This window comes from Clinocottus analis, unplaced genomic scaffold (genome assembly GCF_023055335.1).
Source record: "Clinocottus analis isolate CAN_PGR_092001 unplaced genomic scaffold, fCliAna1.0.p SCAF_35, whole genome shotgun sequence".
Taxonomy (NCBI): domain Eukaryota; kingdom Metazoa; phylum Chordata; class Actinopteri; order Perciformes; family Cottidae; genus Clinocottus; species Clinocottus analis.
The window spans coordinates 336,310-402,831 of record NW_027176098.1 but is presented as its reverse complement, the minus strand read 5'-3'; the positions used below and the strand labels follow the sequence as shown (position 1 = coordinate 402,831).

Sequence of the window (66,522 nt, the reverse complement as noted above, 5' to 3'; positions counted from 1 at the left end):
GTGTGTGTGTGTGTGTGTGTGTGTGTGTGTGTGTGTGTGAGAGAGAGAGAGAGAGAGAGAGAGAGAGAGAGTGTGTGTGTTAGTGTGTGTGTGTGTGTGTGTGTGTGTGTGTGTGTGTGTGTGTGTGTGTGAGAGAGAGAGAGAGAGAGAGTGTGTGTGTGTGTGTGTGTGTGAGAGAGAGAGGGAGAGTGTGTGTGTGAGTGTGTGTGTGTGTGTGTGTGTGTGTGAGTGTTTGTGAATGTGTGTGTGAGTATGTGTGTGCGTGTGAGTGTGTGTGTGTGTTTGTGTGAGTGTGTGAGTGAGAGAGAGAGAGAGTGTGTGTGTGAGTGTGTGTGTGAGAGAGAGAGAGAGAGTGTGTGAGTGTGTGTGTGAGGGTGTGTGTGAGTGTTTGTGAATGTGTGTGTGAGTATGTGTGTGCGTGTGAGTGAGTGTATGTGTTTGTGTGAGTGTGTGCGTGTGTGTGTGTGAGAGAGTTTGTGAATGTGTGTGTTAGTATGTGTGTGAGTGTGAGTGTGTGTGTGAGGGTGTGTTAGTGTGTGAGAGTGTGAGTGTCTGAGAATGTGTAAGAGTGTGTGTATGAGAATGTGTGTGTCTGTGAGTGCGTGTGAGAGTGTGTGAATGTGTGTGTGAGCATGTGTTTACTTGTGTGAGTGTGTGTGTGTGTGAGTGTGTGTGTGAGAGTTTGTGAATGTGAGTGTGTGAGAGTGTGTGTGTGTGTGTCTGTCACACTTTATCTGCAGGCGGGACGCGGCCAGCCTCACGGCATAGCTAGGGGTCCTAAAAGACCCTTGTGTGTGTGTGTGTGTGTGTGTGTGTGTGTGTGTGTGTGTGTGTGTGGTGGGGGGGGGGGGGGGGGCGCAGCGCCGCTAATCTCCCAGGATGCCTAACTCGGGTTGTGTAGCAACCGACTCGGCCTGACAGCGCTCGTGTTTTGGCCGGCGTGTGACGGAGCGCTGGCCGAGGGGGCGAAACTATCCAAACAACACGATGGGCACTTTTGTTGGCCACTAAAGAGGCGGAGCCACCGCGAGCGCCCCGCTGTGTGTCCTTTCAGGCCCTCGAGTCATGAGGAGAACAACTCGTACTCCCACAAGCACAACGTCCAGTGTCACGGGAAGGTTGCTCGTATTTTCTCAATACTTAAAATGTTTATTTGTTATTAAATTTAACTAAAAAGCTTCTCTGACCATTTACAAATAGTATTACTGATTAAAAAAGCGAGCTGCTTAGCCTAAATAGCTAGCTAACCATATTTGCTTATGTTTATATTGCTTTTAATCGGGATGAAGAAAACATCTGTTGAGTATTTCAAGATAAAATTGTTCAATTGTGTTAAATTTTAAAAAATACAGCGGGTCCAACAGACCCGCAACACTTGCTGAGTAACAAAAAAATTAACACCACACAAGGGTTCATTTAGCAGTGATGATCTGTTGGGTCGACAAAAAGAGGTCAGGAAAAAAGTGAACAAGGAAGCAGGAAGACCCGACAAGGCGGGTTGGGACGCGTTCAACAGACATCGGTGAATTGATCCCAGGAGGACAATATTTTACCGTGAAACAACATTTTTTTTAACCTTGAACGACCTTCTTTTCCCAGACATAACTGTTTCATTTCGTGAGATATCATACGACCTGTCGAATGAGGACGCTTTGACCTTAATGTTGATGATTGTAAACGTCACCACGAAGCTCCCCTTACCTCAACAAATGAGTCATTTCAACCCAAACTGACCTAAACTGAACTAAATGTTAGTTTTTACCTCAACCTGAACACACCATTGTGCAACAAATACACTTTTCACCAGGGATTAGCCGGGTATCACAAAAAAAGGCTTCAGAGAGAACAAATCATGTGTTTTATGGTTTTTAATTTAGAGGATTTGTTTGAATATTTAATGAAATAGCTAATCTTTTTGATTATTATTGTTATTTTAAACCCCTCCACTTTTCCCTTCCACCAAAAAAAAAGACTAATTCACAACAAATCGACAACCCAAAATGCAGTTCTGCACTTTAACAAACAACACAAACACTTGTGTAACCCGTGACAAACTGCTGTGTGCTTATTGATCTTGGTAAAAACTGATTTCAAATACAGATTTAGATCCGTCATCAATCATTTGAAAACACTGCTGTGGATACAGTCGCACAAAGCCGCAGTCTGCTGCCGTCTTTCATCTCCGCCGGTAATCTTCTGTTTGCAAAGCTCTCCGTCTTGTCAGCTGAGTTTGTTTAGGTCTTAACGCCCGACATGTGCAGCGGTGCTCCTCCGTCTCGACGGAAAGCATCTGAAAAGATCATCAGCGATAGACGCGCAGGCAGAACATTTCCTCGGCCGCAATCCCGGGGCTTTGTCTGGAGGATGATGAAGGGCTCCTTCACCCCAAACGGCAGCAAAGAAAACATCTTTGTGCCGCTGAGAGCCCGCCTCACTTTCCCTTTCTTTTCCACACAAAGCAAAGCGAGAGGAAGCTCGTCTGAAAGCTGAGTGCAAACATCGCAAAGAGGATTTTCTTTTCTTTTTTCAGTTCTCAAAATTCACATGCACTTTATGGGGCAATATGCTAATTTTCTTTAAAGGTGAATGAATACGCAGCAGCCGCTTTGCCCCAATATTGCAGCCAATATATGTGAATTGCAGTACTGTTGTACTATGACCATCCAGGCTGGTCTCATCCAAATAATAATCGTAGATATCCACGTAATCATGAACGAGGAAGTATGAAGATGGCAAAAGTACAGGTGGATGGATCCATAAAAAACAGCCATCTTGCAGCCTGTTCGATGCCCATGAGTTATCTTTTCCTTAACTTTACTAAGTAGTCTTGTTGTCTCAACATAACTAAGTAGTCTTGTTGTCTCAACCTAAGTAGCCTTGTTGTCTCAACCCAACATTACTAAGTAGTCTTGTTGTCTCAACCTAACTAAGTAGTCTTGTTGTCTCAACCTAAGTAGCCTTGTTGTCTCAACCCAACATAAATAAGTAGTCTTGTTGTCTCAACCTAACTAAGTAGTCTTGTTGTCTCAACCCAACCTAACTAAGTAGCCTTGTTGTCTCAACATAACTAAGTAGTCTTGTTGTCTCAACATAACTAAGTAGTCTTGTTGTCTCAACCCAACATAACTAAGTAGTCTTGTTGTCTCAACATAACTAAGTAGTCTTGTTGTCTCAACCTAACTTAGTAAGCAAAAGTTGAAATACAATGAATGTTTTTCCAGTTATGTGCCGGTCACCTCACTCTCAGGAACGTCATAAAATCAATTTCTCTGACTGTCTCTTTCTATGCCGTTGTGTTGACATATATATATATATATATATATATATATATATATATATATATATATATATATATATATATTTATATATATATATATATATATATATATTTATATATATATATATATATATTTATATATATATATATATATATATATATATATATATATATATATATATATATATATACACGTTCTGGTTTTAATGGTGAAAGAAGAGAATGGCACACACATGAAAACACATGTGAGTGCTCTGAACGGGCACCAGGAGGTCGGCGCTCAGGTGCTCGCCGACCGGCAGAATGAGCCCGTTGTTTCCAGCTCTCGACCTCGGCAGCCTATGACTCACGCTGGAAGGTGTTGCCAACAGACAGCGTCTGACAGTTTTACATTTATGCCGTCAATTCCAAAAACCAACCTTGGTAATTAGGGGAGGTGATTCTGGACAGATGTTGGAGGGGGGGGCGGGACAAAGGACCCTTTTGTTTGGCCCTCGTGAAGGCAGCCATCGAAGTCGACGGTTTCCCGACGGGTCCGCTGTAACCTGGATGAGGTCACATGTCTTCCGTGGCATGATGTCACTTGAACGGCGCGTCGTCCCGTTAGCGGTTAGCGGCGTGTAATCCGTATTAGAGGATTGCGGATTACTCAACACTGAACAGAGTTATTTAAGCGCAGAGACTCAATGTTTTGCCGAGCGGGGAAACGTAAACAGGGGCAGGTGGGCGGCGGCGGCGGCGGCGGCCACAGAGACGGGTCTGTGAGCGCAGACTTACAGGTGCGACGCTGTCGACAGCAATATACCTGAGTGCAGACAGGACACTGGGCGACTGTGACTGCCGTGCTTCCAGTAAATCAGGTTTTCGGGTACTTTTATGAGTTAAAAACAACATACACATTACATGTGGAGGGACATGTTTTTTTTCATGCACTGTTCAAGATTTTGTGCTATTTTGCCTCCAAACATAGTGGAAAGAAAACATAAGATTTATGTTTTTATTTTACTACTTTGTTTATTTAAATTCGCCAAAAGTCAGCTTCAGAGAAAGTCTCATGTGTATATTTGTACATATGATTTCAGAAAACTCACAAAACAAAACCACAATTATCTTAATCTCATTAAAAACGGAAAAAAAGAAAGAAAAATTAGTTTTTTTCTCAAAACTCTGAGCCAGAAATCTCCACTTCAGCAGCTCTTATATGCACCAAACTTTCCATGTTCATAGAGGGTTTTGTTTATTCGTCTTTCATAGGCTGATTTATACAACATTTAATTCTTAAAGACATGGAGGAAATTGAAATTCAAGTGCAAATTGCATTAAACTTAAGCCAATAAGTAAACAAGAACCACTTGGTCACTGAGTGCTGAGATTTAACGAATAAAGCAGCTAATTAACTGTGTGAAACACACCATGCACAGGATAATAATGATAACTATTGTTGTTATATGAGAGGCATCTAATGGGAAAGTGATGAAACATGACACTTTAAACGTAAGTCTTGTCAACCTTGTATAAATATGTTAAATAATAACTAAACCCACACATGCGGCCCAGCGGCGGCCCACGCTAACCGCTCTGTCAGCTGTGGTCATCGGTCAGAACGCTCCGACCGCCGGCTGCAGCTCTGCTTTCCCTCCCGACAGATCGCTCACCGCGAGCTGCCGGTGACACGTCAGGTAATTCATGTGTCCAACACCTGGTCTGCCACGAGACGACGAAGACAAATACCACTGCGGGGTTCTGGTAAAAAAAAAATACTGATATGATTTTATTCCATCTGCCTGTCCCTAAAAAAAAACATTAAAAATATGTTATTGAGGAACATCTGCACACGTTGAGCTATTGTGCTAGCTGAAGGCCAATATTTAAATTTGAAGTTTATCATTAAAAGTTTAAAAAAATATATATTTATTGTGAAACAAAGAACCCACTGATGTGTGTTCAACACCGGAGATCAGTATTCATGAAATCCGCCCAAACTGCGAATCCGACCATAAAAAAAAAGACTAATTATTCAAGAAAAGCACTTTTTTTCTTCTTATTTTTCACAGCAGCTGGTCGCTTGTCAAATTCGTCAACTTCATTGCCGACATGAACCAACTGCGTAAAAAAAAAAAAAGCACAGACGGGTCTTATCCTCCTGCAACGTCACAAACACCCACATCATTTATTGACTTTCCCCCCACGCCGGCCCACCTGGGCGGCGAGCGAGAGTGAAGTGCAGGTAGCCGCCATAAACACCCGGTGTTTATCGCCGGGGGGCCGAACGCTGCCAGGAGTCATTTTTTGACTGTTTAATGAGAGATGACCTGAAGCCATTTGAAGGCAGTAAAGGACACCATGTGGCCGCTTAAGTGCATCAGAGCCAGAGGTTGAAGTGTCCGGTCAAGTGAACTGGGCTGAGGGAAGTCCAGGTGTGACTGGTTTGTCCTTTCCTTCCGTGAGACTGGTTTGTTTAATTCCACTGTGCGGTTTGGTTTTCTCAGGTTTGTTTTCCCACCGAACAAACTGAGGAAAATCCCTTCATGAGTTGAATAAGGTCTTGTTGTCTCAAGATAAATAAGTAGTCTTGTTGTCTCAACATAGATAAGTAGCCTTGTTGTCCCAACATAACTAAGTAGTCTTGTTGTCTCAACATAACTAAGTAGTTTTGTTGTCTCAACATAACTAAGTAGCCTTGTTGTCTCAACATAACTAAGGAGCCTTGTTGTCTCAACATAACTAAGTAGCCTTGTTGTCTCAACATAACTAAGTAGTCTTGTTGTCTCAACATAAATAAGTAGCCTTGTTGTCTCAACATAACTAAGTAGCCTTGTTGTCTCAACATAAATAAGTAGTCTTGTTGTCTCAACATAAATAAGTAGTCTTGTGGTCTCAACTCAACATAACTAAGTAGTATTGTTGTCTCAACATAAATAAGTAGTCTTGTGGTCTCAACTCAACATAACTAAGTAGTATTGTTGTCTCAACATAAATAAGTAGTCTTGTTGTCTCAACATAAATAAGTAGCCTTGTTGTCTCAACATAACTAAGTAGCCTTGTTGTCTCAACATAACTAAGTAGCCTTGTTGTCTCAACATAACTAAGTAGCCTTGTCGTCTCAACATAACTAAGTAGTCTTGTTGTCTCAACATAACTAAGTAGTCTTGTTGTCTCAACATAACTAAGTAGTCTTGTTGTCTCAACATAAATGGTCTTTTTCTATCAACATAACTAAATATTTGTGTCGTCTCAACCTAACTGGTCAGCGTTTCCTGTGAAGACAGAAATTTGTTTAGAAAAGTCCACCGAAGAGCGTGAAATAAGAAAAAGATCTATTCTGTTTGTGAAGATATAAAACAGAAAAAGCAGAAAAAAAATATTTCAGCAGCTGAAAACAAACAACAACAAACACTCTGAAGACATAATGCGCACACACAGCCGCGGGTGAACCTTTATTACAATAAGAAAGATATTGTGGTGGTGTGGATTTTGTGTATTATCATACCGCTGCAGTCCCGAGTCTCTGAGGGTCACGTGCACGGCCGAGCCCGAGGTAGAGTTTTGTTGTGCTACACCCGGGGATCCCGGCCTCGTTATTGAGCAATACGCACAGCTTTGTGCGACGGGGGTCCGCCCCCCTCATGCTCCGCTCGTGTTTTATCTCCCCTCTCACAAAGGAAGAGGCCCCAGCGAACAGCCACCTTCACACCTCTCTTTAGCGGCGCCGCTGAATGAGCTCAAGCACCGCTCTCCATTCAAACATGGAAATATACTGCGAGAGAGAAAAAAAGATATCTGAGTGTGCTGCCTTTTCTCCTCACTGTGAAAGAGGAAAGAAAACTAAAAAATATCCCACGACGTACCGAGATTTTCACACACTCCTGTTTGTTTACTGCCATTGAAATGTTTATATATATTTTTTTTACAAAAAGGGTTTCGACAATAAGACCACTCTCAAAAAAACCTGCAGCTTTGGAACCTTTTATGAAAGTGCCAAATATGAATCACTGCGCCGCGGATGCCAGACAGGCCTTTCCTGTGTTGCTAAGAGAGGCCGGAGAGGAGAGGAGAAAAGGGGGGATGAAGTGTTTCGGATGGCTGTGCAGCGCTGAGCGGTAGATATGACTCGCTGCTCCTCTTTTCTGCCCCGCGGCGTGGGTGGTCCTGGATTTTATACCGCCACCTATTAGCGCCGCGAGCCCGGTGATTTATGCAGCTGTCGACTTCAACTTAATCGGCTCCGTCAACCTCACCGGTGAATTGTCGGTGTGCCGGCAAAAAGCCTTTTTTTGCACCCTTCTGCAAGGCAAGGCCTACTTTGGGGGGCGAAAGTAAACCCCAAAAATTTGGATAAACAACAACCGCGCATACCATCGAGGCCTCCTCCTCCTCTTCTTCCTCCTCCGTGGAGAAGTTCCAGCCTAAACATCTGGCTGGCTTGCATGTAAAGGAAAAAAAGATGTGTGTTTTTGAGTTTAAGCAAGGTGAGAAAGGACGGATTCAACGGCTGGATCGGCCGAGCCAACCGACCGTTGGCATCAGTCGGAGTCAAGTGCCTCCTGGGAAACGCGCCGCGTAATAGAGCAACAGGAGGAAAAGCATAGCTGCATTCATGACGGGAACACGTATGTAAAGCGCCTCGCTTGACGGCGGGATACCGTGCGTGAGGACGGGGAGGATGTCGGGTCGTAATGTCAGGTCGTAAGTGATGGAAACTGTGGGTAACAGCTCTTATTCGCCGGTTAATGATGAAAAAAGGTGTTATTCCCCGTGGGCAGAAGCAGAGTAATGGGGCTTTGGCTCGGGTTGTAATGAGGCTGCTGGATTCAGCGACGGACCGGTGCTGCGGGGCCAATTTCAACAAACACGGTCATGAAAGGGAGGTGGACTGTGCACGCAGCTGACTTACAGTGTGTAGGTCTTCACCATGAGGAGCCTGTTAGCGAACCCTGAAAACGTCTGCGACCGCAATGCCGAGGGCCCCGCGCACCAGATTGAAATGTTGATTTGTGGTGGAGACGTTGGGGTTTTTCGGAGTGTCAGAGGCTAATTGCTTTTACTGCCGTCCGCAACCCAAGAATATCAAACTTTATTAAACATCTGGTGGAATCGTACTCGTCACGGTGAGTTTGTCAGAGGGGACCGAGAAAGGAAGCGACGCGGCGCTCTCGATAAGTGATTCCCAAGTAGCTGAACAACATGCGGATTATATTTAAAGATTATATATATATATATATATATATATATATATATATATATATATATATATATATATATATATATATCTGTCAGTTACAACATCTTAAAAGCCACGTGTTGCATTAGCGTGGTCAGCGAGCGAGCAGGGACGGACCGTTTGAAGTTATACGAACGCTAACTGTACGAAACGGAGCAGAGCATTGACGATTGAACTGCGTAAACATTTGCTTTTATTGTAACAACATCCACTTCCAAAATGTCCTTGAGCCCAACTCCTTAGCCTCACTCGTTAGCTCCACAGCGCTGCTAGTTCTGAGTCTCACTCGTTAGCCTCACTCGTTAGCTCCATAGCGCTGCTAGTTCTGAGTCTCACTCGTTAGCCTCACTCGTTAGCTCCACGAGTAAGACACAGTGAGGCTAAGAACTAGCAACACTGTGTCTCACTCGTTAGCTCCACAGCGCTGCTAGTTCTTAGCCTCACTCGTTAGCTCCACAACGCTGCTAGTTCTTAGCCTCACTCGTTAGCTCCACAGCGCTGCTAGTTCTTAGCCTCACTCGTTAGCTCAACAACGTTGCTAGTTCTTAGCCTCACTCGTTAGCTCCACAACGCTGCGAGTTCTTAGCCTCACTCGGTAACCTCACATGTTAGCTCCACAGCGTTGCTAGTTCTGTGTCTCACTCGTTAGCCTCCCTCTTTAGCCCCACAGCATTGCTAGTTCTGTGTCTTACTCGTTAGCCTCCCTCGTTAGCTCCACTGCGCCCCTCCTGACCGACTTCCCCGGTTTTCCCCAGTGAGCCGCCTCCGTGCAGGGTGCGACCGGCGGTGAAGGCCTCTCCTTGGTGCTAAGTGGTTGACTTAATTCATGAGGTCATTCTTTAGAGATGAGAAGAAAAAGAAGGAAGAAAAGAGGCTCACATGCTAGCGCTCCAGATGCCGGCGGCGTGATCAAACGGTTCCCAATTAGAACCATGTAATTTGGTAACATTATGATATTAAAGATGGCAGCTCGGTTTTCCCAAGCAAAACTAACTTCACAAGCGGCTGACCATAATTTGGGGGTTGTGTTGCATTTATGCAGAGCGGTAATGGTGCAGGAGGAGGGTGTGTGTGCGTGTGTGTGTGCGCATGTGTGTGTGTGTGTGTGTGGTATGGGATTGTTGGGAGTTGCTAGCAGAGATGGGCGAAAAAATCTGAAGGAGAAAACGGTTGGTAAGCATTCAAATATGCATCTTTTTATTCCAGAAGCAACACAACTGGAGGATGAAAGGCCGGAGGGTCGATGTCACGAGGGAGGCTTTCTAGCTTTTGGCCGTCAGCGGCAAAAAAAAAGAAACATACATCATGCAGCAGCGACTAGACTAGCGTCAGTCGTCATGGTGGCAGCGGGAAATAAACACCAAAACAAGGACAACAAGTTTTTATTGCTGAGGAAGAAAAAGAGAAAGGGGGAAAAAAAAAAAGGCAGACGAGGATGAGGAACCTCAGCGTGTACGTGACGCGCTTCAAAGGGGGAGTAAACAGAAACAGAAGCCGGTTAGCTTAGCTTAGCATAACTATGACACGGATGCACAATAACTTGTTGATGAAAGGTGATGGACCGGGTGGAGAAACGATGTCTGTGCAAAGAAACGGTGGAATGAGGTGGACGTCAAAATCCTTCTTTATGTCATACATTTGAATGGAAATCATACAAAGTATGCCAAGAAAAATATCATAAAAACATCTGGAAGAATAAAAAATGAAGGACAAAAAAGGTAATTGATCAGTGTGATCAAAAATAGGAATTATAGTATGTTGGAAGACGGCATCGTGTGTCAAAAAAGCTCGTAAAATATGAACGGAAATAAGTCATGAAAGGCGATTATATGTTATAATATAAAATGTATGTTTTTTTAAAAAGAAGCTCGTCAAAAATCGGTAGTACTGTGTTTTTTTAAAGTCTAGTGTGTCCAAAACAAGACACATGTATGTTTAAAGAAGTCACAACATGCTTCTTCCCATGTCTCTTATCTTTTTCATTTGTTGCCTTCTGTTTCCGCCATCTTGAAGCTCTTATTTCTGCTGCGAGGAGCTAGGAAAGGAAAGATCTCTAAGGAGCCAAGCGCGAGGACACACGAGAGCCTCCGCCCTTCAGCGGCCGAGTCGCGGTGATTCGACTCGTCCGCTGATGTTAAACACAAGAAGTGAATCTGTGATCTGTTTGTTTCCTGACGGAGCATCTGGTGAAAACATTTTGCTCGTTGTGCGTCTGGACAACAAAAGAACCACAAACGACTCCTTTAATGAATTAGAAAAAGATTTGTTTTTTCCCCCCAATCTGTTATTTCACCCAATAACTTTGATTATGAGCACAATTAAAATCAGGAGAGCGTGTTTGCTGATCCAGCTGCGACCAGAAACAGAGGAAAGGACGTTTCTTGTGACATTCCTTCTCGTTTCCTTCTCTCCTCGCGTGGTTTCCTCGCGTCTCTCTGAACATCCCCGGTGACTAAGATGCCGGGGAGGGAAGCATGGACGCAATAAAACATCCTGCTAAGAGTGTGTTGACGTTGTTTTGCTTTTACAGTGAATGAAAGATGAAAAAGCTGCAGCGCAACTCAGTTAAATTCATTTTTTTTTACAAAATGAAGTAAAGTATTTTAAGTCAATAATCAAGGATCATGTCGAAAATAGCAATAGATAAAAGTTATGACACAATATTTAGCGTAAAAGTCGGATTACAAGTCGCTGCTACCTTCGGCGGGTGTCCCTGCTAGCTCCTTGCTGTAGCTAGCTAATGTTAGTTCTCTGCTAACTCCCTGCTAGCTCTTCATTAGCTCCCTGCTAGCTCCCTGACAACTACTGAAGCTAGCGGGACCAGCCCCGCTAGCTTGCATCAGTGGGCAGCAGTAGCAGCTGCAGCAGCGGGGAGCTAGCAGCAGCGCTAGCTTGCTACAGCGGGGAGCTAGCAGCAGCGCTAGCTTGCAACAGCGGGGGACACCCACAGAAGGTCGCGGCGGCTTGTAACCCGACTTTTACGCTAAATTATTTCTGATCAACGCTGAACTTTCCCACCAGAGTGAAGACTCTATAAAACTGTTTTCTGATTCAGCATCTGGTTTAAATATTTGATAATTGGAGGTCTGAATAACAAAAGAACCACAAACAACCTTCTTTTTTTTAAACTTATTAGAAAGATTAGTCTTTTCACGATCTGTTATTTCACCCAATAAGCTTTTATTATGGAGGAGATTAAGTTCAGTTTCAAGCTTCCCACGAAACATTCAGCCGAATAAAAACATTCCAAAATAATACAGAATCATAATTTGGATTATTTAACGACGTCGCAATCAGAAATATCTATAAAAACAAACAAAGGATAATTACAACAAACGCCATGGAAAGACTGAACCGATCTATCTCTCTACTGCGTGTTCATGTCGTTCATTTAGTCTGAAATGATTGAACAAAGACAGGAATAGCCTCCCCAGAGCTTTGGACCGGCCTTCTCCTCGTGAGCTATCCCAGGAAAGAGCCTCGGCCGTGGGACCTTCCCTCCCCCTCCTTTTCTTTTTTTAAACATGTTAATCAATACCTAAAGGAAACCATGTGTCGAGAGGGAGAGGGAGGTTTGCTCGGGGCGCTGAAGCGTTGTGACCCGTCCTGCAGGCCGTCAGTGGAGTGTGCAGGACGGGTCCAGAGGAGCAGCCCCCCCCCCCCCCCCCCCCCCCCCCCCGTCTCGCTCCGTCTGTTGACGCTCACATCCTCCATCGACTTTTTCATTAACCGCCTCTCACAATGTTGTTCTCTCCCACGTTCCACTGACACCAGATCCTCCTCCCCCAGCAGATCCTGGTTCAGCTGTTCCACCTTGTGGTCACAACGGAGAACAGTTCACACTCCTCGTGACTTTAAACCAAAAAGGTCCTTGAGCAAACATTGTGTGAAATCTGTGTGTAAATTTGATTAAAAGAATAAACATTTGTATAGATGCTGATATTTTTAACCTCTTTCTTTCTAAAGCAGATTCATTATTTTGAACTCAGCGTGAATGCATACTTACGAGCGACAAAAAAAACATTGAACTGTTTTTGTACCTTTGTCCTCTTTTGTTAAAACTACAGAAACACAACGCTCTTCTCCCACTCGTCTACTCCAGATGTGCATCTCAAGAACATACACACGTGTGTGTGTGGTTTTTTATTTTTAAAAATATATACATATATGTATGTATATAGACAGTGTGTGTGTGTACACACACACACAACTCTGAGGCCCAGTGTGTCTCTGGTTGTTACTCATCTGTGATTTCTAGTGAGCGTTGAACTTCCTTTACAGTAAAAGTGTGTGTGAGTGTGTGTGAGGGTCAGGGTTCATGCACATTGTGACTAATGGATGTTCATGTCTGTTACCCACATTTCCATGACTTTTCCATAAATTTAGACCAATTTCTATGACTTTTAACCACATTTCCACGACGCAGCGAGAGCAGGAATTGTTACTCGTTTCTCGTGAGCGTTTCCTGTTGAACTTCCTTCTCAGTGAGACGCTCAGCAGCGCGACGGCGGCGTCAGCGTCCAGTAAGTATTGATGACAACCGGCCAGGCGGTTTCTCCCATGATGCACCAGTGCAGGGAGGCGGTAAGGAGACGCCTCTCTGACTCCAAACCTCCAAAAGTTGACCGTCAAGAGTCATGAGTTTTAGTTTAAAAATAATAATAATCACATTTTACTGTTGACGTTTATAAGACTCCAGAATGTAAGACTGGGAAGTTTTAAATAAGAAGCATTACACACAAATTAAGAATAGATTGGTTTAATTATCAAAGCTGTACCTGGCTTACAATTCCCTGAAGACAGAATGAAACAAACAAAGATGGAGAACCTCGAGACTCTGACCAGGAACAAGCGACGAGCACAAGAGGAACCAGAAGGACACCGGGAGAAATAAAAAAAGGTGATCGAGTGTGGATGACATGATTTCCCGGGTGGAGAGTCGAGGCCGCGATGTGAAAGAAGCTCCGCCCCCTTTACCGAAAAAGTGTCCGCATGGGCGGTTCCCAGGAGGAGGAGGAAGAGGAAGAGGAAGAGGAGCTCAGAAGTCTTCCTCGGCGTTCCGGCTCCTGCAGCTCTTGAGTTGTTTCAGCCGCTCGACGCATTCCTGCACGGAGCGCTCGCCGTGCACTTTGTTGTCCCGCGTGCGCACGTTCACGGTGTCGCTCGTCTTCTCCTTCTCGCCCACGACTGGAGGAGGAGGAGGAGGAGGAGGAGGAGGAGAAGGAGGAGGGGGAGGAGGAGAGCCAATGAGAGGAGGAGGCACAGGGGGAGAGAGAGGGTCAGGTTCATACACATTTGCACAACTTTTCTTTGACTTTTCCCAAAATCTCCAATGACACTTCCAAAAAATGTTCACGATTTTTCAAAATTTTCACGACTTTACAAAAAAAATTCAAATTTTTACGACTTTTACAAAATTTTCAAATTTCCACGACTTTTCAACATTTTCACAAGTTTTCAAAAAATTCAAAATTTCCAAAGTTTTTCCAAATTTTCACAACTTCTCAAAATGTTCAGATTTTCCAAATTTTCACAACTTTTCCAAATTTTCACAACTTTTCCAAAATTTTCGAATTTTCACGACTTCCAAATTTTCAAAATTTTCACAAATTTTTCAAATTTTCACAAATTTTTCAAATTTTCACGAGTTTTCAAAAAATTCAAAATTTTCAAAGTTTTTCTAAATTTTCTCGACTTTTTAAAATTTTCAAAACTTTTCCATATTTTCAAATTTCCACGACTTTTCAAAATTTTCACAACTTCTCAAAATGTTCAGATTTTCCAAATTTTCACAACTTTTCCAAATTTTCACAACTTTTCCAAAATTTCCGAATTTCCACGACTTCCAAATTTTCAAAATTTTCACGAGTTTTCCAAATTTTCACGAGTTTTCCAAATTTTCACAACTTTTCCATATTTTCAAATTTCCACGACTTTTCAAAAATTTCACAACTTCTCAAAATGTTCAGATTTTCCAAATTTTCACAACTTTTCCAAATTTTCACAATTTTTCCAAATTTTCACAACTTTTCCAAATTTTCACAACTTTTCCAAAATTTCCGAATTTCCACGACTTCCAAATTTTCACGAGTTTTCCAAATTTTCACGAGTTTTCCAAATTTTCACAACTTTTCCATATTTTCAAATTTCCACGACTTTTCAAAAATTTCACAACTTCTCAAAATGTTCAGATTTTCAAAATTTTCACAACTTTTCCAAATTTTCACAACTTTTCCAAAATTTTCGAATTTCCACGACTTCCAAATTTTCACAAATTTTTCAAATTTTCACGAGTTTTCAAAATTTTCACGAGTTTTCCAAATTTTCAAATTTCCACGACTTTTCAAAATTTTCACGAGTTTTTAAAATTTTCAAATATCCACGACTTTTCAAAATTTCCACAACTTTTCAAAATTTTCACAACTTTTCAAAATTTTCAAATATCCACGACTTTCCAAAATTTTCACGAGTTTTCAAAAAAATTCCAGTTTTTCAAAATTTTCTCAATTTTCGCGACTTTTTAAAATTTTCACAAGTTCTCAAAATGTTCAGGTTTTCCAAATTTTCACAACTTTTCCAAATTTTCACAACTTTTCCAAAATGTTCTAATTTCCACGACTTTTCCAAATTTTCCAAATTTTCACAAATTTTCACGACTTTTCAAAAAATTCAAAATTTTCAAAGTTTTTCAAAATTCAAAATTTTCAAAGTTTTTCAAAATTCTCGACTTTTTAAAATTTCCACAACTTTTCAAAAAATTCCAAAGTTTTTCAAAATTTTCTCGACTTTTCAAAATTTCCACAACTTTTCAAAATTCTCGACTTTTTAAAATTTTCACAACTTTTCAAAATAAATTTCGTGACTTTTCCCAAAATTTCAATGACTTTCAAATAGCGAGAGAAAGAGAGAGAGAGAGAGAGAGAGAGAGAGAGAGAAAGAGAGAGAGAGAGAGAGAGAGAGAGAGAGAGAAAGAGAAAGAGAAAGAGAGAGAGAGAGAGAGAGAGAGAGAGAGAGAGAAAGAGAAAGAGAAAGAGAAAGAGAAAGAGAGAGAGAGAGAAAGAGAAAGAGAAAGAGAGAGAGAGAGAGAGGTAAAGAGAGAGAGGGGGCGTGGCCACTGACCCAGGATGAAGTTGTACTGCGCCAGCTGTGCGTTCCTGATCTTCTTGTTCAGCGTGCAGCCGGGCACCAGGTCCACGTCGCTCATAAAGCCGGCGCTGTGGAACTCCTGCTGGACCTGAGGGAGGACATGCATCATTTATTAAATTCACTTTTAAAAGGCACTTTGCATATGAAATGCATAACAATGTGTTTCATCAAAAACGTTGACGTGTGAACTATGGGGAGACGTTACCTTCTGAGCGTATTCCTCACAGGTCGGCCCCACGGGAACGACCATCACCTGGCGAGGGGACAGCCACAGCGGCCTGAAACACAGGGGGGGAGGAGCCAGTTAGCGTTAGCTCAACACCCGTCACTGACCGCTCGACTTCATGGAGTCGGTAACGAACCATTTGCCGCCGTAGTTCTCGGTCAGGATGGCGATCATCCGCTCCACCGAGCCCAGGATGGCTCTGTGGATGATCACCGGCCGCTTCTTGTCGTCGCCGTCTTGGCTAAAAAACAACAACAACAACAACAACAGAGATCATGAGAAGGAAATAGCACACGCGGTGTTTTTTATTTTAGATTATTTTTTTATACAACAGTTAAACCACACACAGATAGAGAGAGAGAGAGAGACACACACACACACACACACACACACACACACACACACACACCTGACGAAGGACAGGTTGAAGCGGATCGGCAGCTGGAAGTCCAGCTGGATGGTCGCACACTGGTGGTAGCGGCCGATCGCATCCTTTATCTGGATGTCGATCTGCGGAGGAAGGAGGGAGGAAAGGAAGGATGAAGGAAGGAAGGAAGGCGGTCAGACGCTCCGTATCGTTAAAGTTTAAAAACAAAGCGCAGCGTTGCCGCCGGCTCACCTTGGGCCCGTAGAACGCTCCGTCTCCGGGGTTCAGGACCCATTTCTCCCCAAACTCGTTCAAGCTGTTCTCCAGTTGCTGGAAAACAAACAAAAAGGAAAACAAACCATCAGCGCTTCGTTACTGTCGTGATGGCGACCAGCGTCTGTCAGTCAGTCTAATGACAAATAGTGTGTACTTGTTGTAAAGTGCTACCAATAATTTTCCCCTCAGAGAAAAGTGCCCAAACAGGTCAAACAGCTACACAACCGGCGAGCGGCCATAACGATCCGTTTGTTTAGTGTGTGTGTGTGTCTCTGTGTGTGTGTCTCTGTGAGTGTGTGTGTGTGTGACTCTCATGAGATGGAGCGAGCACATGATGACGGCTCCACAAAATGAAAACCGATAAAATAACAGATCGATACCTTTTCCGCCTGATCCCAGACGCTCACGTCCCCGAGGAACTTGTCCGGTCTGGTGGCGAGGTTGAGCTTGAAGCTGAAGCCGAACACCTCGTACACGGTGCGCAGGAAGTCCAGGCAGCCTTTGATCTCCTCCTCGATCTGGAGGGTTAAGAAAACAAAAACAAAATGCAAGATAATTAAGTTGAATGTTTCGTGACGGAAAGAACGAGGTCGCGGGTACAAGCGACCAAAACGAGCTTCCTCTGTAGAGCGGCCAGGCTCGGCCTTAGAGATGGGGTAAGGAACCTTAGAGAGAGGGTAAGGAGCCTTAGAGAGAGGGTAAGGAGCCTTAGAGAGAGGGTAAGGAGCCTTAGAGAGAGGGTAAGGAGCCTTAGAGATAGGGTAAGGAGCCTTAGAGATAGGGTAAGGAGCCTTAGAGATGAGGTAAGGAACCTTAGAGCCGGGGTAAGGAACCTTAGAGACGTGGTAAGGAACCTTAGAGACGTGGTAAGGAACCTTGGAGACATGGTAAGGAACCTTAGAGATAGGGTAAGGAGCCTTAGAGATGAGGTAAGGAGCTTTAGAGATGAGGTAAGGAACCTTAGAAATAGGGTAAGGAGCCTTGGAGACATGGTAAGGAGTCTTAGAGACGTGATAAGGAACCTTAGAGATGGGGTAAGGAACCTTAGAGACATGGTAAGGAGCCTTAGAGACATGGTAAGGAGCCTTAGAGACATGGTAAGGAGCCTTAGAGACATGGTAAGGAGGCTTAGAGACATGGTAAGGAGCCTTAGAGACATGGTAAGGAACCTTAGAAATAGGGTAAGGAGCCTTGGAGACATGTAAGGAACCTTAGAGATGGGGTAAGGAACCTTAGAGACAGGGTAAGGAGCCTCAGAAGGGAGCTTGGATGCGGTGAGAGGGTCGGCCTGCTGCCACCGCGACCCGACCCCGGATAAGCGGCTGAAAATGGACGTATGTTCCGCCCCCTGAACCAGGAAGTCAAACGCGTGACCTCCACGTCGCTCACCTGGTCCATGGTGCAGAAGATGTGGGCGTCGTCCTGCTGGAAGCGGCGCACCCTTGTGAGGCCGGTCAGTGCTCCGGACAGCTCGTTCCGGTGCAGGACGCCGAAGTCGGCCATGCGAATGGGCAACTCTCTCCAGGAGCGCGGCCGGTGATCGAACATCAGACTGCAGCCCAAACACAGACGGGACGTTGTGAGAAAAGAAAAGAGAGCGAGAGAGAAGAAACTACCACGAAAACACAGCGACCCGCGGTTATCACAATAACTGAGCATCGCTCCCGCAGCTTGAATACTGCCTTTAAAAGTTTTATTTAACGCGCAGCACCAAAAGGAAACGTTGGCATTTGTTCCGTTTCCATTTGCGTGTGAACTCCAGAGGGACGGCACAAAGACTGTATGAAGAAATAAGATGAAAGATGTGAATACAAAGAGCTGCAGCCCGGCTCTTTACACTGCAATGCAGCATTCAGCAGGAAATTGAACTGGGTCATTCAACAACTGAAAACACAGCAGGAGCGTCGGTCCGTTACAAGAGGAGCCGAGCAACGATCTGTTGAAATATGGAGATTCATTTAATGGAGACGCCGCCCGACTCCCGATAACAAGAAGCAGCGAACAAGCTCTCTTTAGGCTGCTGGAGTGAGGTACTGCGAGCTAAGAGGCTAATGGAGTGAGGTACTGCGAGCTAAGAGGCTAATGGAGTGAGGTACTGCGAGCTAAGAGGCTACTGGAGTGAGGTACTGCGAGCTAAGAGGCTAATGGAGTGAGGTACTGCGAGCTAAGAGGCTAATGGAGTGAGGTACTGCGAGCTAAGAGGCTAATGGAGTGAGGTACTGTGAGCTAAAAGGCTACTGGAATGAGGTACTGTGAGCTAAAAGGCTACTGGAATGAGGTACTGTGAGCTAAAAGGCTACTGGAATGAGGTACTGTGAGCTAAGAGGCTAATGGAGTGAGGTACTGCGAGCTTAGAGGCTAATGGAGTGAGGTACTGCGAGCTAAGAGGCTAATGGAGTGAGGTACTGCGAGCTAAGAGGCTAATGGAGTGAGGTACTGCGAGCTAAGAGGCTAATGGAGTGAGGTACTGTGGGCTAAGAGGCTAATGGAGTGAGGTACTGTGAGCTAAAAGGCTACTGGAATGAGGTACTGTGAGCTAAAAGGCTACTGGAATGAGGTACTGTGAGCTAAAAGGCTACTGGAATGAGGTACTGTGAGCTAAAAGGCTACTGGAATGAGGTACTGTGAGCTAAGAGGCTAATGGAGTGAGGTACTGCGAGCTTAGAGGCTAATGGAGTGAGGTACTGCGAGCTAAGAGGCTAATGGAGTGAGGTACTGCGAGCTAAGAGGCTAATGGAGTGAGGTACTGCGAGCTAAGAGGCTAATGGAGTGAGGTACTGTGGGCTAAGAGGCTAATGGAGTGAGGTACTGCGGGCTAAGAGGCTAATGGAGTGAGGTACTGCGAGCTAAGAGGCTAATGGAGTGAGGTACTGCGAGCTAAGAGGCTAATGGAGTGAGGTACTGCGGGCTAAGAGGCTAATGGAGTGAGGTACTGCGGGCTAAGAGGCTAATGGAGTGAGGTACTGCGGGCTAAGAGGCTAATGGAGTGAGGTACTGCGAGCTAAGAGGCTAATGGAGTGAGGTACTGCGAGCTAAGCGGCTAATAGAGTGAGGTACTGCGAAATAATAGCTACTTATTGCGAATTTTAAGCATTTCGCAAAATGCCGAGTATTAGTAGTCTGACCCTGCTGGTTTTGTCCAAAAGGAGAGAAAACACTCCCACTGGTGGACAGAAAAGGTAATTGTTACCAAAAAAGGTTTCATGCAGTTAGTGATTCAATGTTTATGTCAGGATTATTCATATTATTGAATACTTGTAAGAGGCCAAAAAGCTAGCGATCCAAGATATTGGTGATCACCAGAGAGAGAGAGAGAGAGAGAGAGAGAGAGAGAGAGAGAGAGAGAGAGAGAGAGAGAGAGAGAGAGAGAGAGAGAGAGAGAGAGAGACAGACAGACAGACAGACACTCTTTCTTCACGGGTGACGCAGCTTCTTCCAGTTCTCTTGGTTATAAAACTGACTGGTTTAACTGGTTTAACTGGTTTAACTGCTAAACGACCTGCCATCATGTCTCCGTAGTCCTTCATACCGTCTGCAATGCTTCATTTCATACAATAAAAGTCATTTAGATACATTTTTTTTTAAAGGAACAAAAGGTCCGGCGGCATGTTGTCAACAACAACAACAACAATAATAATAATAATAATAAAGAGTAAATAAGGCCAACATGGACTCACCAGTGTCCGGGGCAGTTCATGGGCTTCAGGGCGAAGGTCTCCTTCTCCACGTCGAAGGAGAACATGTTCTCGCTGTAGTGCTGCCAGTGGCCGGAGGTCTGCCACAGCTTGCTGTTGTAGATGTTCGGCGTCACGACCTCCTGGAAGCCGCGGCTGCGGTACTCGCTCTGCGGAGGCAAAGGTGAAGGACTTTTAACCACTTTCCATGACTTTTAACCACATTTCCATGACTTTTAACCACATTTCCATGACTTTTAACCACATTTCCATGACTTTTAACCACATTTTCTTGACTTTTAACCACATTTTCTTGACTTTTAACCACATTTTCTTGACTTTTAACCACATTTTCTTGACTTTTAACCACATTTTCTTGACTTTTAACCACATTTCCATGACTTTTAACCACATTTCCATGACTTTTAACCACATTTCCATGACTTTTAACCACATTTCCATGACTTTTAACCACATTTCCATGACTTTAAACCACATTTCCATGACTTTAAACCACATTTCCATGACTTTAAACCACATTTCCATGACTTTAAACCACATTTTCATGACTTTTAACAACAATTTCATGACTTTTAACCGCAATTTCATGACTTTTAACCGCAATTTCATGACTTTTAACCGCAATTTCATGACTTAAAATCAGATTTCCATGATTTTTCATGACGTTTAACCAAATGTCCATGAGCAAACATTGTGTGAAATGTGTGTGTAAACAGTAAAAAGTGATAAAATGTAGTATTTAAACTAACAATGAGGATTCAAAGCATACAGTAAACCTTAAATGACTCAAAGGAATGAGAGACAATAGTTTGATTAAAAGAATAAACATTTATATAGATGCCTGTATGTATGCTGCTGATATTTTGAGACTCTTTCTTTTAAAAGCAGATTCATTATTTAAACTAAATGAACGTCATGAACACATGAATATAACACATTTGCACAACTTTTAGTTTAAAAAAAGGGAGATTTGGGGGTGAAAGGAAAAGCTCGGGCTTTGAGGTGGGCCGTTTGTCCGATTTAAAAACTCTCCGTCGGAGGATTTCTCTCAAGGAGAAACGGGTCAATGCCCGTTGACGGCGTTGTCGCCGAAGGAAGAGAGAGAGCGGCGAGTTTGAGGAGCGAGTGACGAGGTGCGGTCGGAGCCGCTGGTTTCTACGATGCGATTCTCAACGCACAAAGCCACATCGTCGGCATACTGTGTAACCAAACCAATGCTGCTACCGAGCAATCAAAACCGCACTTTTAAAAGCGGGTTAAAATAGCAGCGATACGCCTCGTGGGGCTTCTCTTCTCCTCCTCTCCAGGTCGTTAAAACCTTCTTTCGCTCTCACGTCTTTTTAAGTTCACAGATCGCAGCGTTTATCTCGGCTCCGTCTTACCCGGATGAACTCGATCAGCGTGTTGTAGATGAAGGCGCCTTTGGGCAGGAAGAAGCAGCTGCCTGGACTCAGGTCGTGGAAGAAGAACAGGTCCTGCTCCTGGAACAAAAACACAAAAATCATTTAAAATAAGTGTTTGTTAGCTTAAGGGGAAACAACAACAACAAAAGGGTCCGACCGGTTTTTACTTTGAGTTCATACGACAGCTCGAGGAACCCTTTGCATTTAAACAACAACACACACACACACACACACACACACACACACACACACACACACACACACACACACACACACACACACACACACACACACACACACCTCAAGAGGTGATATTCTATTGACATTCAGAACATTTTTCTATCGATGCACCAGGTGAGTGATACTTTCTGACGTTTAAAACATAAAATAAATCTCCTCTTGGAAGATGACGGTCCTTGTTACCTCCAGGAAGCTCTGCATCAAACCTCCTCCCACCTTTACTTCATAGCTACAACCCTAAGTACCCTTCCTCTGTGAGAGGAGACGGGTTCAATGTCTCCTGAAGAACATTCGTTTTTTCCTCCTAGAAGCCTCTCAGCCTCTCTGCTCGTACCCGGCCCAGCTTGCGGTGATCTCTGTTCTTGGCCTCCTCCTGAAACTTCTCCCACTCTTTGAGCATCTTGGGGTCGGGGAAGGAGATCCCGTAAATCCTCTGGAGGGTTTCCATGTCCGCCTTCCCCTCCCAGTATGTCGACGAATTCTGAGGAGACAAAGAAACTGAATGTGTGAGTTTCATTTAATCAGGTCCATCGAATCCCTGAAGAATAAAACGTAGCAGCATGATGAGGACAGCTGCTGAAATAAACACGTCGTCACACACAGACACACACACACACACACAGACACACACACACACACACACACACACACACACAAGTAAAGAAGTCTGATAAATATTTCTTTTCTCTGAGGGGAAAACATTTCATAAATTCATCACCGAGTTCTTCTAACGAATGTTTGCACACAAGGTGTGACATTATATACACACACACCGAGAGACACACACACACACACACACACACACACCGAGAGAGAGACACACAGAAACACACCGAGAGAGAGAGAAAAAAGAAAGAGAGGAAAGAGAGAGGAAAGTGTGCTCACCGTCAGACCTTCAGGGCGCAGCCTTCATCCTGCTTTAAATCAACAAAGAACCCACACACAGACACACACACACACAGACAGACACACACACAGACAGACACACACACACACACACACACGAGAGAACATCTCACCTTGTGGATCTTAAGGGCTTTGATCTTTCCTGTGTGTCTCACATGAGGCCCACGGCACAAGTCGATTAAAGGACCGCACCTGAAGCCAGAAGGTTGAGCGCCATCATTATTATTATTAATATTATCATCATTAATATTATTATCATTACACTCAGTGTGTAGGATCAGTATACGTGTGGTTCTGGCGTACCTGTACACGGTGGTGGTGGGCGTGGTGACCTTCTCGTTCAGAATGCGGCACTTGAACTTGTTGTACTGTGAAGGAGGAGATGAGCTTTTACAGGTCGGATCCTCAATGAAAGTTGCTCTTTGTGTTGCTGTTGTCGTCGATGCGTTGCCACAAATACCTTGAACATTTCCAGCAGGGTTTCCTTCTTTATCTCCAGCCTCTCGAACGGCTGCTTCTCCTTGATGATTTTCTTGCACAAGGTCTCCAGACCCGGGAAGTCGTTGCTCGACACGCCGCTGCGCACAACGCCGGAGGAGAGAAAACACATCAGAGCCCGGCGGCGGCGGCGGCGGCGGCGGCCTCGTCGAGTCCTACGTGACACTAAGCTCAGGCTGCCGATGACGTCACGGATCATGTGACTTTTGTTCTTTGACTGGCAGAAGCCAGTGACCTCGACCGAGCGCAGGCTAACGGCTAACGGCTAAAGGTCCTTAGCTTCAGGGCTTTTGCGCAAAGTCAAAACATCCTCCTCCTCCAGGAATACCATTAGCATAACGTGACTTCATTAAGGAGTCCGCAGAATTAATTAGACAGCTCCTCCTGCAGCGCCGCGGTGGAGAAACGCATCCGCTTCAGGGAAAAGGTCAAGAGGAGAAGTTGTTGACGGGAGAGGAAGCGTCTTCAAACTCTCTGGCTCTGCTTTTCTTAAAATAGATTTTTTTTAGGTTTGCAATCCCGTGGGGGGGGGGGCGAGTACGGGACGACGCATCTGGAATCCAGGAAATGGAGATGCAAAACAAATGGGACAAACGGAAATGAACTCACTCGCTGCTCTCCAGGAACATGTCGTAGTAGAAGCCGCTCTCGATGGGCGGGCCGTAGCAGAGGCAGCCGCCGTACACCCGCTCCATGGCTTCACCCAGGATGTGAGCGCTGGAGTGCCAGTACACCTGGAAAAAAAGTAGGAAATAGGACGTTTGCCTGGAGGGGAAATCAGGATTGTTGACCTTCAGGTTTTTGATGAAACCTCCGAGAACGTTTAAAGCCCAAACTGGATAAAACTTCTTCTGAATGTTCAAACAAAAGAAGGAGAGAAACTATGTGACCGGACCTGCCGACAAAGACGATGAGACGCAGAGACTCAGCTCATTGTGCAGATAATGGAACTGAAACTGGGCTTTTAATTAATTTTGGGAACAAGTGTCGTTATTCTCTTCAGAGACGAGGGCCGCTGCCGCTTTTACGACAGCGGCGGCGGTTTTTTTACGTCCTCACGTCTCCTCTCCGTGTAAATCACAGGAGCTCTGAGGTTTATTATTGACTGTAAACGTCTCCGTTCATCACTTTGACCTCGCATGACCCCCAACGGCACACAGGTAAAGGTGGAAGGGTTGCAGGAAGATCCACGGTCACTTAAACTTATATATTTATAACTTTAGGTGGCGAGTAGCAGGATTGAATAGCGGGAAGGAATAAATAATAATCTTGTGATAAACATGTGAGCATATTCAATAGAGCAATGCCTCCGAGATAGAGACGTGTGTATGTGTGTGTGCGTGTGTGTATTTGCTCTACAGCTAAATCTAGTTCAACGGTTGTGTTGCTGGTAAATAAAATGTTAATCTCAGCAAATCCAGAAGATTAGAACAGTCACCCAATACTGATTTTTACTGAGTGCGCTTGAACGCATCACAAGAAGCCGATCGCTATGAAACCGAGTCGCCGGCTCGATTTATCGGCTTCGAGCTCGTTATTGACCTTTCAGATCTCAGAGCGGTGAACGTGGTGGTGAGCAGCGGGTCAGACTTACAGCTTGAGCCTCCTCGTCCTCAAACTTGAGCAGCTGGAGGCTGCAGTCGTCCTCCAGCGGGCGGTCCAGGTCCCACACGCCGCCGTTCACCTTGGCGATCACCGTGCCGTCGGCGAGGCCTTGACTGGACAGAGGAGGGGGGGGAGATGTTCAACGTCAGAAGATCGAGCAGATGCACAAAAACAAGATCGACGGTAGTTATAGGCACCACACTGAAAAGACGCATCAATTTAAAACATCTCCTGCGACTTCCTCTACAGGCGAAATACCACAAAGTGACATTCAAACGGGGTCAGACATAAATAAATAAACAAAGGTCCCATAAAGAACATTAAGACCTTTCTGATGCTCTTTGTTTAATTATTGCTTGACTGAGTTCACGGAATCTCTCGTGCGTGACGATGTGATGAGAACGAGTCAAACCCGGAGGATCGATTAAGAGAAACCCGCGATGGTAACGGCTAACTTACTGTGAATAAGGGCTGCTGTAATCTCCCCACTGAAGGACTAATAAAGGATTATCTTATCTTATCTCTTATGTTTATCATCAAGTTAAGAGCATTTAGTCGGGTGACAAAACAGAAAATACCACAATACAACTAGCGTTAAACAATATATAAAGTAACCGATACGATCAGCGGTCTGAATGTTTTTGCCGTCATGTACATAACTATGATTAAAATGCGTAAATAAAACTATCCTGACGGCAAAGTAACGGCTCCAGCGAGCTCGTGATGGCACTGACCTGATCCCACAGGCCACCTGGTACGGCGTGCTCTTCCAGGACTCGGCGTCCACCACCTTCCCGTCGGGCAGAGTCACCTTGATGGCGCGGCTGTCCTTCGCGGCTCTCTCCGCCTGCAGCGCCTCGTGCTCCGCTTTCAGCTTCGTGTACAGAGCGAGGCGCTCGTCGATGTACTCGGGCGCTGGCGTCAGCTAGACGGACACAACAACGACGACAAGGTGTGAGCAAATAATGGAAAATGCGTCAAACTTTTATTTGCCTGTTCATCTGCATAACTCTTAAAGCTAGGGTTGGTCATCTTGAGAAACTAGGAAGAGTCAAATACATTTATTTGTATTGTCCATTTAAAAAAAACCAACTCCTTTTCCAATGCGAGTAACTAAATATCTAAATGAAGTGTTTCCTTCGTCCACCATCTGTCTACAGAGCGTCTCATCTCCCCACCTTTAATGTGTGGCACTTGGACATCTGTGCAGCACATTAAATGTTCAACAATACTAGTATAGAATATAAAAACCCAACAACCAGAGAAAACATTAGCTTCTACATACGTATAGCAACTCACCTCAGTTCTTCCAGCTTCCCCAGCAGCACCTTTGACCTTCTTCTTTCCTCCATCTTTCGCGCCTTCAGTTCCTCCCTGTACAAAGAAAATTACAAAATTTTAGTGAGCATTGTTTTTTTTACACATTAGGAAGGAAGTTGATGAAAGACACATGCAGACACAGCTTCATAGTTAAAGGTGGGAAAGATGCACAGCCTACAATATGCATGACACATACACAAACGTCATTTAACACTATCATAAAAGTGTCATTAGAAAGGGCCTTTCCATTTTGGTAGTTGCATAGCCTACAATACAGTTAGATAGATCACGTGGAAGACCTCAAACACAAAGTGCTGGCGGAAAATCCAGCATACAAGTGATCTTAAAAAATATTGGTAGTGGTTCTCGCCAGCCGGAAGCGCTATTCCAAATTGTAACACACACCCAAGTTATTATTAGAAATGTGTGTGAGTCACTCACACACCAGTTCTTAAGAGAAGAGAGCTTTGTACAAAACAAATCACATTACTCCATTTACGTGAGCTCTGATTGAAAAAAAAAATGGGAACACAAGTGATTTGTGTGTGTAAACACAGCGAAATGCAGGGAAACACTAAATTGCCAGATATTTGCATGGAGTTTGGCGTGAGGCGTTCTCCGCGTCGGTCTATAGCGTTAAGTTACATCAGCCGAAATGTGTGAGAGTCACTCACACACCAGTTTTTAAGAGAAAAAAGCTTTGCACAAAACGAATCACATTACTCCATTTAGGTGGGTCTTGATTTAAAAAAAAAAAAAAGTGTTAACACAAGTGATTCGTGTCTGTGTGTAAACACAGTGAAATGCAGGCATGCACTAAATTGCCAGATATTTGCATGGGGTTTGGCGTAAGACGTTAAGTTACATCAGCCGAAACCACAACTCGCTGACTGGGCTCGCTCATTCGCAATGTGTCATATCAAACAGCTTAAAACTAAAATGTAACTACACCCTCTTTTAGCTTCAGAGTTTACATTTTTGGGTAAAGCCAACACGTCGTTATCCAGCTAGCTAACAGGTTAGCACCGCATTGCTGACACTTGACTAGCTAGCTGTTAGCCGGCTGGCGTGACTTAAATGTAGGCAGTTACAAAACGAAAGCGTTTACCTTTTTCTTCTCGTCCACCCGCAATTCGCTCATTTTCTCCACGACAGCCTGGTCTGTCATAACGAGGGAGAAAATAAGTTTCCTCACTTTGAGAGAGCGTTAACTTCTGCGAATTATCGGCAGCGGTGAAAGCACGCAGGGTCGCCGGGTAAGGGCTGATGACGTACCCGGATATTGCGATGCTGATGCAACGTTGGAGGGGGCGGGGCTTCCACTGACAGGACGACACGCTGAGCCGGTCCAGACCTCCTGAACTTGTTTTACGAAGTCAATGAATTAAACCAGCGTTCATTGTTTTAGGCTTTAGATATAAAAACATGTGCCATGAAAACTGTAAAGAACACTATGTGTTTATTATAAGGGCAGTGGGCAAGATTTTTTGTTTATTAATTTGTTTTGGTAGTATATACTGTAACATATATATATATATATATATATATATATATATATATATATATATATATATATATATATATATATGTATATATATATATATGTATATATATGTATATATATATATATATATATGTATATATATATATATATATGTATATATATATATATATGTATATATATATATATATATATATATATATATATATATATATATATATATATATATATATGAGAACCAAGAGACCTTTTTGCAAGCACACACACTTTTTTTTCAGAAAGTGCACTTTTCCCAAATTGTCTCTGCAAACTTGTTAGATTTTCTGTGTAAAAGGAAAATCTTCTTTTTTTATCTATTGATGTCTGGATGCTCTTTCATTCCTTGGTTTCTCTCGTGCGTTTTGCTCAACATATTTTACTGGCAGCACAGTTACTCTCTGAGTTGACCACAAGAAAACATTTCTCACTTCACTGTTTAAAAAATAAAGCAGACTTTACGCTTGAGTTCTTCTGATGAATTATTTAATGCAAACTGGTTTCAAGCCAAACCAAAGACTTCCTGGTCGAGGGTTGCACTCCAACTCACAAGGTCGCTGTGTGTTTCTGAGTTCTATTCTAGTATTTGTGCTGTTTTGCCCAGCAGGGACATGACATTTGATCCCTGAGTGAAATCCTCTTCCATATGGTCTGAAGTATGTCTTCCTTCTGTTCGGCTTCAGGTGTTTTCATTGGGTGCATTGCCCGACTGCCTTTGAAGGCTCACAGCTACCGATTTGTCAGCAGGTTTCAGAGTGACAGCCCGACAGAACTTCCTTTAAATAGTCTATATGCTCGTCATTTGTGGAGTGGAAAGAGAAGAAAGGGAATATTCGCAGAATAAAATGGAGGGCTCGACGCCCACTGTGCGCCACGGGCGGTTTGTTTCAGTCGGATGTCGGGTTGCTATAGTAGCAACCACTGCTGGCACTGTTCCACACACACACACACACACACACACACACACACACACACACACACACACACATACACACCAGGTTTTTCAACCGATTTTTAAATTATGCCCGAACCGCGTGATGCCATGGGGTCCAAAAATATTTTTCCCCATAAACTTACTGTACATCAAAGTAAAATCAACTTCCCCATACAAAAACTTGAAAAGCCTGAAAGCCTAAATACGAGTTGTAAAATGAGCCCGAGAACGATTACTGGGTGACGAGGCTGGAGGAAGCGCTCGTGCTCTTTGGTGGAATATTAACTGAACAATTTTGAAGTGAGCTAATATACCATTTCCCTTTTATTCTACTTCTTAAATCAATTAATACGTTACGTTATATAATTGTAGCTTAAGCAGCAATATAGCAGAAATGAGCTCCACTTTTAACAGATGCAACAATAAAGTGACGCAGCAAACGCATAACTATATGTCATTATTAATTATGGGGCGCCTACTTTCTATTGTTGGTACTTTAAGTAGTACCAGTTACATATTGATGCTAGTACTTTTGTTCCTTCAAATTGAAATGCTGGGGGCGAAAGTAGACCCGTACGGTCCGCTACTCCGAACCACTAAAAGAGTCCATGTTGAAGTAAACTCATCGGCTAACGTTGGTTCACACAAACTACCCGACACGTGTGGTCTCAACAAGTAAAGTCATCGGCTAACGTTGGTTCACACAAACTACCCGACACGTGTGGTCTCAACAAGTAACAAGTAAACTCATCGGGTAACATTGGTTCACACAAACAACCCGACACACGTGGTCTCAACAAGTAAACTCATCGGCTAACGTTGATTCAAACAAACAACAACCCGTCACGATCGCGTCTCAACAAGTGAACGCATTGCTATTGCCAAAGTGTTTGTGTTTTGCTTGTATCTAACTCAGTTATTTCAAGCCCAACCATGTTGTTTTTCCTGGACCCAACTCAGCGTGTTGTGTTTTTGTCTGAATTCACGTTAATAAATCCTTGTGTTTTTCTGCGACCCAGAAATTAGAAAGTGGTGCCAAAACGGTCCGGCCCGAGCCTCAGTGGCATGCAACGGGTCGGGATGAGAACGTGTTGAGTTTTCAGATAAACGGCCTCTGCATTGGTTCGTCGGCTGCAGGGTTTTTAATCCGCGCTCGCTGCCTTTTATCCAAAACTGCTCAGTTCTTCTGCTGCAGCTGACTGTCTGATATCGAGTGCTGTGGGTTTCTGGCAGCCGGTCGTTTTCTTGCAAAAAATGGTTTCACGGTGTTTAATTTTTATTCCAACGACACGGAGGTAGCTCGTCCAGAGAGCCTTTTCTAACTCTGGCTGCTGCTGTTGATTCTGTTGTCTTTTTTGTTCTCATTCAAAACAAAAGCAACAAACAACAACAACCGTCACGATCGCCTTTCTTTTCAACAAGTAAACTCATCGGCTAACGTTGGTTAGCACAAACAACAACCCGTAACAGTCGCGTCTCAACAAGTAAACTCATCGGCTGACGTTGGTTAGCACAAACAACAATCACTCATGATCGCATCTCAACAAGTAAACTCATCGGCTAACGTTGGTTAGCACAAACAACAACTTGTAACAATCGCATCTCAACAAGTAACCTCATCGGCTAACGTTGGTTAGCACAAACAGATAGTGGGTTGTTAGGTCGTGGTCAGGTTGTGTTTATCTGCTTGCTCGGGCATGCGAGACAGGGTATTTGTGCTGCGTCCGTCTCGTGTCGGCATCAAGGAGAGCGCCCCCTAGAGTCGTGACTGGAGAACGGTTAGCTGGCTGCGCGAGGCTAACCGGCGTCTAACGTAGCTCCCATGTAAACCCATCCGGGTCTTCGCTAGACGCGTTGTCGTGCCGTACAGAAGAAGAAGAAGTTCTTATGCTTTTGAAAGTTTGGTCGACGTTGACAAATCTTCTGTGTCACTTACAGCAGCTGAAAATAAAACAACGTTTGCTTTTCCATGATGTCAAGCGTGTCCTATTTCTCTCTACACGAAACACAGGGTTAAAAAAAAAACACCACTCGGCAAGATTTGGATGCGTGAAGATGGGGTTTGAGAGGAGGAAAATATGAAGCGATGAAGATCGTCAATCTGGCTTATCTTCACCCCTGCACAAATAGTGCTGTAGTTATTGGTTTTGTAGATTTTGGATTAAATTGAAGTGGCTGTTGTTGGCATTGAGTTGTGCCAGTTGTGCATCTCCTCTTGACAAAATTATTTTTCTACCTGTAGTTTGGGCCGTTATGGATAAGAAGAGGTCGGGTTTTGGGATAAATAAAAGACGCTAAAGACATTTGGTGCAGTTTTGTCTGTTTTATGTTTGCCTCTTTTTCAGTTTTAAATACAACCCATCTTTTGTGTTCCTTTTTTTATTACAAATACTGTATTAATCTTAATATCTTGTAATGATTCATGTTATCTTTAAACTGCACTGATTCATTCTAATTGTTGTGTTGTTGTTGTTGTTGTTGTTGTTGCTAACGTCCAACGCATTCATTACAGAGTCCCGGGTATGTTTTCTAATCTCGCATCAGATGAACCAACTAATCTACACACATAATTCACTCTCACAGTGCACACACAGTCAAAAGGAGAAAGGGCAGATTAGCGCCGTCGCTGATTAGAAAACACAGAGAGAGAGAGAGAGATCGTGCAAGGTCACGCTGATGCCGTGTGCTTTTGCTGTGTTCCTTCCTTTTTTTGTGTGTCTGCCTGGAAGGCGCCAGACTTCAAGACAACGTGTGCATTTCAATTACAGTCGAGCGCTGGGTTTTTAAACTTCTGACACCCACTGAGGGAATTAGGGAGAAGCTGCGGCGCACTGCGCTACCCTGCTGCGCTCCGGCTTCTTGAGAGGCAAGAGTGGAGGATTCTTGAATAATTAACCTTCGAGGACTTGAAAAGCTAGGCGCCATGTTTTATTTTATCTTTTTTTTTTGTTTTGGAGGGGGTGAGAGTGTTGTTGGTGCGAGGTGACAGGACATACACCAGAACCGCAGCGGTATATTTAAAAGATGGTATTCTGGGGATTATACATTTTTAGCACACAAGGTCATAATTCATCAAATGTATTTATTTTAATTACACGTTCTAAAAGTGGCGCGGTTAACCACGCGAAGCAAATCCATTTTGACGCGTTACTGATTAAATAATGAGCGCGAGCAACTGGTAAAATACGAGCGGTAAAATCTGTCTTCTCCCCCCCCCCGTCTATAAATAAAGCAGTGCACAAAAGGTGTGAGGAAATAAAAAGCGGGGAAAAAAGAGGGCCTGCTGGTTATTTATAGCGAGGAGGTGGAAAAAAAGAAGAAATGTGGCACAGGAGAGGCCCCGTGGAGGCGGATTCACGGGGCCTTTGATGCGGCGAGGATTGAGACGTCAGCGTCACGTCTCGATGCTGGAAAACATCGCGGCGCTGCAACCTCTAGGTGTCAGTAGAGAAACCCTCTGCAACGCTGGCCTGACACCGTCACCTCCCTCTCTGAAGTTTTGATGGGATTTGTTCCAAACGCATCATGAATATTTTACCCCTCTCTGGTACATTTTTTCTTCCTGTCGATGCGGGGGCCGTGTGGAACATCCGTCTGTGCCACACCGTCCGTTTCCCCGTGAATAAACGCTCTGGATCTTTTTTTTGTTCGGGGGTCCTAATTGGATAAAACGGCCTCACCAAAACACCAAACCTGTTGTCAATTAGTTAGTGGATATGTTTGTGTGCCTCTTTTTATCTATTTTTATGTTTTTATTTTCCTGTACTAGGTGAGTGTACCAGTGGGAGGTATGTTGTATGTTTGTACATGTCAAGAAAAAGATAGAAAACAACGGAAGTGTCAGTTGAAATGCATGTTCGCTATGTGATGTGTCTGTCGATATTTCCAAATCTGAATCTGGGATGCGGCAAAAAAGATGCAAAATCTGGAGAGTGGATGAAGACGAGACGCTTCTGCAGCTCGCCGACGCCTCGCCACCGAGCCCGGTGTGATGTCACGGGGTCTGCGAGCGGGAGAGGAAGTCTTTTTGCTTCAAGGACGAGTTGCATCGTATAAAAAACTCTCTGGCCTTCAGCGACGGGACGATGGCGCCACCAGGTCACAGACGACGGCAGCGACAACCACCAGATAACCAGCTGCTGTGAAATCCTTTGTGAGGTGGTCCCATCATCCCCAGGCTCTTCCTGAGAGCCATCGCATTACGTCCTAACACACACACACATACACACACATCACTAGGACTGAGTCCATAATGAAATTACGGCTGCACATTTCATCAAATGTTTTTTTAATATATTTAATTTCCTTTGTCCTGATCAACTTTGTACTAATTGCAAAGTGCAGTTTTGTCCCACTCGGCACTTCGGAGGCAGCGTCGAGTGCGGTTCTCTACGTCGGTGCTAATTTGCTTTAAAATTCTGAAAGGAAGAAATGAGTCTTGAACTCTTTTGGTCGGACAAATCTCGTGCACCTGGAGTCAGCAGGCATGTATGAAACAGGAAATGAAAAAAAGTGGTTTTGACAAAGCGTGAGTCGCCGCGGACAGACACATAGATGCACACTCACTCACACACAATCGATCGCATGATCCTCCCGCCGGAGATAATAATAATCCTTACCAAAAGTTACCTTTTTTTAAATAATCATAGTAATACAGTCTCCATTCAAAACATCCAAACAATGGTGCTTTGTTCTCAACAAACGCATCGTCTCCCACTTTCCTCCAGAATAATTCACCTCACTCAACGCACTGTATGAATACAAATAACGCACTCGGAAACGGCTCTTCTGATCGACATCAACCCATTGTCTCCCACTTCATCTCCACAACACACACACACACACACACACACACACACACACACAAGTGCGAGCGAGGTGTTTCTGGGTCGCTTGCCTTCCTCTGCCGAGCTTCCTGCAGAGTTTCTGGTTCAGGCGGAGGTGCTCCCTTTGAGTCAAACATTCACATGAAACGGCCTCGACGGCAGTCGGATGAATTGCAATAAACACGGGAGAGAAAAAAAACCAACGCATAAAAATAAAACGTTGTTTAGCACTGAGCTGCACTTGTTTTCATTCAAGGTGAATCACTCACGTAAAAAAAAAAAATGTTTCCCCCGCCCCGCACCCGTTCTGCGAATGAGGGGGAATAAGGAGTGCCGGTCTGTGCCTGTCAACAACAAAAATACCACAACTCAACTCAAAAAATGTATAAATAAATCATTGGCGTCGCAGTAACTTTTCTGTGTGCCATGTTGGCTCAAAGTGTATCAACACGGGTCACATCCCAGGCAGATGGCGGTCGGGGGTCCAGATCACGCTGCGTAGACGCTGCCACGTCTGCAACGACACATCAAACACACACACGCACACACAGACTCAAACACACACTGTGAACGGCTGCTGTGACGTCATGTCATGGCCTTACTTGGACATTGTACCAATGCAATGTGTATAAAGATACAATGAGCAATACTTTTGTCATATTTGTGTGCAATACTGTTATATCTTTTATATTTCGTGCCTTATTTATTTTTTAACCTTGAGTTTGTTGTAATTCTGTGTTAGGAGGAGCAAAAATAAGCTTTTCATTGTACAGAATAACTGTCTGTTATCTGTGCATACGACAGTAAAAACATCTTGAATCTTGAATCTCATGTCAAACACACCAAGGGCAGGCTTTAGTGAGGCTGTGTGTATTTCTTTTTTGTGCTGCCCGAGGTGAAGGGAGAGCAGACACAGAATGAGGAAGAGAAGAAGAAAAAAAATGGGTTGGCTAGTTATTTTCCCGGTCACACACACACACACACACACACACACACACACACACACACATACACACACACACACACACACACACACACACACTCAAGCGCCTCTGCTTGCATCTTAGTAAGAAATGAGAATCTGTCGATGTATGAAATTTAAATCGCATCACAACCCAGTGGAAAAAAAATCTATCAGCTGGATCAGGATTATGGAATTGTTGAGGTCTCTGCCGTCCTGCGTGTTCACCGTGTCCACATTATGTTATGTTCACCATTCTCCGTGTCTACATTATGTTCACCATTCTCCGTGTCTACATTACATTATATTCACCATTCTCCGTGTCTACATTACATAATGTTCACCATTCTCCGTGTCTACATTATGTTCACCGTTCTCCGTGTCTACATTACATAATGTTCACCATTCTCCGTGTCTACATTATGTTCACCGTTCTCCGTGTCTACATTACATTATGTTCACCATTCTCCGTGTCTACATTACATTATGTTCACCATTCTCCGTGTCTACATTACATTATGTTCACCATTCTCCGTGTCTACATTACATTATATTCACCATTCTCCGAGTCTACATTACATTATGTTCACCATTCTACGTGTCTACATTATGTTCACCGTGTCTACATCATTTTCACCGATCTCCGTGTCTACATTACATTATGTTCACCATTCTCCGTGTCTACATTACATTATGTTCACCATTCTCTGTGTCTACATTACATTATGTTCACCATTCACCGTGTCTACATTATGTTCACCATTCTCTGTGTCTACATTACATTATGTTCACCATTCTACGTGTCTACATTATGTTCACCGTGTCTACATCATTTTCACCGATCTCCGTGTCTACATTACATTATGTTCACCATTCTCCGTGTCTACATTACAGTATGTTCACCATTCTCTGTGTCTACATTACATTATGTTCACCATTCTCCGTGTCTACATTATGTTCACCATTCTCTGTGTCTACATTATGTTCTCCGTGTCTACATTACGTTCACCATTCTCCGTGTCTACATTACATTATGTTCACCGTTCTCTGTGTCTACATTATGTTCACCGTTCTCTGTGTCTACATTATGTTCATAATTCTCTGTGTCTACATTATGTTCACCATTCTCCGTGTCTACATTACATTATGTTCACCATTCACTGTGTCTACATTACATAATGTTCACCATTCTCCGTGTCTACATTACATTATGTTCACCGTTCTCTGTCTACATTATGTTCATAATTCTCTGTGTCTACATTATGTTCACCATTCTCCGTGTCTACATTACATTATGTTCACCATTCTCCGTGTCTACATTATGTTCACCATTCTCCGTGTCTACATTACATTATGTTCACCATTCTCCGTGTCTACATTATGTTCACCATTCTCTGTGTCTACATTATGTTCACCATTCTCTGTGTCTACATTATGTTCACCATTCTCCGTGTCTACATTATGTTCACCATTCTCCGTGTCTACATTACGTTCACCATTCTCCGTGTCTACATTACATTATGTTCACCGTTCTCTGTCTACATAATGTTCACCATTCTCCGTGTCTACATTACATATCGTTCACCATTCTCCGTGTCTACATTATGTTCTCCGTTCACCGTGCCGGAACCACAAATTGCCCCTTAAAAGTCTGGAAGGTCTTTCCCTCAGCCGGGCGCGACAGCAGATCAGCTGGTCGAGGTTAGTTAGTTCGAGAAGCAGCGACGTGGAGGAGGTGGAGGAGAGGGTGGAGGAGGCGGAGGAGAGGGTGGAGGAGAGGGAGGAGAGGGAGGATTAGGCTGGATTCCGGTCCCTTATCGTCCTGCTAAGTCTGCTGTGCTCAGCAGCGGTGTAGGAAAATTGAAACTAACAGGATCTGCTGTCGCTACACAACGCCTTCACAGGAAGACGGGAGGCGAGCCGGGGCCTCGCTGTCATTAGAGGATTACACTTTGTGTCCTCCGCCACTTGCCAAAAGAATCCTGATGTGCTTAAAAAGAACGCTCACACACACACACACACAAACCTGAAAACACAACAATCACATTTGACATTAGTTAATGTGAAAGGAAGCCTCGCCCTGAAAGAAGACGAGGATCTCCATTGTGATGTTTCCTTACAGGAAAACTTACCAGACACAGCAAAACCCAATGCAGCGGCGACCTTCTCTCTGTCCGTCGATCCATATGACCTCTACTGTTACAGTCTGTTGGAGATGACCTTGACGCGTAAAGACTCTTCAGGGGCAGTGACTCTCATTTGAAAAGATGTAAGCAACACAACACAAAGACACACGGTCAGAAAACAGCCCTTAAAGGAGCATTTCAAATGTGTGTTACTAAATCAATAAACACATCTTATTAGGTCTAATACGGCATACTGAAATATATTGTGTTGACTCCAATAGTGTTATCAGGTGTCTGTGAAAATGGGGCTGATTTTTATTGAATTCAGTACTATTTTTTAATACTTTTATTACTTCATGGATGGAATTTATAGTTTGGACACTTTTTTGGGGGCATTTTAAAAGTTTACATAAAATTTTAGGGTTTTTAATTTAATATATATATATATATATATATATATATATATATATATATATATATATATATATATATTTAAAATATGTATTTATCATTTATAAATTATTTTATTTCAAAGGTAATTTTAATTTTATTTTAATTTAATTATTCAGTACATTTATATATATGTACATATATATATATATATATATATATATATATATATATATATATATATATATATATAATTGAACCAGATTCAATTTCTGCATCGTGCTGCATTTTATTTCTTAAACTGCCCTGCAACTTTTATTGCATTTAAATTTTGCTTTTTGACTGTTTTAATGTTTTCTTACCTGTTTTAAATCTCCTTTGTCTTCTGCGTTATGTTTTGATGCTTTTAATAGTTTTATGTGAAGCACTTTGAATCGCCTTGTGGTTGAAATGCGCTACACAAATAAACTTACCTTGCCTTTACAAAGTTAGGAAAGCAATGTTAAAGTCAGGCTCGACACATAAAAAAGAACTCAACAGATGGCGGCGGATCGGTTCTCGGTGTCGCTGCCGGTGAAGGAATCGTCTCTCTCTCACCCGGCAGCCTCGCACCAGTTGGTGTAGTAGTGTCTTTAAAGTACATCTTGACGTTCATAGCTGCCCGTGCGTTCACACCTCCATCGCAGGCCGGAGGCGGCTTTGTGCGCTGCGTCGTTCAACATGAGAGCCGACGGGATCAGGGACGCTTCCCTCTGTAGTCTAGAATATTGTGTCACCTCGGCCGCACAATTCAGATCAAAATCGATCCCCACCCGAACAAAAAAAGGTACTACATTTCACCGCCGGGAGAGGAAATGAAACTTATTTTGAATTCCGAACATACATTACACAAGCTTTATTCACTCCAGTAGCAGGATAAGCCCCTCGAGATGAAACCGCTCATTATAAGCAGAAAAAGAAGAAGTTAATCGACCTCGGCTTCGGCACGACTTCCTCCTGAGTCGCTCCCACGTGTTTGGCGAGCGCTGAACGAGAAAGCCTCAGTGATCCACACAGGTAAGCTGTGTTAATCTGCCAAGTTTCTCGTTTCTCCTTTCAATTTGGGAAAAATTAAAACGCAACCAACAAGATTTCAAGACGTGCAGCTTGATGGAAAGACACGGAACATTTGATTTTCCATCTTACAGGAGCGGCAAAACAAATAAAAGTGTTTATTGTTCGATGACGCTGATCACGTCACATCCAAACGGTATCTACATCTATCGAGTGCCAAGAAGGTTAATCGCTCCGCCTGACCTGCCTGCATCAAGGATTTAGGCGTTTTTTTCTTCTTTTTTTAGAGGGTTGAAATCATCTATTTTATGTCTGATAGGATCTGGAATTCATACGATGTCAATCAGCTGCACGCCTCATATTTTACAATTGGTAATCCCCCACCTTCTCTCTTTTTTTCGCAGTACAATAGGCCCTTCAAAAATAAACCTGGATGCAGATCAAGTCTTCTGTGAGGCGTTGGTTTGAAGCCAATATTCCATCTAGATTTCCGAGCAACACAGAAGCAGTCGTGTTTATGCCAGTTACAGCCGACCACGATATTTTGGGCAGCAGATTGGAGGTTGAAAAGTTCAATTTTAATCCTATTAAATCTTAATGCGCCATTCGACGACGCATACTTTCAATGGCCGCGTCAGATCTGTGGGCCGACATCAAAGGGAAACGCTCAAACCGCCACAACGTCCCCACCGGCTGTCAGAAAACCTTTTTTTTTTTTTAGCATTACCTCGCGGAGTTCCTCAGGGTTCAATGTGAGGCCCGGTGCGGTTCCTTTGCCCTTCCGAAATTAACTGCAAAAAGCTTAACATCCTGGTTTTAATTGTCGTGATCGTGTCACAGAGATAGAGCGATTTGACGTGACGATGTCCTCGCCACCTTTCTGCCAGCAGCTATCCGCTTAAATAAAGTCAAATACAACGTACAATGAGAGAAAAGTCAGAGTTTATTTTAAAGGTGCGTGAATTACAAAAGCGCCTTCAAGGCTTTTTCGCCTGACTTCGTCTCGCTTCATTTCTGCTTTGGGGGGCGTGGCTTATCCTGAATAAAGCCTGCGTGCTTCACTGCGGTCGCGCTCTGTTTTACAACCCGGTCACGCGTTTCCCGCCTCGGCTCCTTGTTGGTGAAAGCAGATCGAGAATCTCGCCGTCTCCTCACGGATTAACCGTTCAGAATTGATTTTTTTTTAAAATTTTCCCTGATTAGTTTTTAAAGCACCGCTAAATCTAGTCCTGGAGCACACGGTAAACATTTTAAATCTGTAAGCCTCCAGTTGAACCCTTCATTCGTCCTCAGCGGCGGCAGCACGGAGGCTTTAAGACGTTAAGCTGAAGACGGAAGATTGTTGAGTTTTTACATTTGGGAAAAATCAGCAGGAACGTGGGTTTTTCTTTCAAGGCTTTTGTGTATTTCTACTACTACGACTACTAATAAAGGTATTGTGCAGATTCAGACAAAATTAAGTATTTAAGATGAGATAAAACTTGATTCATCAACAAGCGACCCAGCAACAACAGTTACACAATGAGTATCCTTGTGTGTAAAATGGAAACAGACATGTGATCCCTGGAGCTAAACGTAGCATGAGAAACAAAGATGGCGGCAGCCTTCGGCGCGGCAGAGAGCTCGAGGCCGCTGCCGGTGTTTCTCCAGGCCATCCGTCATCTGGACACGGCACGCAGTGAGGTGTGCTCAGGTGAGCCTGATCACAGCCGAGGACGCCTGCAGAGGAAGATGAGAGGGAAGGAGGGAGAGAGGGAAAGAGGGAGGGAGGAAGGGAGGAAGGGAGGGAGGAAGAGCTCCATCCCCCCGCTGCTTTATTCATGCTATCTGGTTCACTGGCTTCTGCTCGTGTTCCTCCATTACCTGAACGCCACAGCAGCTGCTGAAGTGTTCACCTCGACCTGCTGTGTGTGTGTGTGTGTGTGTGTGTGTGTGTGTGTGTGAGAGTGTGTGTGTGTGTGTGTGTGTGTGTGTGTGTGTGCGTGCTACCGCTCCTATGTTTAACTCTAGGAATGTCTGTTTTCATTTTACTTTTATGTTTTACTCTAATCATTTGTGGAAGAAACAGTCGGAACTTTTACTGAAGTGAAAAAAGCAAAAGTATCAGGATCACATTGTGTTTCAAGTGTGGAAAGTAAAACTTATTGTGTAACTATTGTTGCATCCCTTTAATGTTTGAATACTCTGTGCACTGCTGGGTCGCTCGTTGATGAATAAAGTTTTATCTAAATACATATTTAACTTTGTCTGAATCTGCACAATAACTTGTGTGTAAATGTGTGTGTGGATGTGTGTGTGCGTGTGTACGTGTAGTTGTGTAGATCAGTGTGTGTGGTTGTATAGGTGTTGAAGTGTAGTTGTGTGTGTAGATGTGTGAGTGCGTGAATGTGTAGATGTGTGTGTGCATGTGGATGTGTGTGTGTATATGTGTGAAAGTGTAGACGTGTGTGTAGAGGTGTGTGTGTAGATGTGTAGGTGTGTGTGGATGTGTGGATGTGTGTGGGTGTGTGTACGTGTATGTGTTAGAGTGTGTGTAGATGTGTGTGTGTGTGTGTGTAGATGTGTGTGTGTGTGTGTACGTGTAGATGTGTGTGTGTGTGTGTGTGTTTGCGTAGATGTGTGTGTTAGTGTGTGTCTGTATACATGTGTAGATGTATGTGTGTGTGTATATGTGTGTGTTAGAGTGTGTGTGTGTTAGTGTAGTGTGTGGATGTGTAGATGTGTGCGTACATGTGTGTGTGTGTGTATATACATGTGTAGATGTATGTGTGTGTATATATGTAGATGTGTGTGTTAGTGTGTGTGTGGATGTGTGTTAGTGTAGTGTGTGTGTGGATGTGTAGATGTGTGTGTGTGCGTACATGTGTGTGTTAGTGTGTGTGTGTATATATATGTGTAGATGTATGTGTGTGTGTGTATGTGTGTAGTGCGTGTGTGTAGATGTGTGTGTGTGTTACTGTAGTGTGTGGATGTGTAGATGTGTGTGTGTGCGTACATGTGTGTGTTAGTGTGTGTGTGTATATATATATGTGTAGATGTATGTGTACATGTGTAGTGTGTGTGTGTAGATGTGTGTGTGTGTGTGTGTGTGTGTGTGTGTGTGTTAGTGTAGATGTGTGTGTGGATGTGTAGATGTGTGTGTGTGTTACTGTAGTGTGTGTGTGGATGTGTAGATGTGTGTGTGTGTGTTAGTGTAGATGTGTGTGTGTGGATGTGTAGATGTGTGTGTGTGTGTGTGTGTTAGTGTAGATGTGTGTGTGGATGTGTAGATGTGTGTGTGTGTTACTGTAGTGTGTGTGTGGATGTGTAGATGTGTGTGTGTGTGTGTGGTTCGTTCCGCCTCTGGTCTGACATCGTGTCGGCCGATAGAAAGATGTCTTCCCTCTCGGTTCCTGAACGATACATTTATTTTTTTGTTCCAGGAGAAGCGCCGGCGGCTCCGTTTAATCTGCTCTCACGCTCTTTTTCACGCCGACGCCTTCGAGGGCCGCGGCTACGCGACACGCCGCCGCGCGCCGAGCAGCCGCTCCTGTAATTGTAATAAATAATGTATGATTAATACGGCTGATTAAACAGCCTGGGAATCCTCTCCCTGTGGGCGACACTACACTTCTAGCAGAATAACAAAGATTACCTCACAGCTTTTTTCTCCCCGCTCTTGTCACACCATTGTCAGATAAGAGGCTCGACAGCCGCCGCAGATCAAAGACCGTCTTTGTGCGACGCCGCTCTGCCGGTTCAGCTCGAGTCGGGTTTGAAAGTCTCGGTGCTGAGGGATCACAGAGGTGTGCAGTTTGGTGATTCTTAACAAGGAAACTTTGCAGGTTCACTTCAGGGTTTAGGAAGGTGTCGTACTTTGCATTTGTTCCACGGGCGCTTCCGTCCAAATTTGCTTAAAATATCATTTTCTCTATGAACATCATGTTGTATAGAAGAAGACTTGAAACTAGAGATTGAGACATAAACTCATGTTTACAATGTTTACTGAGGGAATACATCAAGAGAGAAGTAGAGTCATTTATATATACTTCTATACAACCAGAGGAGTCGCCCACCTGGTGGTCAGGAGAGAGAATGTAGCTTTAACACATGAAGCATAGACTTCTATACAACCAGAGGAGTCGCCCCCTGGTGGTCAGGAGAGAGAATGCAGCTCTAACACATGAAGCATAGACTTCTATACAACCAGAGGAGCCGCCCCCTGGTGGTCAGGAGAGAGAATGTAGCTTTAACACATGAAGCATAGACTTCTATACAACCTAGGAGTCGCCCCCTGGTGGTCAGGAGAGAGAATGCAGCTCTAACACATGAAGCATAGACTTCTATACAACCAGAGGAGTCGCCCCCTGGTGGTCAGGAGAGAGAATGCAGCTTTAACACATGAAGCATAGACTTCTATACAACCAGAGGAGTCGCCTCCTGGTGGTCAGGAGAGAGAATGAAGTTTTAACACATGAAGCATAGACTTCTATACAACCAGAGGAGTCGCCTCCTGGTGGTCAGGAGAGAGAATGCAGCTTTAACACATGAAGCATAGACTTCTATACAACCAGAGGAGTCGCCTCCTGGTGGTCAGGAGAGAGAATGAAGTTTTAACACATGAAGCATAGGCTTCTATACAACCAGAGGAGTCGCCCCCTGGTGGTCAGGAGAGAGAATGCAGCTTTAACACATGAAGCATAGAGTTCTATACAACCAGAGGAGTCGCCTCCTGGTGGTCAGGAGAGAGAATGCAGCTTTAACACATGAAGCATAGACTTCTATACAACCAGAGGAGTCGCCTCCTGGTGGTCAGGAGAGAGAATGAAGTTTTAACACATGAAGCATAGGCTTCTATACAACCAGAGGAGTCGCCCCCTGGTGGTCAGGAGAGAGAATGCAGCTTTAACACATGAAGCATAGAGTTCTATACAACCAGAGGAGTCGCCTCCTGGTGGTCAGGAGAGAGAATGCAGCTTTAACACATGAAGCATAGAGTTCTATACAACCAGAGGAGTCACCCCTGGTGGTCAGGAGAGAGAATGCAGCTTTAACACATGAAGCATAGACTTCTATACAACCAGAGGAGTCGCCTCCTGGTGGTCAGGAGAGAGAATGAAGTTTTAACACATGAAGCATAGACTTCTATACAACCAGAGGAGTCGCCTCCTGGTGGTCAGGAGAGAGAATGCAGCTTTAAGACAATTTGTTGTCTTGACTCTTCCGACCTTGGACAATGAAATAAAGATGATATTTCTGGTTCAACTGTATCGATCTTTTTGGGTCAATCTTTCTTTTTCAAACTATCCACCGAGAGTTGGACAGTTTCAGGTGAGCGATGGTCAACAGGTGGACTACTTTGTGCAACAAATTTTTGTAACGGTCGGGATTGGATTTCGGCTTAAAAAATGCTGCAACCGGAAAAAAAGGAGAGCGCTCACCGTCTGACTCCACTGTTATCCACTTTGCAGGTACTCACCTCCATCACAAGGTAGGAAACCTTTTTATTCTCTCAATGTTAAAATCACCAGTTGGGAAATTGCATCCAGGCCCCCTGCTCTCCCAAACCAAACACTTCCTCTACCCTCGACGCCGGCCTCCTCCTGCAGCCGGTGACACATCATCATTACTTGCCTAAATAGAAAAATTTGGGCCTCCATTTCTCATTTGTTTTTTTAAAAAAAAATTTCAGGACCTGTGGAGTGCACCTGGACCACGACGCTCTCCCCTCCTGCAATATCAGACACAAAGAATGAAAAATCACATTTCCTTCTGGTGGTACCGGATGGAGACGACACTAAAAAACTCTCAACCTATAAATTCTCTTTAACCTTCCGAGTTTCCGGTCGACTTGAGACGAGGTCGCAGTCTTTGTCCCTGGATGTATTGAAGAGAAAATGCTATTACAAACTCAAACGCTCTTTTTTTTTTTTTTGAGGAACAAGCTCCTGTCTCTGCACTTTGGCTAATACACCTGATGGGACCGCCCCGCCACCTCAAGCGGTCCAGCGAGAGTAAGACTGGCGTATTTCTAATTTAACTGCCAATGTCTCTGACAGATGCTGACCTTTGGCGAACAGAGGTCCTTAAACACTATTACGGGGTTTGGAGGGAGGGGGGGGAAGTCATTTAGCTTAATGCCTGGCACGCGCACTCACAGAATCCAATGAAACGTAAGGTTACAGGCTGTCCATTCAAGTCTACCGCGGAGCATTGGAGGAGCACTTGTTAAGTGCTGTGCGACACCTTGTTGGGACTCCAGGAAACTCAAACTGATGTGAAAGCTTGAAATGGAGGAAGGGCGGTTTGGTTTGCGGTGTTTTGGGAACTTGAATTCCCAAAACACGCTTCGAAAAGAAGCTCATTCGTTTTTAAACATATATACGTTAACCTTCCTCTTGTGTTAGCTTTCTGTTAGCATCTCTTGTATTAGTTTTCTGTTAGCATCTCTTGTGTTAGTTTTCTGTTAGCATCTCTTGTGTTAGTTTTCTGTTAGCATCTCTTGTATTAGTTTTCTGTTAGCATCTCTTGTTTTAGTTTTCTGTTAGCATCTCTTGTGTTAGTTTTTTGTTAGCATCTCCTGTGTTAGCTTTCTGTTACACTCTACTGTTTTAGTTTTCTGTTAGCATCTCTTATGTTAGTTTTCTGTTAGCAACTCTTGTGTTAGTTTTTTGTTAGCATCTCCTGTGTTAGTTTTCTGTTAGCAACTCTTGTGTTAGTTTTCTGTTAGCATCTCTTGTGTTAGTTTTCTGTTAGCATCTCTTGTGTTAGTTTTCTGTTAGCATCTCTTGTGTTAGTTTTCTGTTAGCATCTCTTGTGTTAGTTTTCTGTTAGCATCTCTTGTGTTAGTTTTCTGTTAGCAACTCTTGTGTTAGTTTTCTGTTAGCAACTCTTATGTTAGTTTTCTGTTAGCATCTCTTGTGTTAGATTTCTGTTACCATCTCTTGTGTTAGTTTTCTGTTACCATCTCTTGTGTTAGCATTGTTTTAGCAATTCTTGTGTTAGTGGGTGGGTTTTGACCCATGTCTTAAATCAGCTGTAAAATAAATATCTATCATCAAGTTGTTCCTCATGTCTTGGTGACCTTGTTAGGCTTCCTTATCCATGAACATATTGTATGTTTTAATATTTTTGGTGTGGGCCTGTGGGCCTTTTCTTTGTCAGGATACACCTCCATTTCAATTAAAACAAAATGGTAAAATGAACCTCAAGAGAATCATATGAATAAATAAAAGCTTGTTGTCTCAGGCTATACGGATATTTAGATTGAACATGATTGTCGCTGGCCTCCGTTGGCCTGTGCGGATGCACTCGATGTGTCTGTGTGAGCTGCATAACTAAACAAGATTAGATCAGCGAGAAGATTGCCAATTTCTACATAGTTATTATAAATGCTTGTCATTGATAACACCGTGTTGGGAGGAAAATGACAGCGCCGTCGTGGCGTCACGTCCTGCATAATCTCTGCATCGCTAGCTAGTTTGTAATTTGAACAAACGTCCATCCAACCTGTAATTGTCCTTTAACACTCAATATAAAGTGCGTAACACCAAATGACAGTTCCTATTTTCTGCATAATGCAGAGATGTACATCTGTGTATACTGCATATTGACGCTGTGATGCTTCTGCAACTGTTTGCCGCAGACGAGTTGACCCGGAGTCTGAAAACATCACCGCTGGAGTGGAATATGTGCACGCTGTCTACCAATAAAAAAGGGCTTAGGAGGCGTAATGGAATTCATAATCATGTTTAGACTGAGGCAGTGTGTGAGTTAATTGATGCAAAAAAAATCCTGCAGACATTTTGGCATTTCATAACAATACAGAATGACAAGTGAAACAGACAGAGGGAATGAAGAATGGCTGTGATGGCATTTAGCTAATACGAGTGGCACGACTGTGGCAAACCTTTCTATACTGTGAATTATTCATTGTCTTGTTTGTTTGCAGAGGCGTGTTTCCCAACATGCACCGGGCTACCTGTTAATAACAGGGCTGACACAGATTGACGGCCACTGACGCTCACATTTATGGGCAAAATAATGCGGAGCGGCCGTCGTGTGTTTGGACAACATCCAAAAGAACACCGCACAAATGTGGTAAAATATGCAAATGCTGCAACAACTGAGCTACGATTTTCACCTTTTTCCCACAAGCACTCAAAACAACAACACATCTAGCAGTCAAGTTAATGTGACGTTTAAAATCCCCCCCAAAAAAAAGGTAAGCCGTCTCCAAAAGGAGGACGGCGCCGAGGTGGCCGGCTTGCTTTATGACTTTGGAGGATGATTACTTTTCGTGGTAATTTGCTGTTTATATGAATAGAAAAGCCTATAAATAGTGCCGCCTTGCAGAGCGACAATGTGATTATGGCTTTGGCGACTCAAGATAAGCAAATCGTGTTGCTCTAAGTAAAAGCTCTCCTGGGATCCGCTTTCCTTGACCTAGAAAGTCCCATCACTCCCACTCGCACAAGCACTTCTTTCCCCTCGAGACGGTTTAAAAAAGTCAGTTATGCTGCGAGACAGCCGCTCTACGCTGTGCACAAGTAATCTAAATTTCTTAGAGGTTTGTATTTTTATACTATATAAGCCTGCTGTATCCCCTCAAGACTTTCACAAGGGCTATAAATATCAGAAAGGTTGTGACTCAGTTCAGGCCGTGAGCTGCTTTAGACTGAATGTGTAAATGCTCTCCTGTGATTGTTAGAGAGGATTAACCGTCCATTTTGTTTTGATGGACAGGTAGTTCTTCAAGCAATAAAACAAGATAAAGGCTTGATATTGGTTGCCCCTGCGCACAGATATGGTTTGGAGTGACGCTGGCTGCAAGGCTCCAGGGATAGCAATGTGCGTAGGTCCAACGTCTAGACGCCGACGTAAAACCCTCAAACTCCAAAACTAGTCAACCCATCAAACTCCAAAACTCGCGGCGATGTGCGCGGGCAATCGGCTCAAAGTTGTCGTATGAAACCCTTCACAAAATGCTGCCGTGATTGTTTTTATTGCAGTGTGCAGAGAGAAGCGTAGAGGACCCAGGACGGCGCCCTGAGGGACCCCGGTAGTGGGTCCGACACAGATCTTCCTCAAGGTAGGGTGAGAAGAGGGCGAGCGCAAAAATATAATTTAGTGGCGGCACTAAAATAACGTGCCTTTCTGTCTGAGAGGCACTTCCATCGGACGAGAGGTGATTGTTTTTATTGCGGTGTGCTCGCCAAACTAACCAACGCACTCAGCGGCGTAATCAGCAGCGACGTAATCAGCAGCGACCGGTGAGGAGTATTGAGTGAAGGAGTCAGCGGGCGGGCGGCGGCAGTATAAAACAGGCAATAAAAGGGGTTTTAAGGTCCTTGTTAAGCATGTGGCCATAACCGGTTTGCCAGATTGGCCGCGGACGGACAAAGAGGTGCACGGTCAAGGTCACGCACGCACATATGCGACCGATCGCACGATCCTCCTGGTGGAGCTTATAAAAAAACGGGACAAAAGCATGACTCACTCACGACTCGTGATGATTTAGTGCATGAATTAAAGCAGGATGCGTTTCTGTTGCTCACCAATAACAAATGATTCAACCACAACGACTTTAAAGTGATTAGCTCACGCTTAATATCACGAATTAAGAAGTGTTATTTCACAGCTACTTCGCGCATTAACGCTTATGCAATCAAATTAGATTCCAGTTACATAAAAGTTAGCGTCAGACCCGTTCATTTTCCCAGCCTCTCTGAGAGCAGATTGTTTTTATTCATTTCTTTCTCCATCAAACTGGATGCAAACATGTGCACGCTACTGCACACACATCACCTAAAGGTGCAGTAATACCACAAAGAGAAGGTGTTGTTCTCTCCGTTTGTTGTTGTTGACACGTGCCTGTCGACAGATTAAAGGAGCATAGAGCGGAAAAATGGAAATAAAACCAGTATCGTTGTGCTCACTGAGAGGTTCATTAGTTATGCATTGCATACATGAATGATGCATGATGCCTCCAGTGTTTGCTCGCTGTCTAACATAAATATGATATCTCACCCCAGACCCACAAAGCAGATTCATCATTACGCTTCCAAAATGGACCGCGGACTCTCATCATTGGCTGATCTGCTGTATTGGGTGGGAAATTAATGTAATTACGCCGCCTTTATAAAAACTCTTTTTTCATGTCTGCCTTTTAACATGTCGAGGCTAAAGTTGTCATCTATGTGAAAAATGCCGGTTCAGTCGCTGACTTTCGGTGCGGCAATTTTCCGGAGCGCTCTTCCCGAAGGAGATGATTGTCTTCGACCTATTTGTGTGCGACGGGCTGCAGAGCCACAACGGCTTGATTTGACTCAATCCACCCCTCAATCACCCCTCGTGTAACGCCGCCGCCCGGTGAAGCATGCGACGTCTCTCTCGCTTCATAACAATACATGCTCGCTTCTGAAGGAGAAGACCTCCTGTGGCTCGGAGAGCGACGTGTATCCGGAGAGGTTATCCTGCAAAACAGGAGATCGAAACGCTGCATAAATAACCCCGCGGGAGCTGCCGGTTTATTTCATTTTCTTTGCACCGGCCACGTCGATGTAATGCTTCTCGGGCTTCGACGTTATTGATCCTGCTTCCTCGTCGTAGACGTGCGGTTTGTCTTTGTGTCTAATTATCTGGAGCTGCTTGTTCTGAGCTCAACGTGCGAGCGATGGCCGAGCAAGTTTTACAGTCAACCCGGCACCGAAGGCAAGGAACGTATGAAATAATCACACTGTACTATGTAGTCAATATATATAATACTATGTTTATCTTCATGGGTCCATATTATAGAGAATTTATCATTTTCTCACTTTCCTAAAATAATGGACTCTGTCGTTTTTTTGGACAAACATTATTTTCTTGGTTTTCTGGTAAAACCTCCTCCATCCTCAGTTGAACAGATCATGTGACTCCACCTCTGTATGTGTGTATGTCAAGAGTGCGCCATTTTATTCTGCCTAAGTCCAAAGACAGTGTGAGTTTTTGGCATTTAAGCGAGCAATTTAGTTCGCATTTTTGTCAATGAAAATCTCACTCGAACATAGTATTAGCAATCATGACATCATTGGACCGGTATTACAGTGTGTGTGTGTTGTGCAGTGTCTAGAGGCAGCTTGTGCGACCCCTAATACTTCACTTTAAGAAGATAGCAAAGACATACAAATACCCGTCATGCGAGCGAATGACTTTGTGAGAGGACCCAGGACGGCGCCTTGAGGGACGCCGGTAGCGGCCCCGACACAGATCTTCTTCAAGTTACCCGGTCGTTGAGGTCGGATGAGAAGAGAAGAAGTGGAGGCACTAAAACACTGCGCCTTCCTGCGCCTCCAGTGACGGCATCCACCCGGCGAGAGCCGGCGCCACGAGTCCGCCGCCGTGTCGATTTTGCATCTGCGACTATCTCCCCATCGCGGCCCCTCAACGCAGATCCACAGATGGCGACTGTGTACCAGAGCTGTTTAATGTGCTGTTTTTACGGCCTCCCCCTCATCAGCATCAGACTCTTCTCACTCGACCAGAACATGGAAATCTTGCTTGTTACATGGTGTGTGTTTTTATCTCCCTTAAACGCTGAGCTTGTTTGCCAAAGCCTGTTGGACATTTGAGGTCCTCGGACGTTTGAACTCCTCACAATACAGCTTTCTCTTTCCCTCTGCCATCACCAGTGACACTAATTGGAGCGTGCTTTCGGGCTTGTTTGTCTTTGAGTTTGAAAATTGCTTCCTTCATGGCGGCGGCGCTGAAATCAACTTTACTTTCACTTCATCGCCCTGTGAGTCACACAAGCTCCTCTCTCTCCGTGAAAAGGGACTCATTATTCCGAATTCCCCCTCGATCTGTTTTTTGCTGTTGTCGCCGCTCGCTAATTTAATCCCCCCCCCCCCTCCTCTTCCTGATCATATATTGCAATGCAGTCATGAGTGAAATGTGAACGTAGCAGGAACCTAAAGGGCGCGTCTCCGGGGCACACCTGCGTTCATTACCTCCCTTTCCCGATGAAGTGGAATTATCCGTTCTCGCTGAGCTTTTTCTATCCCCCCCACTGAAAAAAAGAGACTGGAATCCACAATGTGTGCATGCTGTGATGTACTGGCTCGTGTGCACGCCGCTGCAGGATGAGAGATTAATTGGCGGGATTCTGCGTATGACCTTTTAGTTCGTCTCACTTTTTACGAGTGGGAGGCAGACGCTCTGAAGAAGGCGGTTTGGAACATAATGCTGACGTGGAAATCTGCACAAAGTAACTGAAAAGTGGAGCAGTGAAATGTTACCTGCCCCTGGCTTCCTACATGTACTCATCTACATGCTCCTCTTTTTTATTAACCGTCAAGTAAAATATATTTATAAACCTGCGGTTTCTTTCCAACGGCGCAGCGACGGTTGAACAGGCTGCAGAAGAGACGAGGGGAACCTGGATCAAACAGGACTTTTATCATTTTGTCTTGACAAGAAGACGGAGATAAGATGAGTCTTCATGTTTAATAATTCTGGTGTAATTACTTGTGCTTTTATACGACGACTTCGGTTTTTCTGTCTCACCTGACCGGCGCAGCGAGGAGCGCCGCTGCCTCGTCATCAACAATCCATTTTTAATGTCTCCCTGTTGAACACATTAATTCAGTCTGTCAAGCAGGTGTTTAAGTCCTCTCTCGCTGTCGGAAATATCCGTGCTGTAAATCCTCCCCCGCCCATTTGAAGTCCCAGCATGCCCCATTCAGACAATCTTTTGGTAAAAACTACGTAATTTTTCCATTTTTGAACCGAACGACTCAGTTTCTTGACTGAAACTCCTTCCTGACAGGACAAGACTTTGTTTTATTGTGATTGTTGTTGCAGATTCTGATTCTTTAGGTCCTAATCTTTCCAAAAAGGTGTCTTATTGACGCTCCAGGAGGCTTTTTTGGGGAATCTGGCTCATATCTAGCTGGATGTTCATAGTTACCATCAAAATATCTTTTAAAAGTAATTTTTTTTTGCAGATATAGATTTTTTGCCGGAGACTTTGCTGAACAAATACACACAATAAATACAAATATTGGACTCAAACACAGGGAAAAGGAAGTCTGGGGCCAACATTGGTTCCACAGTTTAACGGGTTAAATCGCTCTAAATAGGCACTGCTCGGACTTGTTTGTGCTTCTCCTCGTAGTTCAAAGGGTTGAGAAGCTTCGCTCATAGTAAACGTTCTCCAAAAGCATAGGCCTGTAAAAATGTTCACACAACCTCCCGACACCTGCATCTTATAAATAGTGCCACGCGAGTGGCTGCATCGTGTCGATGAGCCGTTAATGAACTTGTTTTGTCTTTTGCCACCCACTTAACTTTTATTCCTGGCCGTCTTCCAACATAATTCCCACTTGCTCATCACACCACACAGATGTCTGCCCCCTCAGCGAAACGTCTCCGCCACAAAACATCCCGAACGTCACACGACTGCGAGCCGATTCCAGGTGAACGAGGAGCTCAAGGAGACCTGCGATGGGCGGGAGGTGACAATGTGGAATCGGCCCAAATTGTTTTTCGTAGCGTTTTGCTACTTTAATGCCCCCCAAAAAAAGAAACCTCCATTGCAGCTTAAGCAAATGTTGCTACTGGCTCAGCATTGGCACATTTCCAATGTTCTACAACCTGCAGCTGTGTATCAGCCCCAAACAAAAGAGAAGAGGACTTTTTTCACCTTTTCAAAACATTTTCCAGCGGAACGACGACGGCGCCGTCTTCTCCGTGGAAAAAAACCCAAACGAGCTGCCGAAAAAAGCCGGCCAGAACTCGATCCAGGGATTTGACCCGACGTGCCGGGCTCCCTGTCCTCCCCACCGCCAAACTCCGAGCCCCTAATTGGGAAGACTTTGGGCTTATAGCGAGCACGAGCCAATCAGGATGTGTCTCCCTCTCCACGGGAGTGGAACTGCGTGCTGGGTATGGAGCTTGTTAAGGCATCGTTATTTGTAGCATCATGGGAGCAGCAGCACACAAGACACACACCAGGCACACAGTGAAGTTGCTCCAATCCTCCTTTTTTTTTTTACTCCTAATGGTGGCCGAGACAGGCCTCCATTAGAAAAGAGCACCAAGTCGAAACGTGATGTGTTACATGACATCATCGTCAAACATCCTGTAGTTAATCACACCGCCTCCCCAACCCTTTCAAATCAAAGATATTTGGCCGAGCAGAACCAATTATCGGGCTGACAGAATGACAATGAGACGCAACGAAGGAAAAGAAAGAACAATAGGCCGCATCTAACGGCACAATTAATCAAATTGTGGCTTTGGATACCAATCAAACTGGAATGAGACTTTGTGGCCGTGCTAACAACTCTGGTGGGCTACACAACAGTGCTACGAGCTAACTAATAGCATCAGCATGCTAACAAACTCACAATGACGTATGAAGCATAGACTTCTATACAACCAGAGGAGTCGCCCCCTGGTGGTCAGGAGAGAGAATGCAGCTTTAACACATGAAGCATAGACTTCTATACAACCAGAGGAGTCGCCCCCTGGTGGTCAGGAGAGAGAATGCAGCTTTAACACATGAAGCATAGACTTCTATACAACCAGAGGAGTCGCCCCTGGTGGTCAAGAGAGAGAATGCAGCTTTAACACATGAAGCATAGAGTTCTATACAACCAGAGGAGTCGCCCCCTGGTGGTCAGGAGAGATCTCTGCAGCAGCAGTTCACATGAAGTTGGCTGCTCTGCTCCTGAAACATGGCGCCTCATATCCTCCACTCGTGCGTCACTATTAGGTGTCAAATGCTGAGCGGTTTGCCAAATTCATAATGCCATTTAAGTGATTTTGTGTGAGCCTGAAACGCAGTTTTATTTTATTGGTGCTCATTTCAGAAAAAGCTTGTCCTCAAAGTTAATTGGTACCGAGCGTGAATGACTATTTTTTGCAGCCGGGGCTGTCAAGTTAAGGTCTCCTGGTAAGAGATAATGATCAAAAAAAGCATCGAAGCTCAGGAGGCAATTTTTCCTTCAAATCTAAATCATGTTGCAAGTCAGTCATTTTCTGTCGGATGTCCACTCTGCCAAGTCTGTCTCCTGAAACCGTTGCTTAAACTCCTATTAAATAATCTTGTCTTGGACGGAGGAGAATGAGCAATGGTTTACCGTTTCACAGTGTCTCCCTTCATCTGGAGCGCACAAATACTCTTAAACTACTCGTGTGGCAACTTAGTTCGGCCTCGCATCATTTAGCTCGGATTATCCGACTGGTTTTTAATACCCAGCATGAACGCGAGCTCCGTTAGCCGTCATGCACGCGGCTTTTTACTCGTTAGCTCAATGAAAATGTTCAGTTTCCTTCTCGTAAAATCAAAGAAACGACTCGGCGAGGCTCTGGCGACGGGTAAAAACATTTTGTCAAGAAAGGAGGCTGTCAATCCGACAACGATTCGGACCTCCAGATCGGATGAAATCAACGGTTTCGGAGCACATCTCCCATGGCGAGATCCATTCTCGACGACTTGCAACGAAAAAAACTGTGCCCTCCATTTCCGGCGCGTACTTTCTCTTTAAATCACCTGCTTTGTTTTCCTCCCCAGGATCGTCGATCCCAACCTTTGTCGACCCCGTCAGCCGCTCCAACGAGAGAAAAAGTCCTCCGTTGTTTCATGCGGCCTGTCGGGCAACATCTACAATGTCGTTACCTTTTGTGCATCATTTCAATAATGTCGCATGTCGGGGCCCACGATATCTGTCACCTTCGGCATGCACTCGTCCCCCAGAGTGTTGCCTTCCCCGTAAGCAGTAAGACATCCAGCTGTCAAAGCTGCATCGCTGTTCTCTCGGCTACGAACCCAAAACAGACTCCTGTTTTCCTCGAACCTGCCAACCGCTCCGTTCTCGGCTGTTCCTGGCAGGATCTTTCATTTTATTCGTGGAGATGAGTCCGATGGCGGCGCCGAATATTGTGTTCCTTGTTGGCTCGTCCTGTGAAGACATTTCCCACTGACGGTTTCTGCCTACGATTGTGTCACGGCGCCGGTACCCGAGCGCCTCGGATCTATAATCCAGTGTTACTCTTTACCCCGGTGGACAAGTAGAAGTGCATTTCACGGGGAAAAACTTCAATAAAATGAATGACTTCCACGCAAAGTCATCCAGTGGGGCGAATTAGACCCGACGGCGGGTTGTTTCTGGCCCGCGGCCGTACGTCTGACACCCCTGCGCTAGCGTAAAAGCCAGATGGTCAGTAAAGTCATGAAGATACATCTCTGGGGACCGTGAATATCCTGGCAAAAAGCCTGTGTACTGCTGCATCAGACAATGAGAGTGTGTCCAAACCCTCGTGGCAATCTTCCCGATAGCTGCCAACCGAATTGAGACGTGCAGCAGTTTGAAGGCCGGCAGCACGACCAGCGAGTGACAGACACCAGGTGTGAAAAGATCACATCACCAGTCGCATCACACCTCGCTGTCCAAAAGAAAAGAACAGTGGATGACGAGCAGCAGGAGAAAAAAAGCCGTCATATCAATTTTAATCTTCGAGGGTGATTGTTTTCTATGACTCCTGTAACAGACACCGCATCCAAAAATAATAAAACGGCACAATAATTTCACTGGATTTGAATATAGAAGCAATGACAAGCAGGTGGAGTGATGAAATTGCTTCAAAAGATTGAAAAAGTAATAACTAAAATACGCATATGAATCATAGCTTTTCATTAAAAAAAAAAGATGGCACTCTTTGACGTGAAGGGGTTAATATTATCTGCACACTTTCACAGATCGTGTGAGGCGCACACGCCGATTACTAATGAACGACAACCTCAGCAGGTACAAAGTTTGTTAAAATGAATCATGTCATTTAAAGTGATTTTCATCATCTCACAACACTCAGCAGCTGGCACGAGCCTCCATGTGGCGCCGCTACGTTCGGCTGTTTAGCATAATGCTAAGTCCCTGAAGGGTACACCGGGGCCTGGATGTGTCTCGTGATAAATAACGCCCACAGACCGCGAGGGGGGGGGAAGTGCTTTTGGCTCTCCTGCAATTAAAAAAGTGAGATAACTTTTTGAGAAAGCTACACGATCTAACAGCAACACGCTTTTTAAAAATAGAAATAAACTCAGTGGGGTAAATGTTCATAAAAAAAAGAGCAACATAGGTGAGAGATGCTTATCACATTTCAAAGTTCACTCTTCGAAAGAAGCTCGTGATCTTTGTCACACAATTTTAATTACTGTATTTGAGCGAGACAATATGAGCATAATCATAAGATTTCAAAAACATCTTTAAAAATATTTAGCAGTACCGTAAAAATCAGGTTACAAGCCGCTACTATTTTCAGTGGTTGTGCCTGCTAGCTTCCAGGTATAGCCAGCTAGCGCTGCTGCTAGTTCCCAGCTAACTCACCGCTAGCTTTCCCGACAACCATCGAAGGTAGCGGGACGAGCCCCGGCTCGACGCCCGCAGTAGCACCAGCAGCTATCGGGGAGCTAGCAGCAGTAGCGGGAAGCTAGCAGTAGCTAGCAGCAGTGCTAGCTTGAGGACACTCACCGAAGGGAGGAGCGGCTTGTAACCCGACTTTTACAGTAATAGTCTTGCGAAGGTGAGCCTGTAATTCTGGACGGCAGGGAGGATTCGGTAAAGAGATTCTGGAAAGATTAGATTGGAAAATCAAGAGCAAGTGTCCAAATAAAACAACTTAGGATTCATTCGCTAGCACATTGCCTGTGTTCGCGAAGCATAGCCAAGTAAAAAACGCGAGATTCGACATTGGGACAATTCGATTGCCTTGCAGCTGTTTAAGGACTCACCGTCACCCCTAATCCTATTTATTGTTTGAGTTGTGTTTAGAGCTTGTATATGCGGATAATATATTATTGTAACCCTGATTTTTATGTTTAATTTGATATATTTCTTGATTTTTTTCCCCTGTGACCTGATATAAGAGGGTCCCCTTTTGAGGGGAACAGTTTTTCCTGTCTGGCTGCTTTACCTGTCATTCGTTTGTTTCAGTTAAACATCCAACATGTTCTCTTTAACTTCACATGAATATGTAATCAACCCTCACCCTCCGGGTTCAGAGCCTTCAGCGAACACGGCCGCCAGCATTTCAGAGCAGAGAATTTTTTATTTTTTTCCCCACGATTTCGAAAAACCTAATTTTATGCTCTTTGTCAATGTTTTATTCATTCAAATTTGTCCGGGTGGTTGAACGCACACATTTTCAGCGAGGTGACAGATTTATTTTAGTTTTTACCTGCAGTTTAAAGGGTGTTTCACACCAGCCGGGGGACTGCAGAACCAGGCTTAAAAACATCGTACATCACACGCGCCTCATGACACAACATCTGCATTCAATCCGGTGCTTTTTACACGAGTTGATCTCTTGTCTCGAGCATAATGTTCTCCGGAGCAGTGCAGTGTTAGCTGCTCAGTGCGAGGTACCGCAGCGATCGTAGCACTGAAACAACGAATCAGGGCTAAAAGGGACCTCACTGAACCCAAATCCTGCTTCGCAGTACTTGCCCCTGGACCCCTTTCACATTTTACGAGATTTTTTATAGCGTCCGATCCGAGAGGGAGCGACAAGGACCTTTTATTTTGAAGCCGCGAGATGATTGCATCTTAAACTGCGAGCATCATTAGCACTCTACTTACCCCTCAGAGTCTTCTCAAAAGCCAGCAACCCCTTTAGTCCCTTTGTGACAGATGTCTCTGTGAGCCAGTGTACACGACATATCTACCCACAGCAGCAGACTTTATCGGCTCTCCGAGCTCCAACGGTTCGGCCGATGCCTCCCGACACGGCGTCTGAAATGCAGCGTGACCTTTCGGGTCCCATCAGGCTGCCGGCGCTGTCGGCTTGATGTGTTTTGGGTCCGGCAGGTGCTGACAGGTATCAGAGGAGGAGCGGAGCGCAGCCACAGCAGATAAGTGGAGCTACACGTATTCACGTCCGACCTGTTGTGACAGTTTCCTCAAAACCTTCAGTACCTCTCCGTTTCGGTACTTCGGTATTTCATGTGACTGGGAGTACACGCTTAGAAAATGAGGTGCTAGTTAGAACCTTGGGTCCTCATTGGGAGAAACCTGGTAGAACCTTCTGAAAAGGTCCCACCAGGAACCCTTTCAGAAGGTCCTACCTGGGACCATCTGTCAAAGGTTTCATCCAGAACCCCCTCTGAGGTTCTACAGACATTTATGGTGTGATGATCTACCCCAAATCCCAACTGGAGGTTCTATCCAGAACCTAAGGGTGTGAACAGGAACCCAGACAAGCGGTACTACTACTACTACCCAGAACTCTTTCATCGAGAACCCGTTTCTGGAGTTCTACTGGGAACCTTTTCATGTTGCAAGAGTTTAATCCAGAACCCATCCAGAAGTTTACTTCACTACATTTTGCAAATAAAACTAGACTTTGACTCCGATGGGTTTCCACTGAAACCTTCGTTGTCCTCGGTCATGGCGGCCACAGCACTGAAAAGAATAAACTTCATAATTCTCAAAATTCGGACCCTTTGCTGCAGCATTTACTTGTACTTTCAATACTTAAGTACATTTAATATCAGATACTTTCATACTTTTACTCAAGTAGTATTCTGATAGGTGGCTTTCACTTTTACTGGAGTCGTAAAAAAAGTCGTAATTTTTCTCAAGAATGGCTTTGGGGTACTTTACACACCACTGGGTTCGACTGAGTACCCCGCTATAGCTGAAGGCGTTCATTTTGATTTAAAGGGCCGGCGCTGATTTGGTGCAGCTTCAACCAGAAGATTCATGATCCACGATCACATTTTTTGAATGTAAAGGATTAAAACTAGTCAGATACTGTCCTCTGAGTTTCCAGCAATAACGTGTTGATAACATTTCTGTCTGAGGATAACAGGATAAAGGTGCTCAATAGACGAGCAATTTGGATAATCAGAATTCCTGCTTCCTGTTTTATGACTGAACATAATGGACTCTGATGTGTATTCAATTTATCTAATTTCAGTTTTCAGCATTTTCAGGCTCATAGCTCACAGGCTAATTACAAGTCCTGTATCAACCTAATCGTGGATTACATTTGAGATAAGTGTAATAAAGTCAGAGAAATAATTTGTGCTCTCTAGTTTTCGTGCGACACTTTCTCATCTCATCTCACAGTGTAATTTCCTGTGCAACCTATAACGTAATGATGTTTTGTAATAGCCGTGACCTGGTCTTATACGTGGAGTCAGTCTGCTCCCAGCTCTGATAAACTGAAATCCCAATTACATCTGAATTATTAATACCAGCAGATGTTATTTGGGAAGCTGAGGGAGAAAACAAAGCCTTTGTTCCCTTTGCTTTGGTCGCAGAGCGCCGCAACACAAATAGCTGGTTTATATCTTTTGATTCAAATATATTTCTGTGCCAAAATGCTAATGCAAAGCAGGTATAATGAGAGCCATGTTTACCATCTTAGTTTAGTGTGTCACAGGCGCCAAGCAAGCTGACATCTTTTAATCAGCACTGAACACAAGATAAAGGCCGAAGGGAATGTCGTTAGTTTTGCAGACATTAATTGATAAAAGAACACTCTGTGATGAGTTGAAGGACCGTCAAACAAAAGCAACTCATCCTGAATGTCTGAACCTCATGCCGCGTTCACGCCAAAACACTTCCCCTGATTTTAGTCGCTCGACTTTATGTGTTTTTTTCACAACCATTCACAGTGAAAAGGGGGCGTGGCTACGTTACCCCACGTTTCTAGCACATAGCCTCACTAGCTAACCTAAACTGACCCGGTCACGTTCCTATAGTTAGCAGCACATAGCGTCACTAGCTAACCTAAACTGACCCGGTCACGTTCCTGTAGCTAGTAGCACATAGCCTCACTAGCTAACCTAAACTGACCCGGTCACGTTCCTGTAGGTAGCAGCACATAGCATCAATAGCTAACGTAAACTGACCCGGTCACGTTCCTATAGTTAGCAGCACATAGCATCACTAGCTAACCTAAACTGACCCGGTTACGTTTCTGTAGTTAGCAGCACATAGCCTCACTAGCTAACCTAAACTGACCCGGTCACGTTCCTGTAGTTAGCAGCACATAGCCTCACTAGCTAACCTAAACTGACCCGGTCACGTTCCTGTAGTTAGCAGCACATAGCATCACTAGCTAACCTAAACTGACCCGGTCATGTTCCTATAGTTAGCAGCACATAGCATCACTAGCTAACCCAAACTGACCCGGTCACGTTCCTGCAAAACAGTTTTCATTTCCATTATCAACCATTGAACATTAACAAATATTTCTGCGCTATACTTGTTGTGGAAATACTACAAATGTGGGAACATCCAGCGCCCCGTGTCTGGGTTCATAATATTATCCGTAGTCGCACACAGCTCCGACTCCTCCAGGACGAGTGTCTGAATGAAGACGCTTCTAGCGCAATTTTTTTGCAGCAAATGGCAAAAAGGAGAATATTTGCAACGCTTTTCCGCGTCATTCTCGCCGCCTGTCAAAAAAATTGCTTTTCCGACTTTACATGTTATCAATTCTCGTCAATATTTCACAACTCTTTCGCTGTAAACACGATGTAATAGTTGTCAAAAAATGTCCTACATAAAACACAAACGTCAACCTCATGGGGGCTTTTTTTTTTCTCCAGGAAAAGTCAGGTAGTCGAGGTAATCAGCAGGATTCATCCTCTGGGCACCATGAATAACTGAACCGACATTGAACAAACAGCAATCCAATCAATAGCTATTGAGATGTTTCACTCTGAAAACAAAGTGGTGGATCAGCATCGACGTCCAATGTAAAATAGCTTACAGGCAACAAATACATAATCACTGTACATAACAAACTAGAATGTAATACTTCAGCAATAAGGAGTCCTGAGGGACACCGGTATAGGATTTGGCCTCGGGGATTCCTATATGTGATATCGATTGGCTGCACACAGTGTGAGAGCACCAGACCATGCGGGTAGTGGCTGCACAGTGTAAACTGGTCTCCATCGGCTATAACGAGACAGGACAGCGTCCAGGATAGAGAACGTTCTGCTTCGATGTCCGTGCATCGCCTGTACTTTGACATTACAAATGAAAATCAGTGTGCAACTGCACATTAATATTCCAGATTTAAAAACCTCCTTCTCCTCCTCTGTTTAACTGCTACGCCGTTCGTTGCTGGGCTTGTTCCCCGGGAGCCAGCAGTATTTAACCTGCAGCGCCGAGTTCAGCGCCGGGATAAAGCTCAAGAGTCTCCACTTTCCCCTCAGCCTCTCCGAACGGTTTGCAGCTGCAGCTACAGAGCCGCCGCCGCCTCCTCCTCCTCCTCTTCCTCCTCATCCTCAGAGCTGCAGTAGCTGTAACAACTTCACTGGCTGTGCTCTTTCACTTCTAATCTCCCCCATGGACATCTGCTAATCTCTCATTCATATTAAAACCGCAACTTTTTAAGCCGAATGTCTGACTCGCGAGGCGAATGAAGCCGTCTTCGAGTGTTGCCGTAGCTCAGTTTAAGTGACTGACGCCATGATGGAGATGCGGGGAAAAGCCAATCAACGTTGTAATAAAATCGGCCCGTCCCAGATGAAATAAATTAACTCAAACCCAAACTCACCTGTCATCATTACGGCCCACTGTTTTGCACCCCAGAGTGCATCTGGTCCTTATGAAAATGGCCTCATATTTCCTGCTTGCTATGCAATTGTGCAGAACAAACACCGGACCCGATGACTCTCACCGGATGGATGCCCAAACCATTACCGATCCACCAACATGCCTAATGGTGGGCGACAGACGGTGGAGGTTAAATGCATCCTTTTTGGCTTTCTTCAAATTCAGACCCGTCTGGATGAAGAAAAAAGAGGCTTAAAGATGACTCATCATCAATAAGCCCTTCAGCGTTTCTGCTCCCTGGAACCACATTATGTATCTGTCGGTTGACCTTGGAGCGCATGCAGCTCCCTCTTCTCTTTTTATAACCCTCTCGCTCTGCAGGACCGGTTCTGAATGTTCTTCAGGACTCTGGCTGCAACTAACTATAACTTTAATTATTAATCATTTGCTTGATTAATCGTTTGGTTTAAAAAATGGGGAAATACGTAAATCAGTGTTTCCCAAGACGACATCCTCAAATGTCTTGTTTCGTTAGCATCTCAAAGGAGTCTAATGAGTCAATCTAGATCATTTTCTGACCAGTATAAGTGTCTCAACATTGCATTTTTTGGGGGCATTTCAAGATCCTGCGATCTCATTGGTCCTCAGACTCTCCTGAAAGCGCGGAAGGAGACGGTCATTTGCCTACGCTGTTTGTCACGATGGAAGCAGGGAAAAGCTCAAAGTAGGTAATTTTCTGAACAGAAAAACCCGTTTATATGACTGAATATGGCCCACGCTTAGAACCGGCCTCGTCTCAGGTGCTCAGGATGACCAGTTCTGTCGACGCTGAAGGAGAAAATTCAATTCTGAACTGAATAAAGTTGGCGACAAAAACCAAGGCCAACGTTTGTCCATATTTTAGAAATAAATTCCCTTTTCACAATTGTTCCCTCTGCAGGATTTAATAACTCTCAATCTTTCTGACAGACGCACCTGCAATTTCAGGAGCATCTATTGTTCCCCTTCTGTCAGGCCGCGATCAGACGGGGGAGTTTTATGCAATGTTTTCAATCAGAGTGAAGGTTTTTTTTGTACGCAGCTGCTCTGCCTCGTGTTTTCGCAGCAGGCTCTGAACGCCTGTTGTTGAAAAAAAAAGTAATTTTCATGAGGTGTTATTATTATTTCCTGGCTACCCAAAGCTAGATAACTTCCCCAACTGTAAACAGTCCTGGAGGCTGTGGCTGGAAACCCGGAAATACTATGCTAGTGGAGAGCTAGCAGCAGCGCTAGTGGAGAGCTAGCAGCAGCGCTAGTGGAAAGCGAGCAGCAGCGCTAGTGGAGAGCTAGCAGCAGCGCTAGTGGAGAGCTAGCAGCAGCGCTAGTGGAAAGCGAGCAGCAGCGCTAGTGGAGAGCTAGCAGCAGCGCTAGTGGAAAGCGAGCAGCAGCGCTTGTGGAGAGCGTGCAGCAGCGCTAGTGGAGAGCGAGCAGCAGCGCTTGTGGAGAGCTAGCAGCAGCGCTAGTGGAGAGCGCGCAGCAGCGCTAGTGGAGAGCTAGCAGCAGCGCTAGCTGGCTACAGCGTAGAGCGAGCGAAGGAGGCAGTAGCGTCTTGTAACTCAACTTTTTCCGGTAAATTAAAAATGTTTTTCAAAGACTTTACAAAATACCTTCCTGGCCATAGTTTAGGAATAGTGACGTCTCCAGTTTAAGGTTATCATTGACAAAATAACAAATAAATTGTTTTTTCCCCCCGTAGTTAACAGAAAAGAGCAGATAGCGGTGCTTGACATTCTAGGTACGCTAAGCTAACGTTAGCAAAACATTCGGTATAAGACGAATAAAATGCGGCTAATTACGAACAAAACAGTTTGACGAACCAAAAGTGCTCTCTCTGGGCGTCGAGTGGCGTCAGCAGCGTTTATTGTGGTGACTTTTGCTCTGTGCCTTTAACCACAGTTACCTTGACCCGAACACAAAACAGCTGGCCTGGAGTCAAATTAGTGCGGTACTTTATTTGAACTGTACTACTAACTATTAGCTAGCGATGCCGTTCATAATTTGTGTTTACGCTGCCTTGTGTGGCTTTTAAACTCACGTTGTTGTATCAACTCTTGTAAAGCCACCACTAATTAGTATTCAAATGAATATGACTTGTCTGTCTGACGGCTTTCGCAATTATGCTTTGGTTGATGTCGGTTCTTGTTTTTCCCGCTCGTCGTGTGCAGCAATTTGTCTACTCGCTCGCTGCTCCAGAACATCAGCGGTGTCTGTTGGAGTAAAGCCTGTGCTTATCCATCATTATGAAACTTGCTTTTTTGACAGGACACATCTGTCTCCGAACCTTTCTGCAGGTTTAATTAAGAAAATAAATAGTTTGTAGGAGCGTGCATCACTTAGAGCTGGCACTCCTCTCGGGTGAACCTGAATATTCATGAATATGCTCAAAACTGTAGCAGCAATTTGGCGTTTGTCATTTAATGAATGTGTAAAGAATCACACTTAAATATATCCATTTGATGGATCTTGTATATCGCCATAAATACTGTAAAAGTCGGGTTACAAGCAGCTCCCTGCTGTAGCAAGCTAGTGCTGCTGCTAGCTCCCCGCTAGCTGCTACTACTCCCCGCGTCCCCGCTGCCCGAGTCGGGCGTCGAGCCAAGGCTGAACCCGCTACCTTCGGTGGTTGTCCTGGAGCTAGCGAGGAGCTAATGGGCGAGCTAGCAGCAGCAAGCTAGCTGGCTACAACGGAGAGACCCTCCGAAGGTGTTAGCGGCTTGTAACCCGACTTTTACGATAACTCAAAATGTTTTCAAAGACTTTACAAAATATATTTCAGGCCATAGTTTGGGAACAGTGACGTCTCCAGTGTAAGATTATAGTTCATAAAATAACAGTTCTACAGCAACAATATGGGTCCGTAGGCCTGTCCACCACTTTGATCCAGATTGAAACGTCTCAAAACAAATATGCAACGGATTGCCGTTCAATTTTCTTACAGAAACTCATGTTTCCCAGAGGACGGAGACTACTGAATTTGGTGATCGCCCTGTTTCCCTTTAAGCGCTACCGTTAGATCAAAAGTGTTTCGTCTTCGAACAACGAGGCGGACGAAGCGATGCGTAAGGTCGCGAAAAGCCAAATGAGATAAGTAGCAAAATAGTCACATCTCGGCGCTGCGCGTCTGGTCGTATTCGAGCCCTGAAGACGGCAGGATTTATCCAACGGGGGAGAAAAAAAACATCCATGCAAATAAGCCGAGCTGAAATTGCTGGAGTGCTGTGGGTTATGGCGTGTCAGAGTAATAATCCTGTTATAGATGTGTTAGCCAAGAAGCATGAATACAAAGAAGGTATCCTCTCTTTGGTTCTGTGTGTGGTGGAAGTACAGAGATAGCCGCCGTTGAACATTTCAATATCTAACACCTTGTCCTTTTGGTGTAATTTGTCTCATTAAGTGCAGCCACGGGCCTTTCATTCCCACCAAGGGGTGCACGCTCCACTTGGAATATCGAGTCTCTTATCGCACACACTTTCATTATTTCGGCTTTTCATGGAAAGCGTCAGAACAGCGATGGAGAAATTTAACAAAGTAGATTTAACCACTATTTCGTTTTTGCATTTTAACAGCACTTTATTTCTCACTTCAGTGTAAACTGAATCCTTTCAGAAAGCTGTTCCTAAATTATCTGCCTCGAATCACAAAAGGGAAAAGAGACAGTTTGTATTTCTTTTGATGAGAAGAAGAGACTCTCTCCTACGTGGGTTGTACCTTGTTCAGGTTAATACATCATTTTAGATGTAAGAAAATGTATTATGCGAGTAGGATTCAGAAAATTTTAGATAAAAGCAGAATGCAATTCCACTGTCTATTGGTCACATTGCTCCTGTTTCACATTTAGAAACACTACTTAACTGTGGACATCTTATTTCTCCTTCTGGACAGAAAGAGACAGGAAGAAAAGTTAATGTAAGGACTTTAAATACCCCGAAGTGACCTCATTCTATCACTTTCTCAAAGCTCAAGAGAAACATTTGCAGTAAAGAATTGATGCATAATTAGCTCCAGCAGTGGCACTGCTGGTAAAAAATAAGGATTTATTTTAGTTTTTTTCTTTCGCTGAAAATTAATGTGTAGCTGGCAAAACTTGAATTGAAAAATATTGAATAGGTCACTGGAGCAAGGGTGTAGGTGTGTGTGTGTTCATTTTGTGCCACTAGACACTTAAAGGACTGAAATACACTTCTGCGCTTTCTTGCCGACATTGAGATGAGAAGATACATCGGCCTACAACTTCCACGTCTGTCTGCCAGGAGATGATTAGCACGAAAACTAACTATACTCATCAGCCTAAGCCTGAGATGTTAGCATGCTCATAAGTCATACTAAAATGTGAGCGTGCTAACATGTCATACTAAGATGTTAGCATGGCCACAAGACATAGTAAGATGTTAACATGTTCACTCGTCATACTAAGATGTTAGCATGCTCACTCGTCATACTAAGATGTTAGCATGTTCACTCGTCATACTAAAATGTTAGCATGTTCACTCGTCATACTAAAATGTTAGCATGCTCACTTGTCATACTGAGATGTTAGCATGCTCACACGTCATACTAAGATGTTAGCATGTTCACACATCATACTTAGATGTTAGTATGTTCACACGTCATACTAAAATGTTAGCATGCTCACTCGTCATACTAAAATGTTAGCATGCTCACTCGTCATAATAAGATGTTAGCATGTTCACTCGTCATACTGAGATGTTAGCATGCTCACATATCATACTAAGATGGTCAAAACATTTTTACCTGGCTATCCAACTTACTCACTTTTTTATTTTATGCTAAGCTAACGCTTTCTTACGATACGTACTAAACATCAACACACGAGCATCATCATTGTGAGCATGTTGTCGCCTTTGTTCTAGGGTAAGCTATCCCCAGAAGGATGAATTTGCGATCACTTTGACCATGTCTCACCAAATACGTGCAAAGCTAATTACATATCATCACTCTTATCTTGTAATTAGAGTTAATTTTCAAACGTTAACATGCTTGCACGTTAGCATCTATCTTAAGTGCTTCGCATAGCGTAGCCACAGATTGGTGCTTATAAGCGTGATATTGGGTAAACAAGAATTCTTCTGTTTCTCTTTTCTCTGATAATGTGATTGAAAAAGAGCAGGCGTGCACCCGGGATGATAAATAGCGAGGAGCGGCTGATGGAATAAAGGCATAAATCAAAGAGCCGAACACCTCCCTCTTCCCTTATATAAGAGAGAGGCTGCATATCGACAGCGCGCTCTGAAGCTGCGCTCGCACTGCTGCTCTGTGGGAGAATTATTTATCTCTCCCTCTCTTCCTCGCTATTCCTGGGAGACCGCTGCTGTTGACAGCGTCTCATCTCACAGTCTGAGTACCTCATGCCTTCCATTAGGGCACGGATTGCAATGTGACATCTGCGTAGGAGGCGCACTGGTGTTGAAAAGCTTCGAAAGCAGCAGCGATGCCGAGGCAAGAAAGAAAAAACATTTATTGTTTATGAATGTGGTATCACACAGGTCCCGTCAGAAAAAAGGAAACAGGGAGGTGAGGTCTTGGTTTTGAGGTCTCTGGTGATCGTCCCGCCCCTCCCCCCTCTTCGTCTCTTCGTCTCTTCGTCTTCAACAGGCAGCTGGACTTTGGAATTGTTCCCGTCGAGAGGAACAACCTGCACATTCGTGTAAAAGCGATACATTGCGATTGCAAAAGACAGTCTAACATTCCACGTGACGACTAGGATTTACATTTGTGATGTCCACTGTATAGTTTATATTGTTATAAAAATTTACAGAATAACATTTTTTTGTGTCTCAGTGCAAAAAGATATATTCTAAAAGAATTTCAGAAAAGCCGTGCCCTTGATAAATGCCCCCCTCCCTCACTTCTCTCCCTGATCTGTGCCCCTCCCACCCCCCACAGTAAAATAACTGGCCCGTTCACAGGACCCAAT

General features: G+C 44.2%; 2 protein-coding genes across 2 annotated transcripts in view; both read right to left on the bottom strand.

Moving 5' to 3' along the window:
• Positions 1–13,241: 13,241 nt before the first annotated feature.
• On the bottom strand, positions 13,242–27,497 carry tars1 (threonyl-tRNA synthetase 1). The gene is made up of 19 exons (XM_068596226.1): positions 27,289–27,497; positions 26,160–26,234; positions 25,595–25,785; positions 24,850–24,973; positions 23,865–23,989; positions 23,218–23,335; positions 23,061–23,125; positions 22,871–22,949; positions 22,186–22,332; positions 21,591–21,689; positions 20,191–20,357; positions 17,903–18,065; positions 16,894–17,031; positions 16,490–16,567; positions 16,280–16,380; positions 16,007–16,111; positions 15,850–15,922; positions 15,618–15,732; positions 13,242–13,685 (listed from the first exon to the last, which is right to left on the bottom strand). Exons 1-19 carry the CDS (start codon positions 27,346–27,348, stop codon positions 13,537–13,539), a joined length of 2,172 nt encoding a protein of 723 aa, XP_068452327.1. The 5' UTR covers positions 27,349–27,497; the 3' UTR covers positions 13,242–13,536.
• Positions 27,498–66,490: 38,993 nt separating this feature from the next.
• The window catches only part of tmem8b (transmembrane protein 8B), a 41,069-nt gene continuing 41,037 nt past the window's right edge, over positions 66,491–66,522 (bottom strand). Inside the window, exon 13 of the mRNA XM_068596214.1 lies at positions 66,491–66,522. This exon is cut by the window's right edge and continues 750 nt beyond it. The gene's annotated coding sequence lies outside the window, so the exon portion shown is untranslated.

Coding starts and splice junctions, on each gene's coding strand:
- tars1 (XM_068596226.1), bottom strand. CDS start 27,348: ATGACAGACCAGGCTGTCGTGGAGAAAATGAGCGAATTGCGGGTGGAC. Junction 23,126..23,217: donor CCCTGCTGGAAATGTTCAAG/GTATTTGTGGCA, acceptor CCTCCTTCACAG/TACAACAAGTTCAAGTGCCG. Junction 22,950..23,060: donor CCCACCACCACCGTGTACAG/GTACGCCAGAAC, acceptor TTCTGGCTTCAG/GTGCGGTCCTTTAATCGACT.